The sequence below is a fragment of the Chroicocephalus ridibundus genome, chromosome 10, assembly GCF_963924245.1.
Source record: "Chroicocephalus ridibundus chromosome 10, bChrRid1.1, whole genome shotgun sequence".
Taxonomy (NCBI): Eukaryota; Metazoa; Chordata; class Aves; order Charadriiformes; family Laridae; genus Chroicocephalus; species Chroicocephalus ridibundus.
This window is the reverse complement of record NC_086293.1, coordinates 6,987,571-7,059,659: the sequence shown is the minus strand read 5'-3', so window position 1 is coordinate 7,059,659 and position 72,089 is coordinate 6,987,571. Positions and strand designations below refer to the sequence as shown.

Here is a 72,089-nt window from a genome sequence, read left to right as displayed (position 1 = left end):
GAGAAAGCCGCACATGTTCCATTTCCAAGCAGTATGTTCAACTGGCTTATGAAAGGTTAAAGTCAGGAATAAGAAAATAGCTTTATTCCCCCAGGAGTAATGTCAGTTGATCAGTTTAAACACAGATGTTTTAAACTCCACATCTAATAAAGAGTATACCAGGGCTCCAGAGATCTGCACAAATAGGGAAATTCCTTCCCTTCAAAGTAGATTCTCATTATAATGGCTTCTACTATGCAAATACCTGACAAAGAAATTATAAAAGCCAACGCAGTGGGTGGTCTGCTTGGGTGACAACACTGATACATCTCTAGTTGATGATAATATGTGATTTGTTACTGATAAAGAGCACTCAATATTCTCAAAATGCAAATGTTTACACAGCCAGACAATCGACTGATCAGTCCCATACAGACCGAAAGATTACTGCCTGCATATTCTTAACCAGGCTTCTGAACACCTCAAGGGAAATAAAGACTCGTTGCAGTGCCCAGCTCTCCAGCATCACTCAAAATAAGCAGCCAAATGCCCGATTTTTTTAATCCCAAAACTTGAAAGCCATCTTCCCTTAAAGAGATTACCGCAATAGTCCAAATCACTATATAACATTAAGCAAATATTTGCCTATGAATAAATCACGCTCATACAGAATTTACGAGCTGAATTTCCTTAAACTAGTCCTTAGTTTAAGTGTGAGCAGCACTGCAGGGCTCTGTGTTAACAATTCAAACTACCCCAGTAATGCAGCACTTAAAGAGCGGTTCTGGACATGTAATTGTAGTGCCCGAGCAGTTTGTGATACATCCCACTTACTGACCACCTACTTTCTCCTTTCTCTTCATCTTTCCTACTTCATTTTCGGGTGGTTGCCTTTACTGGTTGGGTGGTTGGTTCTCTACCATCTTGCAGAGGTACAGAAATTTCTGGCTGTGAAACAACATAGCATGTCTTAAGAGATTCATCCTGGAAAACAGTGAACCTTGGATTCATCCTCAAGAGAACTGGTAACTATAATTCAGGTACTTCCCAACATGTTACAAAAGAATGCCTAAATAGGGTTGATATTTGATGACATTTTGTAGCAACATCCTTGGAGAATTTGACAGGCTGCCTAACAGGTCCCCACAAAAAGTCCCTCATTCTCCTCTACCACAGGATTCTGCATTTACAGTTAAGAAGTATTATTTAATGGAGAGAGAGAGGAGAAAAGGAAAAGTTAATTGAAATTAGATGTTGCACCCTGACCTACCACAGCTAAAGATGGAAATAGATACGTTAGTCTTGAAACAGCATTTTTGGTTAATAGCTAAAGCTGATATTGAACAGTTAATATTCTTTTCCTTAGGTTATCTCAGCACTTCGTTTTCTATCTTATCCACATTCCTCAAGGGTTTGATGCTAGAGAGGCTTAAAAGAGTAAATGTCATCAGTGAAACAGATCAGGTTCCGAACACATAATCATGTAGTTCAACCAGGGTGACATACCAGGACACAGCACTTAGAGCAGCTACAGACAGGTGTAACTCTGAGTATCAGCGTAACCAGCTATTTCTAATCTCGCCATGGTCACTCCTGAATGCTGAGTCTTTGACATAATTACAAACTCCATTGGCAAAGATGAACAAAGCTGTATTGACAGTCCTGAGCATTTAAAAACCATGACTAGTTTCATCGCAGCGTGATGAAGATCTTAATTTGCCCCATGATTTGAGCGTGGCAGACAGTATCTCAGTCTTCATCATTTAACCATAGGTTATGCTCCTCTAAGACTGACCGAATCTCACAGTCCCCTGGGAAGGTAGAGGATGTTCCACCCGCCAGGAGCACTATTAATTTGAGAGTTTTGGGAATTCACGAGGTGAGAAGCAGCTCGGGTTCCCTCCACTCACTCGTGAGGTGTCCTCTGAGCTGTCTCAGCTCTTGGTAGGGGGATGAGACGCCCCTGGCCGGTGTCCTGTCCACACACTGCAGCAGCCAAATCCAGTGCACCCTTCCAGAAATCGAAGCACCTCAAAGGCATTGCTGGTCACCAGACGCGCTGAGCCCACGTCACCCGGAGCAAACCAAGCATCCAACAGGTTCGAAACCGGGTTTTCTTTTCGCTGAACTGGATTTAACATTACTTTCCAAGAAAATAAGGCTTAATTATGAGGCCTGTACACTCAGCATCTTCGTTCACTCCACAAATACTCTCTCATTAGATACATTAATTAATATCTCCAAGGCATTTTGGCAACCAGGAGTCTTTTAGAAAATGCAAAGTAGCAGTCTACATATGTGTAATCTAGGTTTGTATTTGACACTAAACTAAGAACAAAGCATGGTTTGACAAGGTCAGAAGAGAGTGCTGAGTACAGCAGTTTGCAAGAGAAACTTGGACATGGCAGCACAACTACGTTGATGTGCTACCAAAGGCGTCCCTCCAAGAACCCTCCAATACCCTGCTTCGTATTCAATAAAACCTATTAGTACAATCACTTTGACTTCTAATATGCTTTGTCTTGTACATCACTAGGTCATTATTCTTTGTGAACATGTTGTCAGTATTTAATTCAACTAAGTTTGTATCCATGGCAATGGTTAGAAGCAGACTAAAGAAAGAGGAATGTAGTCATAGACCAGTAGCTCAGTAACAAAAAAATACAGCAGCCCCTTAATGAAGTGAGAGGAGGTGAACAGGAGGCAGGAGAATGCCAACAAAAGAGTGGGGAGTTGTAATGACAGTTGCAAGGGAGGGCAGAGAAGTGCGGGAAGCTGCCGAATTCCAGTTAGTCTGTAATTTGGCAAATCTTGTATTTTTAATGTTTGGTGGTCACTTCCAGCATCCAAGAAAATACAAGCAAATTTGGAGGGAGATGCTAATTCCTCACCAAATTAGGTCTGTCAAAATGAAGCGCTTATCTACATAAGTGTCTTGTGCTGCTTTATCTTCCAGGGAACAGCAAAGGAGCACAACCCTCGCCTCCTAAGCAAATTCACTTACATGGATTTAAAAGGCTTCAGACCTCCTTTAAAGGATAATACGCTTGTTGAGAGGGTAACAAAGCCCACACTAAAAACTGTGACACTTTCTGTAAATGAGTGACAGCAGAATAAAATTGTGACCATCTTTACTATGTAAATGACTTACCATTAGCAGCTCAAGACAAAATCCCAGGTTGTGAATCTACACAACCCTGATGCCGATCTTTGGTGAAAACTATATAACCCTGTTAGTAAACCGTCAGGAAGGGACTTTAATGAAATTCACCCAAACTGGAGAAGCGTTCGAGATATTTTCCAAAATTACCACAGGCTACAGTGGTTAATGAAACACAAACTATACACGCATCTTCTAGTTTCAGGTTTCATTACAAGAAAAAAGCTCTCATCCAGGTTTTAAGGCAAAAAGAGTTCCTCAAGCTGTTACTAAATCACTCAGCTCAAAATCAGAGTTTATAAGCACATCTCTTTCCAGCAGTACCTTATGCCTTACAGGTTTTGATTCTGAGAAACTGAGTTAAAAGGGATGAATATGAACACAAGATATACTATCACATTCTCATGCATTTTTCTCAGGTAGAGACTACAGTTTTTAATATATAGATTGCTAGCTACTTATCCCCATTTCCAGCTAAAATGGGTTAACTATTTCTTTCATGAGGCAACAAATGCTCTCTAGTAACAAAAAGCGTCAAATCTGCTATGCACGTGAACAATTGAACTCAGTCTGTTTGGAAATCTGTGTAGTTAAAATTCCTTCTGCATGACTGCTCTTTAAACAATATACCTGAAATCAGCTAAGCAAAACCGCAGAAAATCTTGGAAACTGAAGCATCTTCTTCTACAGTAAGATGTTGTAGCATTAATTTAACTAAAACCCTTTTGAAAACACTTTAGCTACTTACTTAACGTAACTCTCTCATGTGTGTAAGAATGCGTGTATCAGCTTGCATCTTCCTCAAATAAAGCGGCTGAAGCCCTCACTTTTACCAAACTATCAAGAATAGAAAACATCTGTTGCCTCAAATATTTGATGGACTGGGGAATTAGGAAACGTTCATTCACGGTGTCAGCTGAACATATGTGGGTTACCATTATACACATTATTAGGCTGGCTTCATGTTTTACTACTTTTGCCACAATAGACAAATTCAATTTTGGTATGTAAACAGAAGGGCTATCTCAGAACTGCAGGAACAATCTTGTGAGAAGCTGAAAAACATCAGTTCGGACAAACTATTTCTTCTTGTAGCACATGGTAATGTAAGATAAAAGATATATAGGCTAAAAGGTGGACTAAAGCTTTTTCAACGTTCCTCTTCCTTATTTCCACAGTGTACTTAAAGCCATTAAATATGGTCCTGTGGCCTCTGAAGCATGTAATTACTGAGATAAAATATGAAAACCTCTATTTGTCTTTCTATGTTGCCAGCTCCACAGGCTGCCAAAAGGAGCCTGCACCGTGCTATGTTCTCTCGGGCTTTGTCAGAGAGATTTTAATTGTCCAAACCAACCAGAGCAGATACACCAAAATATGCGCTCTTACACCATCTACATGTAAGATTTTTAATGTTACAACCAGAACACCTAAAGAAAAGGACAAAATTCACCCATTCCTCAAAGGACAGCAAGTAGACACACTCAGTACTGCTGCAACTGTCTGAAATCCCTCTTACATGTAGTGACAAACGAAATCAAAAACCCACAGCAGCTTCGGCACCCACACACAGCACCCACAGGAAAACTTCCTAAAGCAGAATTCAGAATACCAGCTATCAGTAGCCACCTCTGCAAGTTTTTCAGGATCTGGGTTGGTTCACAGTCAGTTGGACCTTCAAGTAATAAAGAGCAGTGAAAAAACAGATGCAATTAAAAACACATTTCTTGCCACTTTGTAGTTTTCACAAAGTAAATAAATGCAGAACGTTGGAGATTGCCTCAATATAAAATGTTACGGTTTAACTATTCAGTTTATCATTGTCGTAAGTTACAAAAAAGAGAATGTCTCACCCAGGTCCCTGGCTGACGCCACAGAACGCAGCAGATGACTGCTACAGCTGTCACAGCCAACAACATTACTGGGACACAAATGATCCTTCAGTAGAGTGGCTTGGAAAATAATGGTTTATGCTCTCAGTTTACAATCTGCCTAGAGCTAAAGACCGCTCAGAACTGTTCCTGCTGGGTTTTTTCTTAAAGGGTTAAATAAACCTGGGAGGGGAGGAATTAACAACAGAAAGTATCTCAAAGAAGTCCTATTAAGTATGTTTATTTCCACCTCTTTCTGGTTGACTGCTAACTATATTTCCTCACGTAGAAACAAATCCAGGCATCACTGAACCACGTGGATATGTGCACCTGGCCCTATAGTCAATAAATCCACTGGATGCAAAATATTTCCTTGACTCTACCAGGTATCAAGCCCAGAACATCTCAGTACTGACATCTGCCTTAGAGTAAACAGACACAGGATTTATGGTTGCTTATTAGCCATCTTCCATCATTCCAAAGAAATGCAGAATTTGAGTAGAGGTGGTGGCCTAGTACCTACCTACCACTAGGACAGATTTTGCCCCACACACTCCAGCTTTTCACACAAGTAAATTACATACAGATGTACAGAAGAGATTAGGGGGAGTTCCATGTGGCCCTCTATTGCTCAGTGCCATTTTTTTCCAGAAATCAGAGCAGCAGAAGGGCCGTCCAGGCCATCCAGACTAACTTCAGAACTACAATAGACTTGTTTTCGGTGTAAGATAAGCTCACAGGTTTTCTGCTTTTCCATTATGTCCCCATTTGCAGAGTGTGATAAATGTAACGAAGTCAGAAATTGTCTGTGCAACCAAAAATTCTCCTGTGATTCTCTCTGGAAGTTTTGGGGTCATATACACTATTTACTAGAGTTCAAGATAGAGCCTAGATTACTCAAAAAGTCCATCTTATCCTTATTTTCATTCAAGGATAAACATGCAGCTTGCTTATTCCTTAATTCTTTGCAGTGCTCTGAGCTACACACCAGACAGAATTAGTTCTACTGAACGAATCCATTAGCTCTATCACAAGCTTAATTTTTAAAAATTACGTTCTCCCACTTCTCCAAGTTATTACTAAACTTGAGATCGCAAACTGAAAGACTTTCCTTTTCTGCCCATTTAAAGGGGGAACAAATACAGCATAGTCCACTGTCATCCCTTTCCCTAAACAACACTGATCAGGGTACTGTCAGTATCATTCAAGTTGCAAATCAGGCAAGAAGGATTTATTTCCTCAATGTTCTAGTAAATCTTTGATCTTTCAGCTTTATCAGCCTTCTATTTATCTCTGATATTTGCCAGAATCTCTAGCATCTCCTCTATCCAGTAAGGCTGTGGTCCAATGGCTAATTTTTTCATGCAGGTACAATTTTAGCCTAAGAAAGGAAATGAGGGAAAAAATGAGGGGAAAAAAAATGTCCTCACATATATATATAAATTTGTGTTGGATTTATATATATAATTTTATATATATATAAAAAGAATTCATGTTGTTTTTTTCCTTGCTGAACACCACTTTGAGCATTTCTACCTTACTGAAAGTGGGCAATTTTAAATGTAATAGCCAGTATCTCTCACAGTTATCTTAAACTTGAGTATATTTTCCTTGGGTTTTGGTAGGTTGCTCCTCTGTCCCATGGCAGAAGAGGAGTAGTATCCAGGAGTGCATGGTTTGCTGTGGACTGGGATGGCTTATAGCATACAGCCAGGGAATTTTTGTAAAGTATTCCCTTCTGGGAGTGGGGCCATGTTCAAGACCATACAGAGAATAAAACAAAAGGCTCAAGTCACACTTTAGGCAGGCAGGTTAGAAAGCTTCCAAGGTGACAGATTTAAGTGAACTTAGAATCAGCCATCAGCATGCCAAGTTATTTTGCAGTACATTCACATGAAGGGAGAGGGATGGCTCAAGAAACAAAGTTAAATCATCACGCTCCAACACATATATCACAGCCCTCAGACAATTTCTAGAGGCATAGGTGATAAATTAATAAATTTAGATTACAAAAGCACTTTCCAAATATAGCTGGAGACCTAGGTCTTGGACTATAAGAATACAGAGGGTGGCTGGGAATTGTATAGACACATGAACTTCAGACCAGTACACGTAGCTATACAGACCACTTCATTTCTACAGCTGCTTAAAGTATAGTTAATTTAAAGTTACTGGCTGCTCTGTCTCTTTCAACACTGAATAAACATCATCTGTAACATGTAACCATATGAATTTGAATGGTTTGTTCTAAAGAGCGAATAAGGAAAAGAGCGTAATTGCTCACATAAGCAACAAGTAGTATTTATAGTGGGGCTGCAAATACAAGAGTTGCTGCAATGGCCACCTAGTATTTACTGGTGTGTTTATATACATACATATATGTGTAACTCGTATGTAATTTTTTTCCTGAAAGCTTTCCATTCGCAATTTGATTTTATATTATTATGTTGACACTGCAACAGCGCAGTGTCATTGGGATGCTGCGAAATATACACCACAGATGAAGATGTCTTCCTTGATGGTAGCGGGGATATCGCCAAGGTGTAAATTAATAGAAGTTGCACTTCCCCATTTTTCCTTCCAGCAACTGTGCCAGTCCACAGGAGAAGAGGAAAAAAAAAAAACCAACCCAAAACTCTTTTATCTATTTTATCACCAGAAACCTCGAGTGCTTTCCCTTTGGGATAATTCCATAGCCACGCTGCAACACCAGCAGGTACATACTTACCAGCGCAGCTCACAAACTGCCTGCTTTTCTAAGGTGTTCTTTCAGGTGCACCTGCAGCTGCTCCTTCCGGGGAGTTCTCTGCATGCAGCTCAATTAGAACGGCGCTAACAATCTACAGATGTTTATAAAATCTACGGAAACAGGGAAGGTTCAGATTAACCACTGCTTGCCCGCCCCCTGCCCTTGAATCATGTACACTTTTTATACAGCAATTCCACTGAACAGAAATAGTGCAACCCCCTTATAATACTTTATTCTGTAATTAACTAGCGAAAGGATGTTGCACTAACAGGAGAGGTGACCCTGGTTCTCATCCAGTGCCTGGACTAGTAATTCTTCTCTAACTACAGATGGTAATGGGAGATGATTGGAAATATCTGTTTTGACTGCTTTTGAAGACCCAGGAAAGAGTTCAGTTTTGCTGCTCCTGCTCCTCTCTCACATCACAATGGCACATTTTTCACTATGATAAAATTAGTTGTAAAGACCTGGGAAAAGCAAGTCTACTTGCAATGAAAATAAAGTCATGACTGGGAGAATGGTAAGGTACACAACTATGTGCGCAAAACACCATCATGAACCCTCAGTAACCACAAAACCCAATTTTTTTTGAAATATTTTTTACCTGGTCGGAGATGGGGTAAGTCAGAAGATATATGAAAGTCCAAAGATATATGAAAGTCCACTCTTCAAAATTTTCAGCCCAACTTCACGTATGAAAGCAGTTTAGATACAGAATACAGAGCTGGATGATTTACCTCAAATAAAAGGTTTGATAATCCTGAACAAGCAGTTACAACACAATATTGCCAATTTTGCGAGCTGTCGGCAACTGTGTAATAAATACCTGTAAAATAAACAAGGTAAGAAGTTTAGATGACGACCACAGAATATTTAAGCATAGAATATTAATGCTAGAATATTTATGCATTCCAGCAATAACGGAAATGGTCTAGGCCAACTGCTGTATCGTGATATCCCGATTTTCAGACAAATACCATCCAGCATATATTGGAGCTAGTCAGCAACTGACATTTAAATGCATTTGTAAAAGAAATTTTATGATTCTTTAAAAAGCAAAGTTGTTACTTCTTCCAAAACACGTTGGCCTTGAACTCTTTTTGCACTGCATCACAGATATACTTACAAGCTTTAAATGGTATTGAAAAATGCAGCAAAATAAATATGCAAACTGTCATCGGAATAAAAGCCACTTCTGTTCTGTTAAACCTTGTGTGAAAAATAGCTTCACGTCACTGGAGTACTGCAGATAGATGTTGAAGAGATGCTTTCCCAAGGTTTTCAATCAAACCATCAAGTAGTACTTTACCAAATTTCCTTTGGTCCCACAGAATTGTAAAGGATACGTGTTTTTAAAAAACTAAAACGTTAAACAACCAAACCTCCATTTTAAAAAGAAGCCTTAATTCTTCACCTGTTTCAGTTTACATAGCAATAAGTAATTGGTTATAAGTCTATTCCTACAGAAGGAAAATAAATCTTTAAATCAACATTTCACATGAAGAAACTGCAAGTCATCTATTCAGCAGAGAGAAGGGCAGTTAACGCCTGCACTGCTGCTCTGCATCTTTTTTTTCTCCTTTCTCTTTTCCTCTCAACACCTATATGCTTATGAAAAAACAAAACAAAACAAAAAAACCTAAACCACTCCTGCAGTTACAGTGTTTTCAAACATGCTTTCAACATTTTCCTTCATGGTGCTTTGTTCCTCACCACCTGCGCAGCTGCTGATACGGTTTTCTGCACGCCCCGTATGCAGGTCACACACCGCACACGCCAGGCAAGCCTGGGTCAGAGCAGCAGACAGAAAAACCTGCTTCCAAAGATAAGCCGAAAATAAAGCATTTGCTCTTCCCTGTAGTTCAGTTTACGCCCAGGTAAAAAAAAAAAGAAAAAAAAAAGCATCAAAATTATTTTCTAAATTCCAGTGGCTTTGAGAAGTCTTTTACTCAGGGCCAAATCCCCCCACTGGTCCACACGCACTTGTGAACCAGTGTCGTAAGGACCCACATTTCACAAAGCATGTCTTGTTTTTTCTTAAAAGCATGGATCTTAGCAGTTGCATTCATTTCAGGTGTCAGAGGATGCTGTATGTTACATTTTGGTTACACTGCCCAACTGACACGGTCCTCTCGTGAACACAAAGAGCTATTTGGCTGCCGCTGGATCCGCTACCAACAAATGCTTCCCAACTGATTCTTCCAGCTTTGAATTACAGAAGTTGAGTGTCCAAGTCTCTCCTGGGAAAAAGGTTGTCTTGTCTTAGAAAATCAAAACCAAGATCAGGGATGGGGCAAGAGTACTGAAAAAAATGAAAGACTTGTCAGAGTCCTGGGTTATGTGGCAAAAACTAAGGGTTTTTTTCCTGAAGAATTTATCTCCAGAAACTCAAAGACACCATGTCACGGTTTAACCTTCCTTAGTTGGACAAAGACATAACTAAAACGTCTAAACTGCTCAAAGGTTTTTACAAGCAGAAACTACATCTGTGCAAAACATTGTTAAAATATACAAACATTAAACCCATTTCAGAGACGTGGAAACAAAGACACAAATGACGTGAGCTGGGCATTGCGGGCAACGGGACGGCAGGAGCAGAAGGCAGGAGCCCGGCCACTCGGTGGGGTGGGAGCAGCACTGGGGGCCCTGAGAGCCCGAGACAAGAGGGATCACTGATCCATTATGGATGAGCTGCTACCGAATTTCATATGAGGTAGCACAGACCCGAAAACATAATGATACGATTTGCGCTACGGTTTTTGATAATGCAATGAAACTAATTAAAACCTGGTCTTTAAAAATCTTTGCAAGTGCATAAAACAACTATTTAAGCGGAGACAATAACCTTTTTAAGGGTCTACACAATCTAACATCCATGATTTCACACTTTCTTTTGTTAAGTGGTTCTTTCTGCAATTAGTGTCAGTGCTGTTAGAAGTCAAAGACGAAAATGCTTCTTCACAAGCGAGAGTCCTAGTATAAATCCGTTAAATACATTTTTTTTATGTTTGAAAGGGAGAAACATTGAGAATGAAACGGAAGAAAATGTGTCTCAAAACAAAAGCTAATTTGTAAGCCACACTAGTTAGTGGGTGTTTACTGGCTTCATTTCAAAGCTCTCCCCCCAGAAGTAAAATGTGGGGAGGCAGTTCAAATCCCCACCTTTTTAATTTGCCTGGGCAGAGCTAAATGTCCCATTTTTATAAGAATGAAGGAGAAAAGCAGCATTGCCACTTCTACATTCCAAAATCTATTCTTTCTCAAATATCTTTGGCTATTAGGAAGCAAATTTAGCTACTGATCTAATTTGTTTCAACTTATAAGTACTAATACCCAGGCAAACATATGTTGAACAGGCTGGTTAAGAATATTTAATGAGAATTTAGTTACCGATTTGTAAATGAAAAGTGCAAGTGTGGCAGTTGCCATAGATCCTTGTAGTTCCTTGCTGGCACTGCGCCCAGCTAGGCTTAAAAAATATGCAACATATTGATGGGAGAAAGGGAGACAAAATTTGAATATTATGTGTAAAACTTGCTGTGAAAATACAATTCTGCATATGGATCTTAATATAAATTGTATGAGCAAGACAAAATAATTCGGAACGCATTTATGGATGCTTTGTGCTGATGGGATTAATGCAAATATTATAGTCACACCATAAATTCACAATGAAGGGAATGCCTACAGGCAATTCAGTTTCCTGTCCTTGGTAGCTGTGAACAGAACTGTGTTCTGTTCTACATTTGTCAGCAAATGAAATGGTGAGGAGTAACCTCTTCACTTGTACCTACCTCTTTGTGACATTTCTGCCTTGGAAACAGGAATGCCCTTTATTGAAGAAACAGCCACAGAGAAGACGCATCGCTTTCCCATTCCTGGAAAATAGAAGGAATGCAAAAGAGAACTAATGGACCATTATTAAACCCTAATGCTAACAGAAGTTAAGCCTATTGCATTAATTAATTATGATAAACTCTAGCAGTCCCCTCCTCCCCTGATTATCATATCCATCATATCCATCCTGTAAACTCTTGCCTCATTTTCCTTCCTAGCCCTTGTCTAGGGAGTAAAAGAACTCTGAGAACTGGGAACTAAAGAGCTGCTACCGAAAGAGGTTACTCGTCAGCACCCCCAGTTCCCATCACTGGGCAGGAAAGAATAGCCCTTACACAAGATATTTGAGTTGGAGAGTCTTTTCTGGGTGACCTGCCCAGTCTGGCACTGTTGGAGTGAAGAATTTTTCCTAATGCACATTCCGAACCTCCCGAGACTTCATTTGTGGCTGCTGCCCCTTGTATCATTACTAATACGTCATCTCCAATTACTACTTGGAGGGCAGTTACAAAGCTGCCACCGGGTCACGCTTTAACCTCCTTTTGCCAAGAAGTGATCTAACAGGAGCTTCTCTCCACTGAGCCAGCACAGCTCCCTCAGCCCCTGGTGGCAGCTCATGGCCTGCTCCCCGCACAGGCAGAGCTTGTCTCTGCCGCGCAGTCACAGACTGACACAGAGCAATCAAAAAAATAACAGCCGTCAGAAAATGAAACACAGAATTCGACATTTAAACAAGGGAGTACTTCAAAACATTGCACAGGCAACACGAGGACTCTCTAATTGTCCTGCATGGTCACTCACAGGGTGTACTTTCCACCTTACAATGGTGTCCTGGTTTGGGCGACACAGGACTAATTTCTCTTCTAATACTTGGGAAAACTGAACTTTTAGAAGACTCTAGTGTCTGAATTTGTGAAAATATTTACTTTATAGCCAGCTACGGTGTCTGGGTTTCAAGACCTCAGTGTTTTCGAGCCTTGCCAGGTGTGGGAATGAGGAACGAGACCCAGGCACTTGACCCAAGCTGCCAACAGGATTGTTTCATACCATGAACATCACATCCAATATGAATTAGAAAGTTTGCAGAGGAGTTCTCTCTCTTCCTTAATGGCTGCAACCCTGAGAACTCCTCATCCCGGTGCCGGAGCCCTGAGCCCGTCCCTTCCTCCCGAAGGCGCAGCGCTCGCAGTGTCCCACATTTGCTGTCCCTGCTGGGAACGCACAGCTTCCTGCTGATGGCATGATGAGTATGATCCTTGTGTATTTCATATTGGTATCTGGATCAATATCGGTTCTTTAGTGTTATTAGTGTTAATTATTTAGTCTTATTCTATTAAATCTGTTTATATTTCAACCCTCGGTTTTCCTTGTTTTGTCCCGGATTCCTCTTCCCAGGTAGAGAGGGTTCATCGGATGGGAGAATAATTGTCTAAATGATAATAAATGGTTGTGGGTTCCTCAAACCATAACAACAGATAGAGAAGTCTTAGTTTCCCCACAGACTTCACTTTTATAACATTGCTATGCATGAGAGCAATACAATTTCACGCACACACAAGAACAAAACCAGACATAATTGCCACCTGCTTTGGCAGACCCACCGTCCTAACGAGGAGTGTGATTCTGGCAGCGGATGGAGCGTTTCAGTTTGTGCTCTGGGTTCTCATTGCCCTCAGCAGGTTGTAGCCAGCACCCGGCACTTCCGCAAGGCACATCCTGGGGCCCTTAACCTGAACCGCGCCCACCTGCAAAGCAACTGGTTTGGGCCTTGTCCGGTGTCAGTCAGGAATCCCGTGGAATCCAGTTCTCTAGGACAGCCTTTAGTTGCCTTAATTACCTGATCAGTTTGCGAGGGCCCCTTTTACTGCCCACACGCTGCCCCATGCACTGAATGCAGCAGGAGCTGGTGGAAAAGTGTGTGGCTACAGATGGCGTTCAGCACTTGCCCACCCTCCTGAGGGCAGAGGAGCTGCACGTGGAAGGGATCGCTTCGACAGCGGCTTCCCAGCATCTATCATCACATCCTAGCAAGTTTGTTCATGAAACTGGGCTTCCCAGAGGCTTTACGGTTTGGTTGGATTTTCAAAATTACAAGAAAAACATAATTCCGCAGTTAGACAAGTTTTATGGATTTTATGGATTTCATATCCCCACTTCAGATTATAAACACACTTTCGTACCTCAAAATAAAACCTCATAAAGAAATTTTAAAGGAGGGAGAGAACAATGTATTCTTGCTTGTTATCATTCCGACAGAAATTCCAACTGCTTTAGATGAAATTTTTCCTTTCTTCCTACTCTCCAAATCTATTTAGAAAAAAAATATCATACTAGGTACACAAAAAATACTAGCATTTTCCTTAAGCACGAGTTGCTTAAATTTCACAAAGCTATAAGCACTTGAAGATTTTTGCTTTCTTTAATGGAAAATTTCAGAAAACCTCAACTGGACTCACTGCTGCTTATACCGTATATGTTAAAGACATAACCTTAAGGAATTAATAAAGTACCATACAGAACATTAAGACACAGCACTGAAAAACAAAACCCTGGAAGAGTGAAAATGGGAAAAACAGTCTTTTCAAAAAATGAAATTTTAAAATAAGTGTATTATATTTCAAGTTATTTTCTGTGACTGATCCGAGACAGCCTTCTGTTCAGGTCACCTTTACGCACAGCCATGCCCCACGAAGACCGCGTGGAGAGCAGAGCTGCCACCGCATGCCTACGTGGGTACACCGTGCCTGGCATCCCGCGCCCCGCAGGGATACGGAGCATGTCATGGGCCACCGAGGCACAAACCCTCAGCTGTGAATGGTTCAGCAGCTCAGTGGCAGCAAGTGCTGCAGAGACTCTTCTGGGAAAAGCCTTCAGGTTAAATAATGAATCTTCTACTTTCCCAGCTAAGAGCTATAAAGCAGTTCAGATTTTTATGTGTTTATAGGTATTTAGAAAAATGTTTATCTAACCTAATTAATTTCCTATAGCCTCTTCTAGTTTCTTCCATAGGATTTCTTCTCATCCGTGAATGGTTACATACCCATTATTAAAGCTGATTACACACCAAACAAAGCATCTGAGCGCAGTTATAAAACCTTTACAAGAAGCCATGATCTAATACAGGATCTGCGTGGCTCATTAAGAATCTGAGGAATTACCCTGAAGAAATGTGGCTGTTTTATAGAATATTATTTGTGTAAAAAGCATTTTTATTGAGTTTTTAAATTACACTGGCGTATAAACTGCCAATCAAAACTGCCTATAAAGAACAAGTGAATGAAATGCTGGTGAACAGGCACAAATTATGAAGACAAGGGCTGAGAGATCAAATGAGTTACAACCACACAGCAGCATCTGAGGCAAAAGATACTTTCTGTACAGGCAATACCATTTATCACAACTATCAGCTCAAGCCTATTTTCCACCCCTAACACCAACGAGTTCATTCAAAGTTTAAAGAACTTTAGAGGATGCTTTTATGAGGATGATTTTGCCCAAACGAAACAGAAAATTAATTTCAATGTCATTTGTCCCTGGTTCCCATGGGGTCAGGGGAGACCAGGCTGGCTTGCTTTCTTCAGGCAACAGGCCAGCACTGGGCATATGAGGACTCACACCATTAACTTCCCAGCTAATTTGCACAGAACTTGTTTAAGTAAAAGTCAGAACGCACCTTCCTTATAATGATGGGGAAAATGGTTATTTGGACTAGGCAGAGCAACTCATGTTGTAGCTACTCATTTTACGAAAAAGAAATAACTTTTGACAAGATTGAGTTTTGTATTTGTTGGCCTCTTGTTTCCAGAAAACTAATCTACCTCAAAAGCCAGCCAGCCGAGTGCCGCAGTGATGCACAATATCTTAGATGCACTCTTAACGAATTCATGCTGTTGTTCCTCCTCCCAGCAGGTCAGCACACCCAACACAGACTTAAGTCAGCCCACTACATCACATCTCATTCTACCAACCTCCACATTTGCCGATGGAGCTCATTTCTCTGGCAGCAGTGACACTCGTCACACAGGACACTTCATGTCTCCTCCCCCTTTTTGTCACAGAAGGTCTTTCAGGGCCACCTGTGACCTCGAGACTCCCTCAGCTGACCTATTGCTGGCAACATTAAAGCAGCAGGATTACTCATTGCTTTCATCAGAGGGCAAGGTGGTCAGGAGACACAGCAAGGGAGGCATGAGCATTCAGTTGCTGCGGTAATAGCTGTCAGTTGAATTGTTATAAGCAGATATTCTGATAAGGATTGGAATTTCAGATGGTGCAGAACAACAGTGCAAACTCTGTCCCGCAGCCCACAAGCGGGTACATTGCTTCAGGGGCCGCGGACACTGGAAGCTTTCTGCCTGCTGCAAAGCTGATCTTCTGATTTCAGGTGCCAAAGACAACTCTCTCCAGGCCTGGGGCTTCCAGAGGCAGGTTCAGCTCAGACCTGTCACTTCCCAAGAGAAACACCACCACATCACATCTCAGTGACTTCCACCCTGCAGTTTAAGGCCCAGGACTAGCTTGGTCACCACGGCTATTACAGAAGCAGCCCCCCTTCAGAAGCATATGCTGCAAGGAACTTGTTCACCAGTTTCGCTTCACTTTAGTATTAAGAAGGAAAAATCCCACCAATTATGTGCCATAGTGTCTGGAGAAACAGGACAGGGAGAGAGAGAGGGGAACACAGAAACTACCCCAAGTCTTTTTTTTTTCTTTTCTTCTTCTTTTTTGCACTATAACTTGCTATCCACCCTGCAGTACGTGCACCCTCTCCGGTAACTTTAGCCGGAAGGCTTATGCAGGTCATGGGCAACTATTTAGCAAGACAAAAATCACCTTTGCAGTTTGTCTGCCTTTAGCCGTCAGCTTTCTTCATTAGCTTTGTCAACTGGAAAGCCCTCTGCTTCACATAATATACACAATCCTTTTAATATTAACCAATATTAACACAACATATTTAACATTTCTACTGCTGATTAAAAAAAAAAAAAAACTTTTATGTGTTTAACATATTAATTTTAAAGCACAGCATTCTCAAAATGCTCCTATACTATCTTGACATAATCAACTATCTAAGAATAAACCCACAGTCATCATAAATCATTTAACAACCTCCCAATGACATACAAGGTACCCCCAGGCTTCCAATTTATCTTAATGCGATAATCCAATATTTTAAAAAATTTAAAATACAGAAATGATGGTACAGTGAAATAGCAAACGGCAGTAAATCAGAGAACTTCAGCATTTCTAAGCAGCACCCCCAGGGCTGCCCAGATTACGTGGGAGTCAGGCAGGATCACAGCACGAGGCTTCTCAGTCCAAACCTGCCCCACATCGGTTGCAGGCAAATTCACCCAGTCAGTTTCAGCTGAAGCCCATCAGACATGAGAGGAAAAAACCCCAAAGAAGAGATAACAAGGAAGAGGTGGGTTTTTCCTTTTGCCATTGGAGTCCAGGTCTAGAGTGCATCCCAGCTGTGTACAAGCTTGTAGCCATCACTAATAGTATTATGAACTTTTATTTAAAACAAAGCCAAGTTTAAACTGAGATTCTTATAGAAGCAGCCCCTAAGTTCTGTGTTACTGAGAGGAAAAGAAAACAAGAATAAGAACTGCAAACCACATGGCTTTTTTAGTGAAGAAAAACCTATTTTCCCTGAATGCATTCTAACCAGGCAGTGGCTCAGTGTGCCATGCAAACCTGGCCTAAAACCAGTAGACATCCCTGTGTTTTAAACTCTGCCCTAAAACCATGGCCATTCCTACACTCCAAGAGTATAAGCTAGCTCAACTGTTTCAAACTAGATTTTCTCTTAAAGATCATATGTTAAAGGTTATGTTTCAAAGATACTTCTGACCTGTTTGATTCCTGAGCATCATGAAATCAGCGTCACAACAAAGTGACTTTGTTGTTACATCTATCAAATTCAGTGAAGGATATTATTTGAAAGTTTGGAGTTTCTTGTGCCTCAATAATGTATTGGACGGCAATTGTGAATTTTTGAAGACCTTCATACTGGGAACTTTGCAGGATTCTTGCTAATACTTTTTGTCATATAGAAAAACTTTTGTCGAAGCGTTCAGAAGACTGCGCGGCACAGTAGCCATCCACTCAGTATTTCTTCCAGTGTTTGCTCACCAGATTGCTCAAGCAAACGTGGCATTAGCTGAGACACCTGCTTGGGTAGTTACTGGTTTTTTAGAAAAATAGGTTTTAAAAAAGTTGCTGTGCAGGGGCAGCTGCGCTGTACAGAATTAGTCATTTCACTGATGGATTTTAAAAGTGAGGTTTGGCTGCAAACTTGAGAAGGCTACATACAGCCCTCCTCATGCAATTCTAGCAAATCTTTCCTTTTCTTTGAACACTGCATGCTAAAGAAGAAAATAAGGTCACAACTAGAGATGTCAAATTAATTGCCTCCCTTATCTGAAAAAGTTCTTCACTGCTGCTGGCTTTCAATAGGCAACTAAAAGCTGTCTCTGCTAAGGCCACCCCTCTTCAATCAGCTACTGCAGATACACTACACAAAAGAAACATTTAGTGACCGAGTCTCTCAAGTCGCACAAGTAGATTAAAATCCTTTTTAGAAATGGCACTGTACTACTACTCTTCCCATCTCCAGGCTTTGCCTCTTCTAGTCATTCTCGTGTCTTCATTTTGACCTTCTGTGTGCGCACTCTTTCTAGGTTTAGTCTCATTCTGGCCTTGAATAAAGAGCGATATTGTCTGCTGAAAGCCGAGGTTAGTAAGTGAAATCTATCAACTAATTCTTTCCATAAACCCAAGATTTTATTATTTTCCTTATATCTTCCACAGATCTCTGAGCATGAAGGTGTTCTCAGTGCCACTGACTGCGATACCAAGCTCTTCCCAATTTACTATTGAGACGGGGTGAGCAGGGTCATTTAGCAGAGAGGCCAACTCCCTCTCGAGGCTCCCTGTTTTCAGGTGAAGACTAAGGCTGGGCAGCAAGAAATAACCTTACACACAGCTTTACCTACTTCTGTTCCTTGCACTCATAAACACACATCTGATTTGCAAACGCTCAGTATTGCATGGAAAATAAGTTTCTTCCTACCACGTTTTTTAATCATGCTATAACTTTACATTGTGATCAAATTATTTCCTAGGGTCTGTCAAATCACTGAAGGTCCAGAAAAAGATGGAGAACCTCTAAATGTTCCGTGCTCTTTTGAAATGACTATTCCCCCTCTGTTAAATCCTACAGGACTTTTCTCATAAGAGGAGATGTGGAAAAACTCCCCATGAGCTCAGAGCGCTTTACAGGAGGAGACACTTCGCTGCAATCTCTGCAGGAATTGCTAGTGGAAATGACAGAATAAACATTTTCTTCTCCTGGGTTTCATAAAAACTACTGACACCAGGATTTTATTATCAATCCTTTTTATCCTAAAAATAGCCCAATGTATAATAATAGGGTTTAGTACTAGAGCCAGCAATAAATGAATATGCTTTACAGACTCTGTGCTTTATTACTGAAAGATGACTTGCTTTTTAGATTTCAAACTTAATCTTTTCCAGAGGACCTTTATATAGCAGACTAGAAAAGTCCATCCAATTTTTACTAGACAAGCTAAACAAATTTCCTTTGGAAAGAATAATTTTAATCAGACTAGGTTAGCATGAAGGTATATGTGCTATTGTTTATGCCTAGAGCCTCAGGTCCTGGAATCATATTCAGTTTTTTAACTGAATCCTCCCAAAAAAAAATCCACAACTCACACCTATACAGTAATTTATGTATGTTTTCATAGATACAACTATATGGAACTATAACATATACATTATATATACAAGTATATATACAAGACCTTCTACCAAACAGCCCATACACACGCAAACATAGGCCAAGTTTTCTCCTCACGGCGCTGCCATTCACCCAGCTTCAATCATGATGAAAAACACAATTTGACTGCCCATCTCTCCCTTTCAGGGTCTACCATTTCCCACATTAAAGATCAGCTATTTCTATGGTGTATTCAAAATGCACCCGAAAGGGAAGAATCAAGTTTCCTGGAAAAGATTATTTTGTCTGTTTCTAGTCAGTCTTACGGGTCCAGAGAACCCTCTGGAAGGTTAGATGTTTATCTGCAGTTCATTTCTGCTTTTACTGACAGTCACTCACGTATCTTCTTATCCACTTACCATACAAGCACTGGCTAAATAAGATGACCTTGCCTTTCATTTAATAAAATTAGTTCAATATTTAACATCGCACATGATAAAGCTACATCCTGAAATTGCAGAGAGCAGACTGGCCTCGATTATATTCTTTGTTTTAACAATTCACAACCCATTGCCATCTAAATCTACTGCAAACTAAGTTTTCGAGCAGCATGTGAACAATAATATTTTCAAGAGAAACATTATTTCCATTACACAGACTTATCTTACATTTCTTTAAAGATTAATCACCTGAGAAATCCCCACACACATAAAAAATTTCCTCTGGTATACTTATAAAGAATGGCTATTAAAATCAGATCTACAACTTCTATTGCTACTACTCATAACTAAATATCTTTTCATTAGTTTCAATCACATTTAGTGCTGGCAAAAAGCATTTAACTATTAAAGAGGAAAAATCCTTTCAATACACAACAGGCCAATTTTATTAATGTGTCTGCCAACCACACAAAGGCCAGATGATCTTTGTGTTTGAGGAAATCCTCCGAGTCACAATGTAATCTCTAATCTCTGCTGAAGCTTTGAAGAGGCAGTTGATGCTACTCCACATTTGTGACCATAAACTGGTTTCACAGCACATTCAAATGATAACAACTTTGGAACACATTGTAAAGCTCTGGATCCAAACTTTGACTGACCGAGAGTTCAAATCCCAAAGAAACTATTAATTTCCAGAATGAGCTACTCAGTGAAGCCTCTCCTAATGTACTTATCCTTCAACTGCTCTAATAAATCTAAGTCACATGCCAAAGAATCTTTACCAAAAACTAGAGATATTTACAGTGCTGTCAGTGTTATGATTAAAAAAAAAAATATATCAAAATGAGACAGATTTCAGGAATGGTTGTTCTAAAGCTCTAGATGGGCTGAAATAAACCAGTATCCCATTCTCAAATTTTCAGACTTTGCATTACTGAGAAACAGGACGTCCGTGGTGATGTGTGTCCTGGAAGTGGCAAAGCCAGCACAGCCTCTGGAAGCGAATAAGCAGCAGGATTGTGTGTGCTGCAAGGGAAGATGCCCTCATGTTACATATAGTAGAGTGTGAAGTTAAACAACCCACAGTATAATCAGGATTCTTAATAAAGCTGGTAAATTTTTCAACACAGATGTTCCCACTGAGGAATTGGATTTAATCAAAAAGCCTTCTTTTTCCAAGAAAAATGTTTGTCATATTTTTCAATGGCAGAAAAACATTAAATGAAGGTAACGGAGCGTTCAGTTCCAATCCTGTTTTCTCCAGAAGGGTATTAAAACCTTTCCTTTGCTTGTGCACTCTAAAAGGGTGAGGAAAGGCATAGAAATTTTAAATGAAGAAAAACAGAACTTCAACTGGAGAAGCATCTTTAAAAACAAGTTCAATTTTTTTATTAATTATTTTTATTTTTTGTGTGTCAAATGTAGAAAACCATCTTTTTCCTCACTTCATCCATCTGTCAAAAGCTGTGGGCCCCCAGATGCTTAACAAAAGCATTTTTTTTGCAAAAATGAAAACTGAGCATTACTACCACTTATTGAACAATCTTGCCTGGTTAAATGGAAAGCCATTACTTACAGGAAGCCTTTACAAGGCAGAAAAGACAAGACCTTCAAGCTGACAGATCCTTCTTCTCAGTCTAAGCGTATAAGTATTCTTAAGAGTGGCAAAAACATTACCATATCTCCAGTGTAGAAAGATGAGACTGGTGCTGTTGTTGTCAGGCAACCAATTGCAAACTAAATATGACGCTTCTCAATATGTGTATATCTCAAATTCATTAAATACAGAAACTAGATAGAAGGAATTATGTAGCAGAAAACACAATCACTAGCTTTTTAAAAATCAACATAACAGTAAAAGCACATTCAACAATGCAATTAGCTAAGATGGAATCTCGTCTATTGACTATGAATATTCTTCTACAAAGTACGTAATCCCTAATAAGCATGAATGTCTCACTGAATATGCTCACATGTAATACCAAGTTTAAGCTTGTGTGATCTGTGAAGAGGTCTATGCTCAAAGGAAAGTGTCGAGTGTATATATTTAGATTGTTTTTTCCTACTAGACTCTTTGTACAGATTTAAGTTTTTTATGCCCTAAACATGCATCATGAAATTTACTTAGATTGGAACATAAACATCCCTGTATTATTTGATATCCAAAATGTTATAGTGAATTGGATGAGAAAAGTCAGCTACAGTATTAGGCAAATAAAAGTCTTACTGCTGGGGGCTGCAACAATAACATCATATAATAAGTAACATGCACCAACATGATCCCATTTTCTAGAAACAAATATATTTTAAAAGTATTGTAGATAGTGGTGATATTGACTTATGAAAATGTATTCCATTAGAAGCAGATGCACTCAAACCAGAAGAGAAGGTCTGGCAATATTTGAAAGTACAGCTTCAAACCTGAAGAGGTACAATGACTAATTAGCTCGTATCATAATCATATTGGTACCCATTTCTATTGCAACTGAGTGATGGTGCTATAAAACTATGTATTGTGAAGCACGTGTACACACAGACACACCCCCCCGCACAGACACACACCCCCTGGGACTCTCCATCCTGCATATATACAAAACTTGACTGTACAATTTTGCCTTGAGCAAACTGTAAAATGGCGTATTAGCCGCATAAAATACAAATACTACAAGATACATGAGAGGAAATAGAAACAGTTGCATACAGATAGGGCAAAGCAGACCCTAAGCCGTTCTCTGTCAAAATGCAAGAATCAGACTAATTTATTCTAAAATATTTAGGCTGAGAGAGAAAGAATTACTTAATGGCACAGAGGTTTTTTCTTATAATGTGTTTTTTTATTGTGTGCAATTGTTTCCCTGATAATTCTGGCCTTTTCTGCAACTGAAAAGGAGTTTTTAAATAGGGTCGATAGCCTATAAAGATATTAACATTGTATTTAAGTATTGTATGAAGAAAGTCCTGATAAGGGCAAACAGGGCAAAAAGGAAACAGGCTTAAAAAGAATTCAGACCTTTACCAAGCTTAAAAAAAAAAATCCAACTCAGCTGCATTTGAAAGCATCCAACTCCTTTTAGAATGAATACAGGTATTTTTTGACTCCCCAGTGCATATTATAGACAAAACAATACCAGAAGAGTTTGTCTCTATAAAGTGCGTATACACTATATGTATTTTGAGAGACAGAGAGCTCAAACAGAAACATACACAATCTGTCTCTAAAATAGCCAGTTATACACCAAACGATATGAACCAATTGCCTGTGTCTCGTGTCACACACAACACCCTTTACATCTTCGTGACTTTAATCTAGACCACGGATAGCCTACTACAAGTTTAACTGCAGCATAAACAGAATAAATAAAAACAGTAATAAATGCAATTGTTCTATGAAATCAGATATACAGGAAGGCCTAATTTTTGCTCATTGCTACTTTTTTTGAATTGGAAGAAAACTACAGCAGTTACCAATGTAAAGGAAAATGAGGTAAAAATTATTATGAAGTGGCTTTGGAAGAAATATTCATTTATCTTCCCTCAAATCCAATTCTTTACTGGCACAGATAGCAAACAATAAGTTCTCCTCTGTAAAACTCCTGCTCAAGAAAAACTTTGCTCTGTTACAGTAGCATTGAGACAGACACCTAAGAAATTTCATCAGGAATAACCTGCTGCAAACATAAAAATGACACTGAAGAAGTCAACATGGTCCCCAGCTACTCCACACAGCTGATATACTTACGTGCTGCTAAGCACCTTGACGACATGTGCGCAGAAGTGTGAATTCACGTATCAACCAACTGGGTTAACTTCTCTGCAACTCTACATAATCTGTCCACGTCCTAGGAACAGCTGAGAAGGTAGCCTCCTTCTCTCCACCTGATGCTACACAACAAGACATTTAAAACAATGCATTGTTTCTCCTCTTAATGACATCTAAATATTGCCATATAACAGAGCTCGGACCTACCCAATAACCCAGGCAGAAAGTCTAGTGCCTGTGGCAAGACACTGTTGAACCACCGAGACAATACAAATCATTCCGTTTTAAGATGCCCGCTGCAGGGAAGGGTAATTTGACAGTAACAACAAGGGGCTTCTCCCTTTTCGTCCCAACTGGCAGCACCCATTGGTTATTTCTTGTGGAACTTTACTGGTGAGAAAACTGTCCCAGTGCTCCCACAATGGCCCAGGACACTTGGCTTGTGGTCTTGAACCTATTCGCAATAAAAAAAAAAATATATAAATCCTGAGTTAGATTTTCTTCCTTTCATAGTTGTAGAAGCAGGCAGAAAGAAGTGTCGTGTCAGAAATTAAACACCTGAGTACTATGGTAAATAAATGAAATAGCTCGAACATAACTTCCTCTTGATGCCAGAGGTATCAAGAAGGTAGCAAACTGCAGCATCTATTTTTAAAAGCACTCAGGGGATAATTTAAAGAAATACAGACCAGAAGAATTCCACTTCAGAAGAATTGCCAGAAGTGGCAAGGAAAATTTAGGGACACATGCATAAACAGAACATATGGAGGAAGAGTTAACACCATGTTTCTAGAAGAAAGTCACAACTCACGAGCTACTACAGTTCTTGGAAAGAGTCGCAGAGCATATGGACACGAAATACATGCCTGATAGTCTTGTTGGATTTCCATAAGGCTTCTGATCACATACGTTAGTGAAACTTCTCATAACAGTAATCTGCCAGGGGACAGAAACATACAAGTTGAATTGGTTAAATGTTCAGAAATGAACAATACAAGAATAAATCCATCATCTAATCCAGGAAGCCTCCAGTGTGGTCCCACTGCTCAAGCTGCAATCATGCAGAGATCACAGATAGCATAGATTTCTGCTGAAGGCTAAACTGTTCAACACATTCACAGATCATCTGCAGAAGGGGTGAATACCAAGATGACAAAGTCCACTTACGTTAAGAAAGCATCTATAATAACAAAACAATAACTTGACTGCAGAGAATCGCAGAGGGTTCTCACAGACCTGAGTGACTCTGATAGAAGAGCAGATAAAACTGATAAATGTGAAGCAGTGCATGCAGAGAAATATGATCCTAACTTTTTACACACAGTGATTGACTTTGAAACTGCTATTAGCACTCAGGAATGAGATTTTCAAGTTACAACTGACAGTCCTGTAAACACATCAACTCAGTCTTCATTAGCAGTTAAAAAAAAAAAATCAAATCACATGCTAGGAATTATTAACAAAGGAATAAGAATGCTCCCTTTTCTCTCTATCACAACAAAGCTGTCATCTACTAGAAAAAGTACAGAAGACAGCAAAGACAATCAAAGAAATGAAACGGCTTCCACTCAGATGAACAACTAAATACATCGGTACTATGTCTGGAAAAGAGACAGCTTAGAGTATGATGAAGATAGTTAAGCTACTAGAAGTCATGGAAAAGTTAGATAGGTAACAAGTGCTCAATAGCTCTCATAATACAAGAGCTATGGGATGTCAAATGAAATTGCAACATGTAATTACACTGTAGAACTCGTTGCCTTAAGATATAAAAGTTTACAAAGGTTCAGAAATGAATTGGATCACTGAAAAAATGAGGGAAGTGTTATTATGTGCTTATCGTGCTCTTAAGTATTTCCCTAGGCGTCTGCTTGCGCACTGCCAGGGACAGGATCTAGGTTTGGAAGTTCTTTAATTCACACTTCAATGACAAAGTTTCATTACTTCAATAGGAGCAAGATCAGATAATAAAACTAGCATATAATCAAGGAAGCTACACTGGGGCAAACGAGCATACTACAGCCCACGTCACAACACACGGGAACAGCATTCTGTAAGGGATTTAACTTCGATGAAGTGTTACAGTATATTCTCAGTAGTTTACAAATAACCAACAAACAAGCCTAGATGACACTGATCTTGACACAATGTTGGAAACATTTTCATTCTTCGTAACAGAATACTGTTTTCATCCTTTGCACCAAAAGAACAGTAAGAAGAAAATTACTCGACAGACCTTGCCCGACTGTAAATTACACAGCCACAACCTGCCAGAAAAGCCATTGTGAAGTAGAAGCTGTAATGGTCTTCTCTACAGCTTTAGGAAAGCAGATTAAGAAATTAACTATGATGAAAACAGAAAAATAAAGGTAAAATCAAACAATTTTGCCCCAGTCTGGAAACATTAGAGACCTAAACCAGGAGACAATATAGTACCAACTCCAGGTTTTATGATTTCCCGCACCAGATCTTTCCTCTTACCAAGTACTAAGAACATTCCTAGCTTTACTGCTATTTATTGCTTTTAAAAAAAAAAAAAAACGCATGGGGAAATGCTGCTGTTGAATTGTTAGATTACTACTTTGTTTCCAGGATTAACGCTGAAGCAACAAACATGTACTTTAATTCTGGAGCCAGAGATAACACCATCTGCTTTGACAGCAGAGCTACGTATAGGAGATATTGTTACAAACTCATAACAGCTTGTTCATGTTATTTATATTTCAATGAAATCAAATCAATTCAAGGTAACAATTTGCCTGCAAAACAGAAGTCTCCAGAGCCAGGCAGTCCTAGTGTGAGAACTGGATAGCTAGGGAAAGTAAGCCAACAGAGCAAACATTTGTTTACTGACTCAAAACGAGAGTGGCAGAATTCCTGTACTTAACAGCAAACCCTACTCTTTCCAGCAGCCACATAACTTCCCAACCAAGGGAAAGGTTCCATGATTGGAGACAATATGCATCATAGGCCTCTTTCTTCTGCACTCGATCCTTTAAGTTGGTTAAGTTCTGATTACCTATGTGGAAGACAAGAGCACAGAGCAACATAGTCTGCAATTCAGGCAACTCTTGATTTATTTCTGGTTCTACCACTGCCCTGCTGCGTTGTCTTGAGCACTTACTCACCTCACCGAGCTGAGCATGGCTTCACGTCCCATCCTCTGCCTCTAAATAGTGCCCCTAAGCAGGCTGGCTGTGAGCTCTTCTGGGTCAGGGATTGTGTTTTTACACTCTGCAGCCCCACTGCTCAGCACAGCTGGGTCTCCGTTATGGTGAAAGCCCTTTGGCCTACGTCCAATACAAATAGGACATGACGAGGATCCCTTCATGTACGCAGAGGGAATAAGATAATGGGCCAAGGATTAAAGGTAAACAAAAAAATCCTCTTTAGTTACACATGTGGAACATTCCTGACACAGAAGACATATTCCACCTGCAAGAGAAAGACTGTCCAAAAAAATAGCACATAAAGGAAACTCAGATGGTTGTGTGACCACTGTAGTGTCACCAGGCAGGTCCCACTGGAAGCACAGACTGTTCTGCCAACGCCAGACCACATGGTGGGGCGAGTGTGAAGGTCACTGAACATTCCTTGAATTCCCTCTCCCTCCTGAAACACCTGGGCTAAATAACTCTGCATCTGAAAGAAAAACAATAATTCACGAGCCCCTATTCTTGGGGGCAATCTGTGATGATCTCAAGGCGGATGAGAGTACAGCGAACAGCCCTGTTCCCCAGGGTCAGGGCATGGGCAGGGCAGGCAGGAAGAAGGGGGAGCGGAGCTGCTGTATTCATGGGTTAGCTACCTTTTTATTTTAATATAAAGAACACAGTGGAGAGTTTGAAGTATGGAGGAAAGGTCAGTATCTAGCCCTATCTTCACGAAGCTAAGGAGAAACTGACACAAGACACCTTTAAGAACTTCTGCCTATGACTGTGGAATAAAGGACACCCCTTTTAGTGTGTTTGAAGAGGTCATGAGTAGGCAAGTAAACCATATGAAGTGGGAGCCATGCCATCGGGTGCATTTTTTTTCTTTTCTTTTCAAAAGCACTTTCTACAGTTAATTTGAGCAACAAATTCTAAAATCGTTTTCAGCTAGAAAGATCTTTTAAAGTACATGTTACAACTGAGCAAGTAAGAGACTATTGACAAACACTTATGATTTATTTACAGACACTCACGCAAATGCAGTGTTCTCCCTAAAAATTTTGACAGAACCTTAAAACAATGAGACAGTTTTCTGTGATGAGCATATCTGACACTTTGGAGCTTAGAATGTATCCCAGGCTGGAATAAAATCATAGAATCATAGAATCATAGGGTTGGAAGGGACCTCTGGAGATCATCTAGTCCAACCCCCTGCCAGAGCAGGGTCACCTAGAGCAGGTTACACAGGAACACGTCCAGGTGGGTTTTGAATGTCTCCAGAGTTGGAGACTCCACCACCTCTCTGGGCAGCCTGTGCCAGGGCTCTGCCACCCTCAGGGTAAAGAAGTTCCTCCTCATGTTTAGGTGGAACTTCCTATGTTCCAGTTTGTGCCCATTGCCTCTTGTCCTGTCCCCGGGCACCACTGAAAAGAGCCTGGCCCCATCGTCCTGACACCCACCCTTTACGTATTTATAAGCGTTGATAAGGTCACCCCTCAGACGTCTTTTTTCCAGACTGAAGAGACCCAAATCCCTCAGCCTTTCCTCATAAGAGAGGTGTTCCAGTCCCCTAATCATCCTCGTAGCCCTCCGCTGCACCCTTTCCAGCAGTTCCCTGTCCCTCTTGAACCGGGGAGCCCAGAACTGGACACAGTACTCCAGGTGCGGCCTCACCAAGGCAGAGTAGAGGGGGAGGATGACCTCCCTTGACCTGCTGGCCACGCTCTTCTTGATGCACCCCAGGATGCCATTGGCCTTCTTGGCCACAAGGGCACATTGCTGACTCATGGTCATCCTGTTGTCCACCAGGACTCCCAGGTCTCTTTCCACAGAGCTGCTCTCCAGCAGGTCAGCACCCAACCTGTACTGGTGCATGGGGTTGTTCCTCCCCAGGTGCAGCACCCTACACTTGCCCTTGTTGAACTTCATAAGGTTTCTCTCTGCCCAGATCTCCAACCTGTCCAGGTCTCTCTGTATGGCGGCACAGCCTTCCGGTGTGTCAGCCACCCCACCCAGCTTGGTGTCATCAGCAAACTTGCTGAGGGTGCACTCTATCCCCTCATCCAGGTCATTGATGAATATGCTGAACAGGACTGGACCCAGTACTGACCCCTGGGGAACACCACTCGTCACTGGTCTCCAACTAGACTCTGTGCCCCTAATCACAACCCTCTGAGCTCTATCTTTCAACCAGTTTTCTATCCACCCCACTGTCCATTCATCTAACCCACACTTCCTAAGCTTCCCTATGAGGATGCTGTGGGAGACCGTGTCAAACGCCTTGCTTAAGTCAAGGTAGACCACATCTACCGCCCTCCCCTCATCTATCCATCTAGTCATGCCATCGTAGAAGGCTATCAGGTTAGCCAGACATGATTTCCCCTTGGTGAATCCATGCTGAGTACTTCTGATAGCTTTCCTTTCCTCCATGTGCCTTGAGATGACACCCAGAACGAGCTGTTCCATCATCTTTCCAGGGATGGAGGTGAGGCTGACCGGCCTGTAGTTCCCCGGCTCCTCCTTCTTGCCTTTCTTGAAGACTGGAGTGACATTGGCTTTCCTCCAGTCCGCAGGCACCTCGCCTGTTCTCCAGGACTTTTCAAAGATGATGGAGAGCGGCCCAGCAATGACTTCTGCCAGCTCCCTCAGCACTCTCGGGTGCATCCCATCAGGGCCCATGGACTTGTGAATATCTAGATGATCTAATTGGTCCCTCACTCGCTCCTCCTCAACCCAAGGGAAGTCGTCTTCTTTCCCTGTTACTTTATTCAATGCCTGGGACTCCTGAGGGCTGGGCCGAGCAGAAAAGACCAAAGCAAAGAAGGCATTCAGTAACTCTGCCTTCTCCACATCCTCCGTCACCATGACTCCTGCCTCATTCAGCAGTGGGCCTACAACTTCTCTGGTCTTCCTTTTGCTTCCAATATACTTGTAGAAGCTCTTTTTGTTGTGCTTGATGTCCCTAGCCAGGTCTAATTCCAAGGCGGCCTTGGCTTTCCTTGTTTCATCCCTGCGTGAAGGGGGTGAAAAGTAGCCGTGAAGGGTCCCGGAGTCAGCTAACTGGAAGAAATGTTGCATCAAAGGCCTTACGCCACTAGTCCCACCAGTGAGTACACACTGTAGCTATGAAATACGGTAATAGATTTTTTTTAGAAACTACAAATTGCTCCTTTTGATTATTTTTTTTTCCATACAAATCCATATGTTTGACAAATCCGTTCATTAGGGGAAGTGGGTCTTTACATTACGAATGCTAAAGGTTTAAATACAAGAGGTCTCGTCAGGAAGGGTCCTTGTGGGTGGTTTTAAATGCTAACACTGAGAAAGAAAAAGAGATAAGGCCATTAACAGCTCTAGTGTCTCCCAGTACATTCCCCTGTATAAATGCTGGAAAACCAGCACATGGAAAGAAAGAAGGAAATGCTCACAAAGTCCGTGCTAGTTTCATGTCAAGAATGAGAGAGAGATTCATTGGAGATCTGGATTTTCCTGCGTCCTTTAAGTCAGCCCTACGAGACTCCATTTTCCGTTTCTTTTTCAGATTTAATAGGTTTCTGAGGGACAGCCTCAGGAAACCTTCTATAAAGCGTAAGGACTTTGATTACATTACTGTCAATATTTTAGGTTTAAAAGACAGACATGGGAGCTCACTCAACCTTACCACAAATGAATACCACAATTTAAACTCCACTGTCAACATTGCAATAACCCTTTAAAAAAAACAAAACACCAGCAGCATATCTTGGTCTCTAAGGTGCGTTCATATATTCACACTATATTTAGGATAGAACTTTTTTTAAAATGCAAATCCACTTCAATTCAAAGACAAAGTTTCATTATTTCAATAAGAGCAACATCAGATGATAAAACTAGTATATAATCAAGTTGTGTGTGATTACATCACTAAGTGCTTTATGTTACAGTGACAGATGGAACAATCCCCATTAACAAGCTCTAGAACCAAAGCGACAGCGTGACTCTGCCTGTTCTCAGCAGTGCTAAGGAAAGGATACCCAGAAATCAAACTAAAACCAAGAGCCCAAATTTTCAGTTTATAGTTTCTCTGTGAAGAGATCAGGCGATGCCTTCGATTTGAGCACCCAACTAACTTCTGAGCGCTCAGACTGCAGACTAATCCTGTATCTCAAGTCAATTTACGTACGGGCATTACGGAATCACGGAATCTTCAGAGTTGGAAGGGACCTCTAGAGATCATCTACTCCAACTCCCCTGTTAGAGCAGGATTGCCTAAACCACATCCCTCAGGGCTACATCCAGGCGGGTCTTGAAAATCTCCAGAGAAGGGAACTCCACAACCTCCCTGGGCAGCCTGTTCCAGTGCTCTGTCACCCTCACTGTAAAGAAGTTTTTCCGTGTATTTGAACGGAACTTCCTATGTTCTAGCTTGTGCCCATTGCCCCTCGTCCTGTCGCTGGGAACCATTGAAAAGAGCCTGGCTCCGTCCTCCTTAAACCCACCCTTTAGATACTTGTAAACATTAATCAGGTCCCCCCTCAACCTTCTCTTCTCCAGGCTAAAGAGTCCCAGCTCTTTCAGCCTTTCCTCATAAGGGAGGTGCTCCAGTCCCATAATCATCTTGGTTGCCCTACGCTGGACTCGCTCCAGTAGTTCCCTGTCCCTCTTGAACTGGGGAGCCCAAAACTGGACACAGTATTCCAGTTGTGGCCTCACCAGTGCAGAGTAGAGGGGGAGAATGACCTCCCTCGACCTACTGGCCACAGTCTTCCCTATGCAGCCCAGGATGCCATTGGCCTTCTTGGCGACAAGGGCACACTGCTGGCTCATGGATAATTTGCTGTCCACCAGGACCCCCAGGTCCTTCTCCTCAGAGCTTTGAAATGCTTTGAAAGAAAGGTATTTATTCCAATGCACACAGAGTTCCCATAGTCATATTATTGCACAGCACCTTGTGTCAGCATGTGTAAAGAAATGCGCGTTCTATGGGTATAAGAGTTTCATGAAATGAGACCACTCCTATTTTGTCTATACCAGCAAGACAACAGCTAACTTTTAAAGTAAGTCCTCATGTCCACACAAGAAGCCACCACAGGCTACTTGCTTCTACCACAGCACCCATTTCCACGCCAGATTATTACAGCAGGATGCCTGCATCCCACCGTAGACAATGTTATGTACAGAGCTTGTACAGCTAAAACAGAGCACAGGGCAGAAATAAAACAATGGGTTTTTACAGAGCGTTTTTCATACTCTGGTTCTACCTCAATATATTAAATCTAGTTCTTCCTGTGTAAATGGACAGCAACACACCATCCTCCGTGGACCGCAGCAACCAAAGGTCATTTGGTATATCTGGGAAAAGGCACATTTTCAACATTTGTAGTAACTGGGACCTTTAAGCTACAAGTACTCCTTTCGTCATCTCCATAGGGGAAGACCTTTGCCATGCAGCACAACATCTAAAATAGATAAGGAAATGGCAGTTAGAGCTAACACTAGGCCAACCTCACAAGGTTTGCAGCCCCTCTTTACCATGTGCTCCAGTGCATGAATGTTTGGGCTTTGTTTCCTGTAAATTTTAAGATACTTCGCCTTCCCCACCTCAAAGGTTTGATGATACCTCAATGGTATCAGTTTTTAGGTTATTTTCAAAACACCTGATATCTTTTTTAAGCAATGGAGAAGTGAGTAAACTTGTGAACTATATGTATTGGCTGCCTCTGAAATAGTACTTAGACCTGAAGATAAAGATCTACTTCTAGAAGGAACTCAGGTTTACACAAAGCATCCCTTTTCCTCCTTTACCTCCCTTTCATCCCTTTTTCGTCCCCGCACCCCTCCCAGTTCTCCTAAAATGAATACACATTGAATGGATAAAGCAGTTGAATTCATTAACATTTAAGTTCGTTCTTCCAGATAGTTATGCCTTATATAGAATAAGCAATGAAGTGAGAGTATTTCAAATACGAACTGCTGCAAGCCTGAAAGTCTTTTTTTATTTTGAGAACAGTGTAAGTAATATGCAAATATGGCACTGCAAAGGACTCCATTTAAGTAAAAACCTCACCTTGTATCAAATGAAAGCTTTTTTCCTCCTCATCCTCTCAGTATGAGCATTCTTCATGTGAACTTGTGATCTAGCTAAAATATCTTGCATTTTTTACAATAATGGGTAAAAAAAGTTATATAGATGCACTTTAAGCTGAATAAAGTCTTGTAACACGCAATTAGATCTGCCAGTGTTCACAGTGCCCAAAACGTACAAAATTCATTGAATCATCAAAACAACCTTCCAATTTGCTATCGCTATTCCTTCACCTTCCCACACTGCATTTCACATTATCATCTTTTAAGCACTTACAGTGGTTTACATTTTTTTTGTAGGACATGAGGGAATCAAGGGGTTATGTTTAAAATTTAATGCAAGGAGGCTGATACTAGAATCATCTGTAGCCTGAAAAAGGTACCAAAATCCAAACTCTACTCAGCTCTGGACTGCAATCTGACTCAGACTTCCTAAGTGCATCTGGGGAAGTCATTTAAGCTCTCTGCCCCATTTATGCCACCTACCAGACATTTTACTTCTCTTCTAGTGCTGAAAGTTACTGACATTTAAAGGGAAAAATCTGCATTACCGGAAATGTTCAAAGCTAAAAGTACTCCTCCATCTTTCAATTCTCTGAAGAGCTACAAAGTCTGGACTGATAAAGGGATATTCTGGAAGCAGTCAAATGAGACTACCTCTACAGGTGAGATTTCTACAAATAAATGGGAAGGCTGGGGGAATCTAGGCAATGGAAGACACCCGACGTTAGATGCAATACATATCCTAGCGACTGCTGTAAAAACAGCGGCTTACCATGCAGTACCTTTGGAAAGTCACTATAGTGTTACCAAGCAAAAAGGCCGCTCTGGGATCAGTTTTACCCATAATACACGTCTGTAGTTCATTTACCTGATGAATCTAAATTACACAGCCTCTCCCCTGCGATTTCAGCCTCCTCCAACTAATCCTGATTAGTCTTCCCAGCACTTCTTATTTAATGGTTCAGACTGGCAGCACCTAACTCAAGGGGTTAGTAATAGTGTCAAGTCACCTAGTGCATACCTGAGAGAAATAATTAGACAGAGTCCCTGGGCACAAAGGCAGGCACTAAGGGAAGCAAACACAGGGACAAAGACAGAGGGGGAAAAAACAAAGACTGCTGCTTTCATGCTAGTGCAATTGATGGGAGAAGCTCACTCGCCCAAATCTAACAGGTAATTCTAGCATGGACAATGGAAATCAAAAACTGCAGAAGACGACAATATACACCCAACTACGCTTACAGCAGAGTTTTATTTGCCGAAGAAATTTAGCGTTCCATAGCAACTGTCTAAAATAATTTACTTGCACTACTAAAAACGTTAGCTTTTTTCATTTGTAATTATGGCACGCCAATACTATTTTTAGTTTGATTTGATGAGGATCCCTACATTTGTAGAAGAGACTGCTTTGACCAATAGCGCAGATATTTCTTTTTTCTGCAAGAAGTGAAAGGATTATTTTAAAATAACCCTTTCACACATAAGTAGACAAAATAATTGAAATAAAAACTGATTATATAAGACTTCTAATTAACCCATTTGTCACCAACCCATCTGTTACCAACCAATTTGGTCAATTCATTAAAACGAATTGCCTCATTACATTTAGCACAAATTATGAGAAGTATGAAGCTTTAACACTGTAAGGGAACAGAAAACCTTCCTTCCTGGCGGAAAAGTTCCTAGTTGCCTAGAAAATCAATCAGCAGCACAGGCTGTTCAGTAGATCATTCACCCCACCTTTTGGCAGAAGAAAGGACTGCAATGCTGTTGGGTTCCCTCTTCCTTCCCCACGCAACCAACACTGGGAAATCCAGACCGCCAGAGATGCAAAAGGCCTTACAGCCTTGCTTGTCCCTCGAGCTGAAAGCTTATCATTGAACATCTAAAATTTAGAAAATAAGATTACCTGTCCAGTTGTGATGTCTTGCTAAAATGATGCCGCTCAAGAGCGCCAAGTCTCGGCTAAGAACTTGCTGCCGTAGTGAACTGGAAGCGACTGCAAATTTCCAGGCTCCAGCCCGACAGGTCTCCAGAGGTCTCTGGCCTCCCTGAAGTTGCCAAAAGTTATCGCCAACTTAATTCATCTGAATAACAAGATCCATACCAAAAATAAGAAAGTCAGAACATCTTTAAAGGCACCTTGAAAAGAAATGTAAATTCGTACTTTGACAAACACTAAAATATTATTACAGATGAAGGAAACAGCCTCATTTATTATTCACTGATAATATTTCCTGGGGGTGAGGGGGGAAAACATGTCTTTTGCTACCAAGGACTTCAGTAGCAGCCATGCAAAACCAAAACAAGAAACAAAAGTGCAGTATTATTAAAAATAAACATGTAATGGGACTTTTCCTTTTAAGCTGTAGAAAAATAAATAGAAGGCTGACAGAACTAGTAAACAGTTAACACGGCATTTTGAACACATGCTTATGAACAGCTTTAAATAACAAAGACAGTACCCAGCTCTGTAAACATCCAAAAAGCTACACCAGGAACCACCACAGAAGAAAACAAAATCATCTAAGGTAAGTATCACTTCTCTTTGTTACGGGAAATACTTTCATATAACTGTTAACAGGACATTGCTATTATACTGTATTGCTTTAGGCCATATTAGCATTATGTGCAGTAATATAACCCATGATTACAGAAAGCAGATAAATGGGCTTATATGGAGCTATTTCCTGGTATTCTTCATTTGAATAATACACATTTTTTTCAGTTACCGTAAGACAAAATCATTAAGAAAGCCTTATTCCCAAATCCATTTATGGAAATATAAAAATTGAATGCTCCAGTAAGAAGCTAAATTTTTGTTAAATGTGTTCTCAGAAATCCTGATTCTCTCAATTAAGGCAGTCCTAATTCTGCAACACAGAAACCTGGGGGGACAGGCCCGGAGCAGAAGCCACACCATTCAACTGAATTCCGATGCCAGCTTGATCCCTGACTGCACCTCACACTCCTGACAGCGAGGAAGAATTTGGGGAGCCCAAAGTTTGACTAAGGTTTACCTGTGATTTTAGAACGAAAAGTCTATAGAGAAATTCTTAATTGACTGAAAATGGTTTGCACAAAAACAGCTTGGGGGAGAAGAAACACAGCTATACATCAGATCACATAAATGGAAAAAAAATGCACAGCCTCACAGGTATTGCCAGTAAGTAGCAAAAAATGCAGGTCACAAACAATATCTTAATTAAATCATTCAACTACAATAAAAAAATGAGTATAATAAAAAATTGTATCTTCATACTGAGAAGTAAATGAAATAACTATAAGCAAGTTAATAAACTCTTCATTGCTATAAGAAGTCAAACATTAATTAACAAAATGGAATTCGCATTTTTATGCTGGAGAATACAGCCAGTAAAATGTTGTACATCAGGAGTAAAAGAGAACCCAGAACCTGGGAGAGAAACATCCAGGGAACAAGGGGATGCAGTGCCTGGGGATCGGGCTCAGTGAAAGAGCAGCGTGTGCGGGCAGAGAGGAGGGGAGAGGTACAGAGGAGATGAGGGGAAAGGGAACGTGGGGGGAGAAAATAACAGAAGACAATACAGCGTGTGGAGGGGAACAAAAGCGTATCGGGCTACAGCCATTACAAATCACCATTGTGCTGAAACACAGCAGTTGTGATAAACGTCACAGAGATGTTACATGACTACAAACACATGAGGAAATATTCTCAAGTTCACAATTCAGGAAGTAAAACGCCTCCAGTTAGGGAAAGATCAACACAATTTCAAAACACGCAGATGCCTAAGGAAAAGCCAGACACCCCCCACGCATAGTTTTTACCATTAGGAATCGTTGCTCTGCATTAGAAAGGCTGAGGTAGCTCTTCGGTATCTGGTACCACTTGCTGATGCCACGTACTTCACAAAGCCTTTTTGCAGGTTACTTAGGTTAAAAGAAAACTCAGTGAAAGCTTCCCCGTTCCACTCTGCTCAGAATCAGAAAGTTCATCTGTTGACTGTGAGAAATATTTCTGTCATGCCTCAACTTTGCATTTCATTTCAAATTAGGAACTACAAAGGGCAGGTTTAATCAGAAATCCTGACTGGCAGCATCTGCCAAGACAATACATCCTTATGGAGCCAAATAAGTCATTATCTCTGTGAAGAATTTTGGGTAATACCTATAGCATGTTAAAATCCTTAAACAGTAAATGGAAAGGGGAGCAGATTTTTCCAGCATAGAGTTCCAGCTGTATAATCTACAGTATGTTCTGCATCTTTACATAGGCTAGTTTTACTACCTCTCAAACATGAGGGCTTTGCTGTCACTTCCACAGAGATTATCTATTCCAGAGATATTTAAATGAGGAACAAATTAGAAAATTATAATTTAGGTAAAATTCCTGCCAACTGTTGCAGGAATTTTTACCATACGCCAACTGTACATTGCTAACCTATCGCACCCCTTCCTCCTTTTTCATGCCTTTCAGCTCCTTGTAGACTGTTCTTGCAGGTGTTTAGCAAAGTCTATACAATCATCTGTTGCTGTGTCACCAACTGCAGGGCAAATCCACGGTGCAATTAAGACAGACATTCCAGAACTAGTATGCAAAAATAAGCTAAGTAGCAAGACGTTGCAGCTGCACGCTCTGAGCCCAGCCTACCTTCCTGAGAGCCCCAGACGGGTCAGGGTCTTGCGAACTTGAACGAATCCAGCACCCTGAGTGCTGAGCTGTTACCAGTACTGCTACACCGGGTTTAGCTTGGCTTTATTTTCACAAATCAAACTCTTGTCTTGCTGTTTAGATGCAGCCTGAAAAATTCCAGCCCTGAAAAGAGTGCAGTTTTTTTTAAGATTTCAAAGCTTTTTTTCCTCCCCACCCTTTTTCCATGCTTTACCCACTTTTCTGATAATTTTAATTTTGTCAACTCTGTAGTGATGAAATGCCCTGACCAGAGGCCAAGTTCTAGCTGCCAGATCACCCGTACACTGCAACAGGAGACAGTTCTTACACTTAAATCACCTGTCCACTTACTGCCTTCTCTTTGCCCTCCAGGAATGCTGATATCTTTAGGAGTTGATAATAGTTTCACTGGTAAAATTAGGTAATTTTTTATGTAGGCTATTATCTTTTAATAATTTTAAATCTATCCATCAGCATCAGGATCTGAGCAGTTCTTGTCAAGAGAGTCCAAAGATTTTCACGTTTGCCTTGAACCTTCCACCATTAAGAAGCTGAATCAACTCATTTGAGGCTCAGTCAGAGCAAAAGCTCAGTTTTCATGCCTATCCATAAGCACAACAGCTTTGCAATTTGAGTCTGCTCCTGCTTTTAAGAATTTAGCAGTAAGATGAAGCAACGAAACAAGACTGGATAGACGAAACACAAAAGGGAACAAGATAAAACAGCATTTTGCAGCAGAGGCAAACTCAGAGGGAAAAAGTCACATTACGTGGACGGAAGAGACTTCCTCTAGTTCTGCATTAATCTCCAGCACTCCGTTTGCCAGCTCTCAGCCACCAATGTGTCTTTTGGCCTCTTATATCGCTTTCTTCCATTACTCATGAATGCTGACAGTTCAGAAGTCTTTTTGTAGATCTGGATTTCCATCTTGGGTTTGAATGTTTTTCCCACCTGAATATCTAGGTACAAGTTGAGTGTGTTCAACTGTTATCAACATCTGTTTTCAGATCCCTCTGCCATAAAACAAGACAAAACAACTGCTATCACCTCCCTCCCCCTCACCCAAGCCAACAGCGTGGTTTTCTTGTTCAGTTTTGCAGCTTACCATCCCTGCTTGCCTTCTCATTCCTCTTTGGAAGATGGCTGCAAAAGGACTGCATTGCTGTGTTCCAGAAGAAACAGGAAATACACTTTCTATACAGGGCAGGATCACCCACTCAGACAAGCACATACAACTGTCCAAACTGCAGCACATGCAGGCAGCAAGGTTTCAAACACAGGCATGAGCATAAAAAAGGCTGAGTGAGAGCACACAACCCTGGGAGGCGCAGAGGGAAGTCAAGAGCACAAAACCTACTGCACAAACGCTGGCTGATAAAATATTTCTGTGATGGCTTCCTAACCGCTCTCTTCCTGTCTTATTCCCTTCTTGTCCATTTTGGGGAAAGAAGACTGGCTTTTATGATCCTATTAATACAGCACAACATCATGACAGCCTCCTGGTCTGAACTTCAGCACGTCCTCCATCTGTTTGGGAAAGCAGTGATTGTCATTAGGGATGCTGGATGTGGTCTAGGGTAGCAGAAACACACCTCTTCATCCAGGGATCAAACCATTTTATGTCAGGCAAAGATGTATTAGCTATCTAACAGGCAGGAGGGAGAAATGCACTTACAGAAAGCCAGTATGCATTACACACAAGGTCCAAAACTACACCTTTAAGAAGCCAGACCTGCATTTGGGGAAGCAACTTGAAGGTGCCGGCGTGCAGACAAACAAGGCAGTAAAGAACACAGGCTTTTAGAAGAAACAAGACCAGGAAACAAAGCAAACTTCCCCAAGACAGAAGCAGTGATATGTTACAAAAGGTTATCGAACACTTAAAAAGAAAAAAATATATCTTTTTCACCTAAGTTCGAAATCCTTCTTTTATAACTATCTTTTTATACCTGATGACCATCAATTTGGCTCTTCAAATAACAAATAACCCTAGAAAAACAGACTCTTGTCTAGTTCATAGATTCAGTGAAAATAATAGAAGTTTGTAGTTGAATTTGAAACTAAGTAATTCCACTTCGTTCCGTAATACACACATACAAAAAGTAAAAGTATGAAGTCAGTTCAACTGTTTTTCAGTAGTTGTGATACAGCAATAGTACTGCTTTATGACTTTAAAAAAATTTAAAAGTTAGAAGACGACTGGCAGGGAAAAGAGAAATTATTAAGTATTTTAGTTTCTGCACCCTAATTCTACATCGTAAATCACCCAAGAGTCACACCTTCAGAAAGAAAAAAAGCCTAAGAGAAACCAAATACTTACTGGGAGACGTACTTTTCATGTTGAATGCCCAAGCCATCAAACCAAAGTTCAGAAGAAACATTTTGGGTTGACAACTTGAATTGGATACTGAGCCATATATTCCTTTCCTCTCTACATATATAAATACAAAGTACGGTGAAAGTGCAATTGTGCAAAACAAGGACAAGCTATTCTAAGCATACATAAAGTGTCAGGATGATAAACCGCATAAGCACAGAATTAAATCAAAGTTAATGGCCACTAGCTGGTATTTAACTTACTTTCATTTCTCTTTTCTTTCCATTTTTCCACCTAGCCTGCTCAGCTAATAAAACTGCTGTTATAAGAGAGAGGCAAAGGCACGATTCAATGCTACATCAATTATTATGACTTTATTGTGACATACTGGTATTCAGCTGATCCCAGAAGGCTATACTGATGCCTTAGATGCAATTAATTTTTGATTGATCTAACTCACTCCAATACCGCATGTAAAATGTTCATAGACATTTGAATAATTCTATTATATGTAGGAGATTACTGCACAGAGATAATTTGAAATTAATTGCCAAGTTATTTTAGTAAATGTAATACACCATTCCAGTCCTATTGTGGTAACAGTTATGTGATTGCTTTACAAAGTAAACTAATGAAATAAATGAACTCTGACTAATATGTGGCATAACAGGGCTGAAAAAGTGAAATCACACTGTAGGTTTCTAATCTGCCTCTCAGGGTTGGGGCTGGTGCACTAAACATTACCATTGCAGAATCGAATATGAGAAGAACGACCTCATAAAAAAGATTTTGTTTCCCTGGCTGCAGGTGACCTTAAGGGGGGGTCACTTTTAAAAGAATGGATAGAAGATGACTTCTCAATACCTTAAGTGTTTGCAAAAACTGAGGATAAAGAAACATTCGTTATCGCAGGGGGTTGCCAGAGTTTGTTTTGTTTTACGGGTGTTTGTGATGAGTTTTCCTCAGGGCTAAGTAGCATTTAGCACTATCTGGAAAGATTGACGAGTTGGCTTTCAGCAAGAAGAGTACAAATTTGAAGCTCTGCAAGTCAAGACCTGGGGAAAGCGACTGCAAAGTCAAAGCAAACCAGGCACAAGCAGGATTTTCACTAGCGCAGGAGAAAGGTGCTCATTTCTGGACGCTGACTGCAACCGCAGTCTCCGACTCTCCCCTGGGAGCACTGCATCCATATTTCAAATCATTACTACAAAGCACAGAAACACGATACAGTGATACTTTCAGTGGGGTCAGGAGCCCAGAGCGCCACAGGTGTCAATAGAGTCACTGTAAAACATTTCTCTTAATCTTGCCTCCAAGGATGTCAGAACAATTCCTGCCCTCAGCAAACGTTCACTAGAAACTACAATCTTAAATTGTTATTAAAAATACAGAAAAAGATATCATGAAATGGAAAAGAAAACCTTAATATTTATGTATCATTTTTTATTGTAGAGAATTTCTTTTTATAGATGAAGTTCCCTGATAATGATCTTATAATTTAATATCAAGTGCTTTTTCAATGTTAAGAGGCATTGGATCTGCTCAAGCCCCACATGACTTAAACTCGCACACACTAACTCCTAAGGAACAACAGAAAAACCAGCATTGACAAAATGCCGACCTCTACCCTCCCACCCCGACCAAAGAGCAGACGAGTACAGCAAACGGTCTTAGCAACTGCTCCAAGACCTGACAGCTCGCACTGGCGTTAGATTGCTTAGCAAATTTACTTCAAGCTACTCTTTTCGTCACAAGCTCCCAGCAATACTACAGCAGACGGTATTTTGGCAAGCAGAACTAGGCTTCTATTTTAAAAAGCAGGAGGAAAAGAAGGAAAAAGAGAAGCAGCGTTCTGCAGAAAGGGACAAACATGGGAGTGAGCAACAAAAGGAAAGCAAGTTTTACTTCTGAGATTATTTTAGCAAAAAAAAAAAAAAAGGAAAACGCAGAGCATCATTTGGATTCTTTCTCTAGGTGGGGATACACAGATCATCTCCGTTTAAATCAAACACAGCAGCAGCACTGTGAATCCCAGCAGACGCTACTAGGCATAAACAAATGAACTGCTTGTTCCCCCATTAACTCTCCCCTGTGTTTGCAGGATTAAAACTTATTTATTTGCTGTTATAACATAGAGTTTTTTTAAAAGGAAGGTGTTCTTTACATATTTCTTCTCAAAAACATTTTTAATGTGGATTAATTTTGGGCAGACAGTCTGAAATTTTAATCCCAATTCAGACCATGTAATGTAGAGGGAACCACCACTTCTGCAGACTGTCAGAAACTGTGGTTCGTGTGGAACTGATAGCGCTTACAGCTGATTAACAAACTTGTAACATTCCACCTGTGACTGACTTATTACTACTTATAACATTTTAAAGTGAAAAAAATAGCAGCAAACTATCCACAGGAAAACATCCTTAATATCTTTTCACAAGTCCTCCAATGTATCAGGGCTACAGATAAAGATCTTTTTTCTCAAAATGTAAGTTACTAGTCATATTAATAAGTGAATCTGACTCTGCAACAGGCATGATAGTCTCCAAATTCCAGTAGCAAAAGAACTTTTGCCCTGTTTACCCAAAGAGACATAGCTCTAAGGAAGCCAAAGTAAAAATGAGAATGTACATGGCAGGCTCCTTCAGGGAGTCTGGACTAGCTGGAAGTGACACTGAAGACCAGGATGGTCAGAGAATGATTGTCATTCTAGGAAAAATATTTGTTCAATTGCTTTACTGTTACTGGAGCACTAACATTTTTGTTAGAAACAGCTAGCAAGTGGTGGTGTTTTGAGTAGCTGGCACAGCTACAAAAAGTAGTGTCATTGGGCAGAATGAAAAACAAATCTGCTGCCCAGATACCCACGCTGGCCGGTCAGTGATCTGATCTACCAGGTAGCCCAGGGTAAATCACTACTTTTCTGGCCAAGTTTATTCCTATGTAAAATGGGCCACTCCCCTCACAGGCACCAGTGCAGGAAGAATTCCCCATGCTGTCACTGTGGCATAGTTCATAGATTCATAGTTGGAAGGCACTCATAAGGACCATTGGGTCCAACTCCCTGCTCCTCGCGGGACTACCTAAAACTAAATCGTATGGCTAAGATTGCCATCCAGATGCTCCTTGAACTCTGACAGGCATATTAAGACTGACAGAAATAAGAAAATCCCTGGCAGCTCCAAGTAGTCACTAGCGGTTCTTGTCTTACAGGATCACAGCTGTATTTGAGGCTGGAATTATCTTTTTCTGTCTTTAGAAGAAGGTACGAAAAGTTGGTCAGGATCCAAACAGGTAAAGCAGGTGTCCAATGGTGACAATGCTTTAAACATACAAGTTACAAGCTTTTCTTAATTATTTGAATGCTTTGTCTGTAAAAAAGCGTCATCACAAAAGAGCAAATTTGTATCGTAGTACAGTCAAAAAACTGAGAAATCCCAGAAACTCCTTGTCTCTGACAGACAAAGGCAATCACCCCAAGGAAGAGTAAGAAGTTGTTACCACAATTACTACTAGACCAAGGAAACGTGGTTCAGGAATCAAAGTCAGTTCAGATTAGCAAAAGGGTGAGCGCGATTAACCAAAGCTAAGTACAGGGTGAGATCCCCTAATGTCTCCTATGGATTGTATTACCTAAAAATGAAATCAAAGAGCAAACGTAAATCATTACAGGAGTTTAAGAAACCTTAGTCACATGCCTCCAGAATACTGCCCGTAAAATCACTGGCAACGCTGAAAACATAGCAAGGAAAAAAAGGAAGAGTTGTGGAGATCGTGAAGTGGAAATTCTATCACAAAGAAACAGCTCCACCTTATGTTTGAGCAGCAGGTGTATTTTGTTCAAACTTACCTTCCAAATATACATATGGGGGAAATCCAGCTAACACAACCCATAGAACGATTCTCAAAAAGGCATCATTACAGCATCTCCGCTCTGGAGTTATTTTTTTCCACTCCAGTTTTCACAGTATTACTGGTGGTAATAACTATGCTCTCCACAAAACAGATGTTGTGTCATGACCTCTTTACTTTTCCAGGCTGAATTCAATGCCAGCAGTGAATTTTCTAGTGACAAAACAACATTATGTTCAGCTGCAGTATTTTTCCACCTAATTCACAGCTGCAGGGGAAAAAAAAATATTCAAACAACCAGTTAGAACCCTTCATAAATTGTTCAAAGTTACCAGGGAACTAGTTTTAGGTACTATATTTCAATTCAGGTGACAGAATCCATTCATTATTGAAAAAGTATATTAGCTTAACAGCTCCTGGCTTTGATCCTTTCTTTTCCAGACTTTACTTCAGCACCAAATGATTTGTAAAATTTTTGAACTGAAATTCATGCCCAAAATAGGTAGGTATTTTTAAAACAATTAGTCTTCGCTTTTTCTTTGCTGTGACCAGGTGAACACCTTCCTACCTCGAACACGAACACGTAAGTCCAGAATTAGGTAGTGAAGTGCAATTGACGGTGTCTAAACCTTGTTCTGAATTGCTGTACATGGACTTTGCTTAAATAATATGCTGCTCAGCTGAAGGATAAACTGGAACATGCATGTAAACATAGAATCATAGAATTGCTGAGGTTGGAAGGGACCTTTAAGATCATCGAGTCCAACCTTTAACCTACCCTGACAAGAGCCACTTCTAAACCATGTCCCTAAGTGCCCCATCTACCCTTTTTTTAAACACCTCCAGGGATGCTATTTCACAGTTCAGAGCACAAAAAAGATCTCCTTGGGGCCCCATGTCCCCTTTCCTTGAAGTAAAATCTAGATGGCACCGGGAGAGCAAAGAGTGGGAACAATTAGACATAATATACAGGGGAGGGTAACTTTTTTGTTGTTGCTTTTGCCAAGATGATGCTCTTGGCAATGGTTGGGAGTCAGTGTATCAAAGAAACAGTGCTTGCCACTCTGGAGACAGTCTTGGGGGGGGGGCGGGAAGCACATGCAATGAATTATTTCAGTCATACAGAAATTAAGAAACCTGAAGTATCTTTAAAAATCAGTCCTGATTTGCCAAAAACAGTACTGTTCAGCAAAGGCACTCTATATAGAGCCTTATACAATTTCTCAAGCGATCTCCTGAAAAGAAGTAAGAAAAAAGTTAAGTCACTCCATGCATGTCTCAAAGGAACAGCACACTTTTACAACAAACCAGCGTACCATGGCCCATCAGGAACAGCAGAGCCCTTTTCCTTTGGCCAAAGATTATCTCATCCTGGCTTTGTAGAAGTTGTCACAGTCACAAATATCCTGTGCACCCTGCCACAGAGAACAAACAACAAGGAAACAAAAAATAAACCATACTGTTTTACAAATCATTTCAGAGGTGAATTTGCCTGCTACCCCTGGCATTCCATAAGAAATGGTCTCCAGAAGGTAGTTAGCAGAACTGCTACTTTAATAAATATTTATGAATACATCAGTGCAAACTAGATTTCGCTGATGTTTAATGCTTGTTGTGTCATAACAGAAACATTTCCTTCGGTCTGTGATGTTCTAACACACACACATATTTGTTTGCCATAAACGCTTGCATTCATCTGGGTGAAATGGATTTGGCAGTCATAGCATGTTGTCACAACCTATACAAACACCAGCGGTTTGTGATGGCAACAAATGGCACGGAAATTGATTGAAGTTTTGACATTTGGAAACTGTTATTCTTGTTAGTGGCCAGGTGGTTTATTGATAACCAAGATATGGCATCAAAACATTTATTAATTGGAGTACCAAAGATTAAGGGTAATTGCATGTAATGACTTGCTCAAGTTGTGCATGAGCAGCTATAACTTACATTTGTGCTTTTTTTCTTTCTAGGACTGTAATGCTCATTTAACTTTTTTTTTCCCTTCATAAAGCTTGTTTGTAGCCAAGGGATGTCTTCAGCTAATATTCCATGGCAGTGACATTCTTTAACTATAAGTTCATATGCCATCACTGTTTCTTGTAAGTTCTAATGACAGAGAAATACTATGTTGTCATTGAAGAAAAATTAGAGTATTACTATTGGTATTACTTTTTAATTTGATGAGGCTATTCATTGAGCAAGCCTCCCACCTTTGTAAAGCATTAATCGTATCCAGACAGCAAACTTTTTACTCTAACTTTTTTTGCTAATATTCTAGCCCGTAAGCTCGAATAATATTGTGATATGCTTATGTCTGTTCTCCATTTGCTTGATACCCACTAGTTACACTTTTCCCCTTCCAACAAGCAGATAAGCTTTGTAGTTAGTACAAATCATTGTTATGGCAGTATTCTAATACAGCAGTCAAAGAACAACAATAACCACCGAGAATCATCATGTTTTCTTGGCACAGTCTCATTGCAGAAGTCTTTGCTCTGAACTCTTACAGCTTGCACAGAAAAATTTTCTTTCATGGTTAAGATGTCTGATATTGTTACTAGACTACAGGTATCTCTACTGTTGTTTCCTTTATTCTCAGGAGAGGTATTAGTTTTACAGCCAGTTTCATTCTATTATTTCTTCCTGATACACTGCACAACCAGCTTTTCCTACAATTACAGCCGGGCTGTGCCTTTTCACACACATTTAGTCCTGTATAATCCCTGGGGACTGAGCCACACGTCCCCAAAGGACGGTAAGTGTTTTACCGTGCCCTGAGCACGTGCCTTTTTTTCCCTGTATTGGTGACCACTTAGTAACAGCTTGGCAAGCCAATTCCAAATCTGAAAACAGTGATTTCTCTGAGTCTTCTTCTATTACTTTTTTAATGGCCAAGGTGCTCACAGATGTGCAGCATGAGACTGAGACCCAGGCCATGGGTCAGGACACATACCCCCTAAGTGAGCACGGGAGCTTCCACCCTGCTCAACCTTCCTGTGCTGAGCAGAAGTTGAGTGAAGCCCTAGCGCTTCCCTGATCCTACCCCTGTGCTTCAGCAGAGTTCCCAGATGAACATGTGTAAAGCTGCTGTGCAACAAAGTCATCTGATGGGAGAAAAAGAAAAAAAAAAAAAAAAAAAAAAGAAAAAAAACCCACTAAAAACCATCAGTATAATTCTGCGGGTACCACAGAAAAACCCACAGTTTCCACAGGCTAATATAAAGTCAACCTCAAATGGGAGGACTGTTAGAGAGAGAGAGAAAGAGTATTATCCCACACTATTGCCTGTATTTTCAATGTATAAATAAAAGCCTACTTGACCAGCAAAACAGAATGACAAGCAGTCTGTAGGAAAGTATACTTTACTTCATGGGTATACTCTGCTTTTTCCCAGCCTGTTCTATTAGCTGCCTAGAGAAGCACTTGTGCAGATACATACTCAAGCATTTTATTTGCAGGGACAGAAATGCATTCAGAGATGGAAGTAACTCACAGACTAAAGATCTTTCCTCAGAGGGACACTATGTTCCTTGAACATGTACTGTACTGTGCCATATTTCCCTTCTTCCTTTCCTCATACCATAACATCTCCCCACTCCCCCAGGAGCTAAAATTCATTACACAAATGAGAGAAGGCACATGAGTGCACCTCATGGTACTTGTTTTATAAAATTATTCCCCAAAACCCCTTCCATTAGGAAAGCGTTAGTACTGCCAAGTCAAGCATCCAGAACCAAAAAGAAGCCACAATTAAATTTTTCTGTGCAACCTTAATTTGCTCCCTCTTCACTCCTTGCTGCCAGGGCTAGTAAGCGGGCCATAATGTAACTTTAAGCTAGCTGACCAACACAGTCCTCGTTCCACCCCAGTACAGAACTCTGGCGACCCAACACGTTTTTACATTGAAACTGGCAAGGCTGACTTTTTTCAGCAAATAAAGGAGAGAGATATCTACATAGGGGAGGTGGTTATGAATGGTTTACTGACATATGAATGAAACTGTGTCAGGAATAAAAGAAAATCCCCAACAACCAAAAAAGGAAGGAACTGGAAATATTCACAGTGATCACAAGGCTCTTTCTCACAAGTAGAGCACAACTATGCCTCGGTTGCTCTCAGACAGAAGCAAGGCTCTTTGGAACAGCATCAGTGCACTGTTTCACACTCCCCGCACTCCCAAAGGAGGAGCCACGAGGGAGCAAGAGTCTGAGATATTCCCACATTGAAGAAAGTTATGGGCAAAGCTCTGCAGTCTTCTCCCAAGCTCTGTTGTTCTTCCCTTTTTAAAGCTCTCTCTCAAAAGTTTATCACAAAGAACAAAACATGATTATTGTTTACTAGTAAATTCAAACTACTCATACATCGTATCAGTGATTAAGGACTGTTACTACCTCTCAATATTTTTTTTTCTTCATGACACAGCTTTAATTATTTCAGTCTTCTCAAGTGGTCACAGATATAACACATCTGTCCTCCCGGTTACGTTCCTTTCCACTTTCTCGGTTCAGTGAGACGGCATAAAACTTCGGAACTAAGTCACGCTGAACACAGACGTATCTGTGAATCAGGAAATCCAGCTAGCAATCAACACACAGAGCTCTATGAGATGCTCACTTACCACAATTAAACAGGAAGTCTGACAAAACAAAAACCGTAGTTGTTTTACCCACAATTACAAGAGGAAAACCAACTATCCTACCTCAATTGCACATGAAAGCACACACTCATCAGATCCCGCAAATGATGCTCACGCTAGCAGTGTGCAGTCACAGACATCCCACCCGAAAAGGGTTCATTCCCCCTTCTAGCTCACAGCAAGGTAGCACATGAACCACAGCTGAAATCTGTAAACTAAAGAGAATAAACATCTTTTTGTGGAAGTAATCCAAAATGCAACAGAGATAAGCACTTCCTATCACTGTTGTGTTTAGATCCCCCAGCTGCTAATGCTTTGGAGCACGTCTTGCACTCAGTTTCCACGGGCCAGCTGTACATCAGATGTGGAGAGCTTCAAACTCCATTTTAAGCTTATAATGCAAATGAACTGCATTTACATAGCACTACCAGAATGCAAATGAGTTATGAATTTTGTGCCAAACAAAATCATTACATCTCAGCAGAACTATTGATACGGTTCAAAAAGCCTCAGATCCTCTCTCTTTGCTATTATCTTTAAAATAAGGGTAATCAAACCATTAAAGAAGTATGATGTTTAAACACCAAGAAATACGAAATCCACAAAAAGAATTCCAAAGTTTAGATTTAAGCACTATCCAGAAGCCAGCAAATTACGACTGGCTGACCCCGGGGTACTCACACTCAGGCAATCTTTTATACGAACTAACAAGTCAACACCTCTTATAGGTGCTAAACTGTGGTCAACATTCGAGCTTACAACTATTACGTTTCATGCCTTGTGAAGCAGATTAACCATTAAAGTAAAAGCTTCAACTCCTAGTTTCATCTCCTTAAAAACAAAAAATGCACACATGCACCCCTGCCCCAAATTCTTTACATACAAATAAAATACTTACAATACTAGAAAAGAGCAAACAGGTGAACAAGTGGTTAGTACCTAACACTAGTATTGACAGTTGCAGCAAACAAGGAAACCTGGCCATTCCAATCCATACAAACATACATTTCAAAAAAAGCAAAGAGGAAAAATGTGACTATAATGATGCCACTTCTTACAAAAATACTACAGTAATTTTCTCGATGTGTGTGTTAGGAAATGGTGTATAAGATTCCAGGTTGATAAACGAATTTATACATAAAAAAATCCTTGAAAATCCAACTAAATTTAAGCATCAATTGTACCAAGGATACAAATAACACTCCAATAAGCCTCAACTAGAAGACAAAACCAAAATGTATGGGAAATGAATTTTATTCAGTGTTATCCTATTATATAACCATTGTAGCTTAGAGTTGTTTGACTGTCTTCATCCAACTGTTAAAAAAACCCACATCACTATGTATTGCATCATAACTTCTTTTCCAAAGAAAAGTTTAATTCTCCTTTGACTTGAACTAAAGGATTTCAGAACACTTTAATGAAATTTATAGAAAAGCATCCCATGAAAAATTAAGCCTCTCTGCTCCAGGAGGGCTGGGGGCACTGCTCCTGGCCTATCCTGCCCCGGGCCAGGGGGGCCGTGCCCTTGACCTTCCTGCTTCCCCTTACAGCCTCCAGTGCCACCTTGGAGCTCGCCGGCCCCAGCACCCCCGGCCAGGCCGCAGCGGGGCCCTTCCCTCGGCTCCGCAGCACCTGGGACCAGTAGCCCCAGCGCCCCCAGCCAGCTACCATTGGGGTCCTCCCGTGGTTCCCCAGCACTTCAGGGCAGCAGCCCCTCCAGGGCTGCCGGTTGCAACTCCAGGGCCCAAATCCTGCAGCCGGCCTGGAAGATACCAGAAGACCAGCCCTGCACCAGCCCCGAGTCCTGGCCCCGATCCCCAGCCACCAGCACAATGCAGTTGGCCATTAATCTCTGTGCTAGGAGAGCCCACACTCATTTTTCAGCTTCTTCCCCCTCTCCCTTTCTGGAGGGGCAGCGTTAGGAGCTGGGCCCAGAGGGTTGTCCTCTCCATGGGGCTTGGGAGCACTGTCCCCAGACCTCCCTCCTAGTGGGCTGGCCTTGGGGCCTTGCTGGCCCCAACAATGCTCTGTGCCCCGAAACTTGTCCTTACGGGGCCCTGCCTGGGAGCCCCAGGACCCTGCGCACCCACCGAAGCACCGGCAAGACGTTTCTGGAAACTACAGGGGGCTTTTTTTCCTCAGTAACTTGCTATGTAAACCCATGTCTCTTACAGCAAACTCGCTTACCTGAGTCAGGCCTGTCAGGCCTCCTAGGTTCCCCTGCCTTCCCCAGAGAGGACAGCTGCTCCCTACTTTAAGGAATCAACTGCCATGTGGCATCGAGGCCTCTCGCACACACCGTAAGACCACCTGTAGAGTTTGCCTGATGAGCAGAGGGTTGTTCACATCTGGACAGCCACCCCGTGGGATTTCCTTCATGCTTTGGTCACCACTATTCTTTGATTCCGCCTTCTGGCTCTCCGCCAGCTTCCACAGAGCTCTTCAGCAGTCACTCTGCAACCAACTCTTTTCTCCTTCCTGCTCTGGAAAGGGACTTGTTGGGCTCCAACAGCAGGGAAATCCTTTCGGGTGACTTGAGCGGTGAGCGTGGGACAGTGGCTGAGGGGCAGGGGGCCCTGGCCCTCCAGGAGGGTTGCTGGGCCCAGCATCTCCTTCTGAGGCAGATCTGGGGGCTCCTGCCAGCCTCCTCCGTCACCAGGACTGCGTCCCACGGTATGGGGGAAGCCCTGGCTTCGAGCAGAGACCCCTCAGCCCAGCCACCAGTGGACAGCGGGGCAAGGGCCAATGCTGGGGCCATGGTTTTGGCGGGGCGAGCCACAAGGGCCGTGCCGGGTGGGGTGGGCACAGCCCACATTGCCGGGAGACAAGCGATGGTGCTGACTGGGCCGTGCCGGGCCAGGGGCAGAGACCCCCGGTCCCAGGGGTGGATGTGAGCTTCCTCCAGGGAAACTGAGCAGGCTGCGGGGCCAGCGAGCCCCCAGGCACACAGCCGTGGCGCTGGGCAGCCGGCCAAGGCCATCCGGCCAGGAGGGAGGTGGTCTGGGGAAGGTCCTGCCAAGCCCCGGGCAGAGGAGAACCCTCTGGGCCCAGCCCCTAACGCCGCCCCTCCAGAAAGGACAGGAGGAGGAAGCCGACAAATGAACGTGGCATCTCCCAGTGCTGAGATTAATAGAGAACTTTATTGTGTCAGAGAAGGCGGATCAGGGCCATCACACAGCGCACGACTGGTCCCGCCTTGTTGTCTGGGACGACTGTAGGGAACTTGGGCCAAACGTGGCAAGCAGGAGCGGTCTTCCATCTGCACAGGCCCAGGGAGGCTGGAATGGCTGCTGCCCTGAAGTGCTGGGGAGCCACAGGAAGACCCCAGTGGCCACTGGCTGGCGGTGCTGCGGCTGTGGGTCTTGAGTACCAGCGAGCTGTGGGAAGGCCCCAGTCCCGCCGGGCTGGCTTTGCTGCTCTCAGCACTTGATGCTGGCTTGCAGCTCCTGCCTCAGCATCTTGTGGGCTGGCTGTAGGGATTTTGGGCCTGACATTGCAATCAGGCGTGGTCTTGCACCCTCTCTAACCCAGAGGAGCTGGAGCAGCTGCTGCCCTGGAGTGCTGGGGAGATGGAGGAGGACCCCGATGGCACCCGCCTGCTGGTGCTGGGGCGGCTGCTCTTGGGTGCCAGAGATCTGAGAGACTGCCATGACGATGCCTGGCTGGCGGTGTCGGTGCTACTGGTCCCAGGTGCCAGGGAGTGGAGGGAAGGCCCCGCTCCTGACTGTCTGGCGGTGCCGGGTGCACACTGGGCACACCAGGATGCCATAGGACTTTCTGTCGCCCACAGGCTCCAGGCAGATGAGGCAGGTGGTATTCGCCTCTGGAGCTGCCTCCACTGCCTGCTCGGGGCGGTGCTCCCAGCAGAAGGACCTGGGGGGCAGAAGAAAGGGATGGGTGAGGTGACACATGCTGGGTCTTCTCCTGGTGGGTGGAGGAGGAGAGAGTCCAGAGATTAACAACCAACATCATTGTGCCGGTGGAGGAGGATCGGGGCCAGCACTTGAGGACAGCCCACATCACGTCCTGCGGCGGCATTTGGGCTGGATGTAATGAGTTTGGGCCGGATGTAATGAGTTTGGGCCCTCCGTCGCAAGCGTGAGCGGTCTCGCACAGGCGTGGGCCCAGGGGCACTCGGATGGCTACCGCCCTCAAGTGCTGGAGAATGCCGATGCGGCCTGGCCGGGGGTGCTGGGGCTGGCGAGCTCCGAGGTGGCACTGGAGCCTGTAAGGGGAAGCAGGAAGGTCAAGGGCACGGCCCCCCAGGCCCGGGGCAGGATAGGCCAGGAGCGGTGCCCCCAGCCCTCCTGGAGCAGAGAGGCTCTGCCAAGCCCACCCTGGGCACCCGCTGCCAGGCCTCGCCTGGCCCCTGGCCCCCGGGCACCCGGGTGCTTTGCCTCTTACCGGTGCCCAGGCCAGCACAGCTGTCGCACTCCCAGCTGGCCGTGCTGCTGCTCAAAGACGAGCAGTGCCTGTGGGTGCCCTCGGCAGCACAGGAGGAGCACAGGAGCAGTTCCCAGGGCCTGGGGAAGAAAACGGGGCCATGGCTGTGGGGACAAAGTGACTGCAGCACAGGACTTTCTGGCAGAGCTCTTGCTCTCATTCCTTGCGCTTGAAGCCCTCAGCCAGACTGAGATCCCGTGCAGAGCCCCAGGGTGCAGCGTTGGCCACTTACCCCTCTCCGTCTGCCTGCTGCCTGCCTCCTGGGCAAAGGCACCCACTGGCATCACAGCGGCTGTGCCGTGCAAGCAGCGCCTCATCTGCATGGCTGTCCCGTGATGGCAGGCTGATGGAGAAAGGAAAATTGATGAGGCGCCGCTGCCCCGGCATAAGGCAGATGCAGGGCACCCCTGCCCTTCCCCCCATGCCCTTTTTCCAACTCCTCTGTGAAGCTGAAGCCCAGACTCATGGCACAGCGGAGGGCCAGGACCACTGGGGCAGGCCCTGGCATGGCACAGCACTTGCACCCTCCTGTCTCACGAGCCAGGCAGAAGGACACCAACCTGAAGGGGATTCGGATGCCCATGGTGAGCATTTCCAAGGGAAACGCGTCCCTGTCCCTGCACAGAGGGCACCGGAAACCAGCAATGCCATCACGCACAGCCTGTCCCTGCAGGAGAAAGATAAGGAGCCTGAGTGAGGCCCAGCGGTGCTGAGCGCCTTCTGTGGCCTGGGGAGAGAGGAGGACTCCTACCTGGATGCAACCTCTGTGGCACCAGGCGTGCTTGCACGCTGGGCACACCAGGATGCCATGGGTCTTCTTGTCCCCTACAGGCTCCAGGCAGATGAGGCAGGTCGTATTCGCCTCTGGAGCCGCCTCCACTGCCTGCTCTGGGCGGTGCTCCCAGCAGAAGGACCTGGGGGGCAGAAGAAAGGGACGGGTGCGGTGAGACATGCTGAGTCCCTTCCTGGTGGGTGGAGGTAGGGAGAAGAGGTACCTGTACTGAAAGAAGAACTGGGTGACGCATCCACCCTCCACGGCACAGGGGAGATGGAAGCTGCGCTCGCAGCTCATCTCCCAGCAGGTGATGGTGGCCCCGCTCTCTCCACAGACGAAGCAGTGCTGGAAAGAGCAGAGCAGCCCCCATCAGCAGCAGCCTCAGGGCCTCCACAGCCAGCCCCACACCTCCAGGCAGGGCACGGGACATGGCTGCGCCTGGGTCACAGCCCGCAGCTGCGCCTGGCGGAGGAGGCTCCCGTGCTGGAGCCTCAGTGGAGCAAGACCTTTGTCCAGAGCCGGTTGGAAGGGCAAACCTCTCCTGGCACAAATATCCCCGTTCTTGTCGGATCCTCACCTTCTGTGCTGCCCAGTCAACTGTCCGTCGAATGTCTTCAGGGAGAAATCCCAAGAGTCCTAATTCCTCGACTCGATGCTGGCAAAGGCCATTGGCAAAAAACTGCAGAAGAGCAAAGACAAGGAGCTGATGAGCAGAGCGGGGCAGGGACTGCCTGTCGGAAAGCTGGAGGGAGCCCCGAGGGAACTCACCAGGCAAAACTCATGGGCACAGAGCCCATGCTTCTGCAGCTTGCGCCCGCAGATATCTGGGTCAGCCTCTGCCCGGCGACACAGCATGCACGCTGGAGGGGAGAGAGCAAACGGCACCAGGAACGAGCACCTCCACGGGGCCGGGGGAAGCGTCCCTGAGAGATTGCCCCCACAGGCCTGACTGTCCCTGCCCAGCTGGCTGATGGGCAGGGCTGGAGGCCTTGGGGAAGAAGGGGGCATTGCAGGCAGGGGTGTCCCAGCAGGTGCCCACTGTCCAGCCTGGGCCCCACTTGCAGAGCTCTTGCCTCCCCCGCCCACCACTCCCAGCCCCACGCTGACCGCCCTGACAGCCCCTCTGCCAGCCTTGAGGAGGGATGCTTTGCTCTCACCCTGCTCCATCAAGTCGAGGGCCTTCCGCTTCCTTGCGGACATGGCACACGTTGACATGGAGTCTCCTCGTCTGACCCTGCGGGAGCAGGAGGACACAGGTGACCCTGCCAGCACAGGCCCAGAGCCCCGAGGTGAGGAGGAGCCCCATCCCTCCCCTGCCCTCTCCTCACCTCTCCAGGTCGCACTGACGCCCGGCCTGGGCCAAACATTCCATTTCATGCACCTGGCACCGTGGGTCACCATGGCCACTCTGACATCGGCAACGCGGGCCTGTGTGCGCCCCAAACGCGGACAGGGACCCCCTCGGCCACCACCTCACAAGGGTGCCTGTGCAGTGCCGAGGCTTAGGCCCGAGCCCTCAGCACTCACAGAACCGGGGCAGCTGCTCCTGCAGCCAGGGCAGAGTCACACGCCAGGTCCCCCGGGGCAGCCGTCGAGGGTGGCACTGTTGGCTGAAAGGTGCTGGCCAGGCAGGGCAACTGCAGGGCTCCCACCCTGGCCAAGGGTCGACTCTGCTCCTGCCACGGGCAGCGCTGCCAGCAGGTCGGGGAAGGTGATCCTTCCTTCTGCGTCGCACTGATAAGGCTGCGCCTGCAGCACTGCCTGCGGTTCTAGGCTCCCTGGTCCCAGAGGCAGAAGCCATCTTTGAGCTTGGCCTGGGCTCACACAGCCCATCGGCTCAGGCACGGTGGCCGGGGCACAGCACAGGACCTCGGGACGGCACCTCAGTGTCACAGGTGGCCCCACATCTTTCTCCTGAACTCCTTAGCGCTTTGGTGACACGCTGCCTCCACAACAAAAAGCAGCGGGACCACAAGCTGGGAAGTCGCGGCAGGAATGGCCTTCTTCCATGGCAGTATCTGTCTTTCAGAGCCAGTGTGAGCTTTTCCTTGGTGGGGTGGCAAACTGCAAGTGGCTGTGGGGCAGCTTCAGAGGCGCCAGAAAGGGGCATATGCGAGCAGAGAGCATGGGAGCCCCCTCTCCTGTGCAGCTCTCGCCCTGGCCCCCGCCTTTACAGGTGGATTTTGGGCACTTCCCTGCTGGAGGAGTGGGGAGGGAAAGCTTTCGGGGAAGAGTTTGTGACTCAGCTCTCTATATCTTGACAAAACTCTCCCCTCGGCTCAGTCTTGTGCCAGCAGCAAGCCTGGTCCGAAAGGCTTGGGTCTCTCCTCTGGGCAGAGCCCAGGGCTGGTGGCCACTGGTCACAGGCCACAAGCCCCCCCGGATGCTCCCCCAGGGCAAAGGCTGAACTGCTCCCCAGGCTGGCCGCACCCCAAGGTCTGGACCCCAAGCCGGGCAGCTCCCACCAGCACTGTCTGTCACAGAAGGTGAGTTTTGTCCAGTCTCTCTCTCCCAATCTCCCTCTCCATCCTCCCTCAATGCCTGTTATTTCTGCTTCGCCAGCTGCTGTGCTTCCTTGGCCTGATGTCTCACTCTCTTTGGTCTCCTGTCCAAACGGGAGCTGGGCTGGGGCTTTTACCATCTAGTATTCCTTGGAAGAAGCAAACCTCAAGTCTGTAAACCAACCCTACTACTGCTATAGTCCGCATCCCTAAGTGGGAAACACACGCAGAGGCAAACACGGAACGTCATGCAGGAGGGCACCTCTTGAGACCATTTAGTCCAAGCACCAGCTCAAGCAGCATCCCCTGGCGCACGCTGCCCAGGCCCCTACCCACGCGGGTTTGCTTGTCCCCAGGCCACAGCAGGTAGCCACCAGCCCGTATTTGGGGCACACAAAAGCCAGCAGTGGGGTCACCGTGACCCACGGGGACAAGCCCACAAAAAGAAAAAAGGGCTCAAGCTGCACACCATTGCATAAGGATCAGCAGTGTTGCTACATAATTAAGCTAAAAGCTTTCAATTGTACATGTCTGAGCACATGTTTTTCATCACTTGACATTTTTTGGTCCATCCAAAGACTGCAAAGGCAACACTCATCATTATAAACCTGCAACTTGTATGTTCTGAAACTGCCAAATTCAGAGCTCAGACCTGCAATAAACACACCATTAGTGAACCTAAACCAGCAGCCTAACATCTAATTTTACAACTTCTGAATTTCCAAATTTTCAACAATTAAAAAAAAAGTCATTACAAAGATTAAGACTGAAGTAGTAAAGAAACACGACATGAAGAAAAATGGTTGTAACAAAATGAAGCATTTTTCTATCCAGTAACGGAAGTTTCAATAAGCATAAATCCTTGAGAGAAATATTATCAAATATATTTAACATTTGATTTCACAGACATGACAAAATAATGTTTATTGAGAGAAATTTTTCATTTTGGCATTTAAAATCTCAGACAAAAAAAACCCAACAGAGCGAAAGAAAGAAGTTTTATGATTAACCTTTGGAACTTCAGCTTACAGCTTTCAGATTGTACTTAACACCTGTAAATACTGCTCAAGCCCCTTTTTTTTTCCTTTAGCTAAGGCTTCAGAGTATTTTTGACAAGTTAATCAATACCCTCATCAAAGAATGGTACGCTGAATTAAATAATCTGACATAGCTAGCATGGACACACACTGCGCGTGCCATTAATTTGCTTGTAAATTTCAGAAGTTTCTGTTCTACACTTCAAAACACTGACAACGCAATCTCTCTGCACCACATTATGTTCTACTTCAGCAACAGTAACGTTGCTATTGGTCCTTGTCCTAGTGTCTTCAGCTTTTCTTTTATTTTTATGGGTTTTGGGTTTTTTTGTCAGACCGTTTATTTTCCAACCAGTTAAGCAGCCCACCATGCCAAATAAGGGCACCCTTAATTACATCTCAAGATGTAAGCTGTGTGCAGCCTTCATACATGTACTCCCCATTGGTAAGAGTGGGAGCTCTCTCCATGAAGTCTGTCAACCAGGTTATGTCAAGAAGGGTGTATCTTAGATCTTCATTCATTACCAAAGAGGCTGCTTGAAGGAAAGCTTAGAAAAGAATGATGCATAAGAACAAAATTACTCGGCTCTCTTTCACTGTACTGGCCAGCTGAGAAGACAAAATAACGCTCAGATGGCAATCTTACATTGCCACTCCATATCAATGCTTCCAATAAACACATGTGGAAACTTTTTTGCATACGGATCTTATGCAAAAAACACAGCCCTTTACTGCAAGCATGTACTAGAACTGTTCTGCACATGAGCATTTCATGTTCCTTTCTTCATATAACGGGAGAGGAACTGGCTTCTGACAAAGTGGATCAGCTTGGTCTCTGTGCAGAACATAGTAACGATGGTTGCTGCAAAGCATAGAGCCCCCACACTGATGTGAAGCAGCCTTGCCATCCAGCCCTTATCGCAGCAGAAGAATACCTACAACAAAGGAAACAAGCAATTGCAGGAAAACTATAGTCAGCACAAAGTCAATTTACTGTCTCAATAAAAAACAAGGTCCAGCACCTCTCCCGACCACGCTAACATCACCATCAAGATGATGGCAGTTTTGCCACATGCACCGATCCTACAATAAATCAGCTTCAGTAGTCATAACACTTGCTTTCTTAAAATTCTGTCAGCAAAACTGAGCATTCGGTAGACACCTGGTAAACGTGGAAGTTACTATTATTTGGAACGCGGAAATACGTTAATTGAGATATTAGGAAAACTCTGATGGTGCTATCACACAAGTCCGCTATTTTGCAGCAACGTATTAGGCTATTTTCTAACAAAACCTCACTGAAAATCTCCCATTCCAAAATATCAAGCTCTGCTTTCTAAGACCTAATAGATTTTTCAATCTGTCAAATTTTTGTACATTGAAATGCTATCATCTCTGTAACAATTAGTCTGCACAATTACAATCTCATAGTCTGAATAAAGTGATAAATGTGCTCTTGGCAATTTTTCTTTCTGTTTTTGTATTGGTTGTTTTTCCTCTATCACTTTTTTATTACCAAATGTTTAGCAACAGTTTCCTTGTGCTACTGCAAAATTTCCATTATTATTAAGAAGTAAAGACATGGATTTATCTACAGACAGCAGAAATGTGTTAAATTTTCTATCACTTGTGAGATACACCTTCTAGAGGTGGCAGCGATACCTTTGTATCAAAGAAAATCTCTTAACATTGCATCTTGCCTTGCCTGTAATGGAAGTCTTCCAGCCTTTTTTGTTAATGGCATTTCTCTGCTTGTGGACACACAAGCCATTTGACACCGACTTTCACAGTGAAAGCAACATGGGAGAAAGATGCTCACCTCTGAGAAACCAGTGATTACTCCACTTATGACATAAACCAGTACCAAAAATGGTGAGGGAAGCAAGCCTGTCAAAGGTCTGTAAGTGCTGTCTTTGAAGTAATCATAGATATAGTGGATGCTGTGAGCTATTCGAATGCCCATGTTAAAGCAGTTGGCAAGGATAAAGCCTACACTGCCATACCAGTGGGTCAAGAAATAAGAGATGCACAGAAACGTGAAGGACAAGGCCAGCATAACAAAATTGTACCTAGGGAGGAAAAAAAAAAAAAAGAAACAATTTAACAACGTATACAGTTACAGCATTTATTTACTAACTTTATCTTTAAAGAAATACCACAATTTATTTTCTAAAATAAGGAACAAAAAAATTTATCTTCTAGTGGTAGAAGATAAATTTGAGAACTGAGGTTAATAAAAAAAGAAGTCATTGAAAGGATGGAAAATACATCAAATTAATCCAAGAACTACATTACGTGAAGGAAATTCTGTTTCACTAATCAGCTGTATACTCATTTCAGAAAGTCAAATTTAGTAACAATGATTAGTAATGTAAAAGCTAGGGGATTTTTTGCTATTTTATTTTAGGTATGTATTAAATGCTCAGCAACAAGATGATGCTTTATTTAGTTTCTGCTCCAAACAGTGGCTTTGAAAACAAACTGACGCTTCAAAGGGGTGATGAAAACAGCCCTTGCTAAGTCTAAAATATACTCCTTTGACTGTGGAAAGCAGACCTTATTGACATTGATTTGAAAAGGTCTTGTACGGGACAACTGCTGCATAAGCAAAAAAAGCTTAATGGTAGCACTGGGAAGGCAACCAGGCTTCTAAGTCAATAACGCAGGATGAACACAGAATCAAGAAATGATCCAGGCTGGAAGGGATCTCAGGAAGTCATCTAGTCTAGCCTCCTACTTAAAGTAGATAAACTACTGAATTCAGACCCACAATTTAAATCATTCAGAAGTGTACCTGATATACAGTTGCAAAATTTTAATGAGTTTTAAGTGATAGACTGTCTTAAAAACTGTAATTTCAAGTGCATACGTACAGAAAACAAGACTTCACATTTAAATTACTTTTCCAGTTAGTGAATTGCCAAAAGCTAACTTAACAATCTTTTTATTTCTTAATTTCTGACCTTTTTACCCAAGCATTTAAATACTTGCTAAAGCTTCTACCTCTAAATCTACAAGCAGACAGCTAAATAAGGAGTTGGTTTTCAGTGGGGCAGGATATTTTTATGCTGATTTCAAATGCACCAATCTCTTTATGAAAGGTCATTACATATAAATTTTTAAGAAGATCGGTGTTTATCAACAAATACAAGCATGTAAAAAACAAAAATAGTGCATGTTTCCTTGCCCATCTGTTGCACCTGGCTCTGGAGACTAGGAACACAGTTCTTAAAGTGACTGCAGAATGAAATTTGCTCTTCGGAAAAATACATTTCCAGGCACATATCCAGGCAGAACAATTGTTCTTTTTACATACTGAACTCCAGGCAAACCATACGCAGATTAATTACAGGAATATTCTGGGGACACGATTTCCTACCTGTCTACCTCTTCTTTGCACATCAAGGCAAACGTAAAACATTCTGTTACTCCATTAATAGCAAGAAATAGCACATATAGAGAGTAACATCGGAGGAGATCTGGACCTAAAAAACACATTAGAATGATAAGTAGATTATTATTTCTTTTATAAAACCGCATTGTTTATACACTAAGAAATAAAAGTTGTAACATTATCACTAATACTAAACTTAAGTTCATTTGAGTAGGTTTCCTGTCTGGATATCTTGAGAAGAACACAAATAAGCAAGGCAAAATAAAAACAAAAATAAAACCCGAAATACACAAGCACAGTAGTTACTATAGTAACAGAAAAGACATCCATCAAAAAAAAATATTTTATTAAAAGGGATTTCCTAACTCAAAATTAATATTTATCATAACCCAAATCTGCTATTGTACAGAAATTTTTGGAAGTTAATCCAATAGTCATTATGAGGTACTAAATGCAATAAAATGTATATTTTGAATAAGAAAAACGAAAAGGCTGTTCAACACTTTCAAAACAGTGCCAGATAAAAATTATACTCAGATTTTTATGGGTCAGAGAATTTATACGCGACTTCGAAATTCTCCATTCAGACCTTAATCTTTTTCTTGTCCTTTAAAAATTGTAACACTGGGAAAATAATCCCATGCTTTTTAACAGGTCAGTGAGCATCCCTCAATATTCCTTCTTGATGGCTGTAATGTAGTTCCTATCACCGAGCCTCCTCGTGTTTCAGTTGTAAAGAACAACTGCCAAGTGAGCAGTAAATACACTGCAGATGTGGGGCAGAGCTGAAGACTTTCTTTACAAGTATGCATAAGAACATTAGACTAGAGAGCAGTCAGAAAAAAAAATATCCAAATGAATATATACATGAATATCTGGTCAAATAAAGCCAGTACGCACGCTCAACATTTCATTTTCACACATTATCATCAGATAAAAAAAAAAAATATATATACTTCTGAGTCATTTGACTTGCATCCACATTCCTAAACATAGTCCTTTTCAGTCAAGTAAGCATGTCTAACAGATGAGGCCCAGACATTCATTCTTGAAGAGGGACAGAAAACATTTTCTTCATAAAAAGAGTTGGCTGCTGAAGTCCAGAATGACTGCCTTTCACAATATTTGCTTTCAAAATTAGAAACCAATCTGATAGGACCAGCAGCAAGACAACTCAAAACAGCATGCAAAAGTTATTAACATTTTTTCTTGGTTATGCAGACACAGGGTTTTCCTCAAAATCACTATACAAATCTAGCACCAGCTTCCAAACAACATGCAAGGGTCTAAAGCAGAAATACCTAAATGGTTAACACTTAATAACAGAAAAGTGTCAATGGGGTTAGAATATATCAAATTATCTTAACACCGAATAAGGTAATTGCAATTAATTTTAATACCCAATGAGCAATATTCCAAGGTTATGGTTTGAAGGTGCAGAACTCTGACAGGTGCAACTGTCTTCAATAAAATATACTGTCACATGCTTTCCTCTTCCCTGTAACTTTCTCTTAATTGTAATAGATGTGAAACAGAAAATTCGAGCTAGAACTCTCCCACGATGGCGCACAGGCAAAAATTTCCAGACAGAAATGCAACAAAAAAGCTCCTCTGAGGAGCTGCTCGATCTTCGCCCAAGATAGATCAGGTAGGAAATGAAACATTACACACAGAAGGCAGACTGTTTTTTCTAGCAGGAGCTACTGTAAAGTCAACTGACAAATCACCAAAAGGACCCAAGAAAACTCCAGGCTACAATTTGTGTGTTACCAGTTCAAGAAGGAGGACTTAAACGAACCTCTACTTTCTCTCCTGAAAATCCAAGCTGACCTACAAATTCCTTGACTGCTTGTGTGGAGCGATTTGTAAAACTTACCCCTTAATATGTACAACTATAGCAAAATTGTTACCATTATGTGATTTAGCACTATTAAAAAAAAAAAAGTATTATTGTTTCTATGCTAAAACTATGGATTCTTTGTTTCCGGTTTGTTGTATGGGTTCTTTGGGGGTTTGTTGTTGTTTTACAAAAGCTGGAGTTAGCAATTTCACATCATGGAGTCATCGCACAATCTTTTAAAATGTCCTTTTCCAACTATGTCAGATTGCAAAAAGGCAGAGCCCCAAACTTGATCATGCATATTTAGAGCTCCTCAGTATATTTTAGTTTAAGGTGACTACATATTAAAGATGCTATTAACAAAGGCATGAGTTCTGGATCCAGGCAAGACAAGTCACTGATTTAAAATAGGAGTTTTACTGAAACAAACAAAAAAAAAATCTGCTGATTTGCCCAAGAATTCATAATAGCTGCAGTTTCTCTTTTCAAAGAATGGCTTTTTTGCCAGCTCTATAAAAATCTTTACCTGTTCCAGAACTGAGCATTGAGCCTCCATAAATATCCAGAGCCAGCTGAGAATAGGCATAGCCAAAAACCGTGATGGTAAGGCCAATCAGAAGCACAAGTTTCAACAGCAATTCTAATACATTTGCAGCCATAGCAACATCATCCTGAAAAAAATGTAGTCAATTACATGAATCAGAATCAATATAATAGTTATTTTCACAGAGAAAAGCTATTTCATGTAAAGAAAAAAATCAGTTTGCACAGTGTGAAAAGGTGTGAAACTTATCCTTTGTTATTGAATTATCCATACACGTGGTCTTAACTTCCAACAATTTTTATATATTTATTATTCCATGCTGTGTTTTACACATCACAAATTCTACACAACTATTAGCCATGAATGTGTCTGTTCAAAGAAATGTGCAAACATCATTTGCACCTGTTTAACAGTTAGTAAACGGCAAAGAAGAGCATGGCATCTGCCCAAAGCCACAGTTTGAGTCAGCAGGAGGGTCAGATTTTTATTGCTGCCCGGGACTACCGAATTTGCCACAGCAACAAGCAACTTGTCAGTTCTACTACCTCATTACAAGAGGCATTCTTGTAATTCCTGTACTGTAATTTCAGTACATACAGTGAAAACTCATAACCATTTTGCCAGTTATATATATCAGGTACACTATATATGAAATATACATATACGTACATCTTTCTTAGCCCACCAATGAGCTGAAGCATGGGATTTGTTTAACTGCAAAAAGTTGTCATAGTATCAGACAAAAGCCCAGACCGACCTTCAGACTGATGAAGAGTTTCTTACGTAGAGCACGTGTGAATATTACTGTTTGGAACAAAGCTCTTGTTTGTTTAACCATCGATATGCCACATACAATTCAAAAGCTCAAGAAAAATACAACTCTCTTCTTCCCAAAACAGTAGTTAAACATTACTGTTTAATACTTAACAACTACTTATATTTTCAAGTAAAATATTTTCAGACAGCATTTACTTTATAGAAATAATATGTTTTCAGGATTTAAGTAATTGCCTAGGCAGATCTGGAAATACATGCTACACTAGGGTTTACATCACCTCACCCTGTTTGGAGCAGATGATTATAAACTTCCTTTATAATACAAGACAGTACTATGCCACTGTTTATCTTAATTTCTTTGGTTCAGCCTCACTTGGTATTTTTGTCCTCCACTTCAACTTTTCAATTTTAACAGCATTTATAGTCAAATTTGAACACACACTTCTGTCAGTCACACTGCTGTGATGCAACTTATCTGTAACATAAATCAAGCATTTGACATGTAATGAATCCAAAATAAACATACCTGCTTCTGATCCTTTACATTCTTCCCTCTTTCCAACACTTTAGCAAAAAAGACATAAAAACTCTCCTCAATAGGCAAAAAGATAAACCTGGCCACCAGTGAACCAAGATTATTCACGATATCATATACACCTAAAAAAAAAAACACAGCAGCAACCTGTAATTTTTTTAGACACATTTTAATTCTAAGTCTCTAACAATGACATGAATTCTAATTTAGCATTTCCACTGAACACAGAGAAAACAAATGGAACTTAGTGCAACGTTAAAGCAGTGTTCCCTAAAAATTCTGACAGTCAGCAACCACAGCTCAAAATTACAAGGTTTGCTCACAGAGAGCAAAGTTAGGACAAAAAGCATCAACTAGAGAGATGTGAATCTAGTAACAGCACCAAACCACGTTTAAAGTTCTTACTGTAGAGGAATTTAAAAGATCCTGATGAATTGCACTAAATGAGAACAGAAGTGTAAGGATTTACCGATACAGGAGAAGAGAAAGGTATCTATTTTTAGTGTGAGGATTTCTTTTTACTTTCACTGAAGTGGAAGAGCAATCCCACAGGACATTTGACCAGCGCTTCCATTAGCAAGATACTGCTCCAAACCTGCTATGACATCTATCTATGTGTGTGTGTACATATATATACACACATACATACACACACAGAGTACAGTCATTGAGAGGTATATGGATAAATGCTTTACTTATTCACAGTGAAATAAGAGAATAAGGTTCTGGCTGATTTCATAGGACCTGGAACCAACATTTCTCAACATTTTGAGAGTACAGGCATTTTTGCACTCATAGCTCTTCTGAAGACCCCTCAATTCTTCTGCATGGGAGGAGGACCAGAATGGCTCCAGTTACTTGTGGCAAGCACATCTACTCAGTATTTATGGAGGAACATACTACTGCCAGCAATTAAAAGTAATTCAAACTAGCCAAGAGACTTAGAACAGTAGGCCAACAATTACAGCCTATTTTCCTTCCCCAAGCTATAAAGACCCAAGGTGCTGCCAACTCACTCATCTGAATGGCTACTGCCACACATTACTCTGTAACCACTCTGAATTCTTTTTACAGAACATAAATCAGTTTTGAGATGAAATGCTGTAAACAATGATGTTCTTGCCACCATAACAGCTAACACAGGTTCAAAAGGAAGACAGAAAACAGCAGGAAAACAGAATTACAAAAACTGAAGACAGAAAACTATAACAATAACACACCAAATACTAATACAGTTGTGGGTTTTTTTAAGAAGAAACAAGATACATGGTATCACATATCCAATTGGAAAGGTTTAATCCAAACAAAGAAAAAATTAAAATCCAGGAGCTTACATTATTTTCTATATCTATATCAATCTTTCACTGAAAAGTATCTCCAAGTCACAAAGGCGTTGAAATCTTCTCAGATTTTCACGTTATCTTCACATACTTCAAGTCATTTTCAGAACCATCTGAAGAGCAGTGACTAAGAAAACTGTGTCACCATTCCACAACACCATTGCACTTACCCTGATCTCCAAAATTTAACACGTTCAAAAAAGTCATCACATATCGTTCACCTGTAAGTTCAAAATAAAGAACTTAAGAACAAGTCCCTAAATTTTTCCCAATAGTTGTTCAGGTACTTCCAGTATTAAGTATTTAAGAGACGCAGTCAAGCGGGACAGCATCTAGTTCAGAATACCCTCAAAAACTTCATTCACATTAGTAACATCTGCCAGCAACAATCTCTAGAAGTCACATGCCCACATCCCCTACCAGCTTTCTCAAGCTTTAAGTCAATTTTGTAAATGGTATTCACTAGCCCTTCTCCATCACAACCATACGCCAAGCCTCACCCTCTGTCAAAATCTGTTTCAAGAAGGATTGTTTGAAGAAACTCCAAGTCAACCGTGCTTCCTTCCAGTTGACAAAGGTCTGCAAAAAAAGAAGTACTGAAATGTAATAAACATGACTGAAACTACGGAGTAGAAATAGAAAATACAAAGCCAGTACAATACTCTAGGCTAGCTCTAAATGTACTGATGAGAAAACCCCACAATATCATAGCTACTAACAACTAATCTAAAATAATGCTAGATTCAAGTCCTAATATCACTCTGATCTGACAGAGTCTTTCCCTTGCTGAAAATTACTATTGTTGCAGATAAAGTACCCAAACAAGCTTTCTACAGAAAGTACTTAGAGACAGGAACAAATACCTCGTGCTGTTTAGCACACCAATATAACTTTCACCTTCACTGTAGATCTAAATTGTTTACTGCTCTTCAAGCTGTCCCCACAAGTCTTGCAACCAAGAACCACCTTTATCTTTTCAATCTGCAAATATTTTTCAAACTATCTTCTTTCTCACTGTGTCTTTTCATTTCTTTCTTTGCCTCATTTTTTTTGAGAGGGCATCAGAGATATTTGAGCGCCTGTAGGATGCTGTGTACCACCAGGTTTATTTGTGGAAAAGTCCGGGTACCAAAATCCATGGTAAAATGGTTCTTGTTTCTTTCCTGCCTTAGATCCAGTGATACCTGGTCATTCCCCTGTGCGTTGGAGATTTCTACCTCCAGTTAAGAGTTTGTGCAAACATACTAAAAGATAAGTCAGCAACAAGCCCACAATAACAAAGAGGTCAAATTTCATAACATTCTTCTGGCAAGGATTTTATTGATACGAGCCAAAGCTCTCTCAAGAAGAACTTAAAAATCAAGAAATAAACTGTGCAACGTACCTCATCTTCCACCAAGTTAGGTAAGAGAGCTTTCATTCTTGCAACTGGAAATGACTTCTTTGTTGCTTCAGGAGACCCCAAAAACATCACAAAATAAATTACATAGCTCATCACCAGAACACTGACGTATAAAAGCTGCAAAGTTAGGGAAGGAGAGAAGAAAAACAACCAGTGATACAAAATTAACTTACAAAAGTAGAATGTCATGCTAGAATTCCAAATTCAGTGAGAACCAAATGTAGTAAGTAGCCCTTATCCTTGTCAAATTTTCAACTAGGTAAAGACTTTAACTCCCCAAGAATGCTGTTGATTTTTTTTAATATGTAAGTTATCATAGCCCTTTGCCAACTCTTATGTTCTATTCAGCATTTTTTATTTAAAGTCCAATTCTAAAGCAATTATTCACTTAGTCAAAAAACAAGTCGACAGAGCAACATCTACACTTCTGCCTTTGATCCGTTATAAACTATCTACTATAGCCACTGCAAAGGCAACAAAAAAAATAACTAAATGTCCACATCTGAGGTGGATCACATTTTCATTTCTAGGTAAACTGATATTGTGCAGGTCATAATACTATTTTTCAGGTGCCAATATACCCATTCTTCACTTAAGAAAAAGTTTTAATCCGAGTATGTGTTACACATGATTACCACTTCCTGATAAGCTGATACAGGTTGGTGGTACAGGATGATAAAATTACATGTGATTATAATCTTCTACACAGTAGACTCCAAAGTCTAACATTAATACTGAGGCCAAGTGGTGAACAGAGTCTTCAAGCATTAGAATGTGTAACTGATTAAGAAGAGTTGACATAAAACTTATACAGAATAACATAACCTTATTACCTAACATAACCTAAGCACAGAACAAGGTGCTTTCTTGTACCTCCATTAAACTGCTCAAGGTCAAAGTGCCAAGTCAATAATGAGTATCAGGAAAATACTAAATACAAGTGCTAAATCTTAAACCTCCCAGGAGTATTTTCTCTACCTCCTCAAAGTTATTTAGCAGCCTAAGTGTCAAAGGCAGCAGCAAATAAAAATTCATACAAATCAATTTCTAGAGGAAGAGAACACAGGAAACTTACCTGAGACAAGGAAAAAATGTAGAGGCCCCATTGAGGATAAAGAACTACTAAAATAACCGTCAAAATGCATTTTGACACTACTGAAAGGCTTTCAGCAATTACCTTTAAGAAAGGGAAGAGAGAGGTTTATTTTCTGCCAACTTAACCACATACACAAACTTAAAATACATCAGTTTCACACACAGAATTTATGTGGGAATATAAGACTTTCATAGCCAGTGTGGTTTTATCACAGAATTTCTTTTTGCCAAGCTAGCCACATTAGACTGTAATTTCTCCGTAAATTTTCTATTCTTGCATTTCACAATTTTTCCATTGCACTATCCCAGTCCTTTGTATGAGACATAAGGGAGAAAATTTTGCTTGAGACAATCAGATTCTCAATTGTTGCATTTCACAATTTCATACAATCAATTGAAATGCAAAATTGTGGAAGCTATGTGTCTCTCCCTCCAATTAAAATTCACGATTAAGTATTTAATGATCACTAAATAAACCAGCTTTCTTGCTTTAACAGGTACAAATTCATATCCATGTTACAACTCCGTCATACAGTACTAAACAGTACGCACAGATTTGTGGGGGTTTTTTATATGCTTGAATATACAAAGACCTAGTTCGCAAATCTGTTCTTTTCAATAGAGAGAGACAATTCCCCACACACACATACACTCTGTGTACTTTACTAACCTTAAGTCTCACAAACAAATGAGCTTGTGCTAAAACCCAGAATGGTTCTCCCAGAAGCTCGATAATTGCAGAAAGACCAAATGCCACTACACCAGCCTGATAATGAGGAACCACAGAAGGATCAGGTACTTCAAGCAAGTGTAGCCAGACTAAGCCCAAGAAAATAGACCAAAACACACCAAGAGGGACTCTAAAAAGTTAACATAGAAAACAATCAATAGAAATGTTACGTAAGCAGAAAAAATATCCCCAAAAATTAGATTAAAATTTTGCATATTGCCATAATAATTAAAAATAAATAAATAAAAAGTCCTGAGGAATTAATTTCTGTTGTTACAATACCAATCATACTTTTCTTGTCATGAACATCTTTAAGGCGTTTTGCAAAACACAGAAAACATTTTTCTGACTTGTCTATTTTCTACTCAAGAACCTAATATAAGGTCAACTATCTGCATTTCTTGTTCCCTAGGACTGAACAATTCTGAACTCATCAGCCTGCGGAATACTGCAAACCCCTGACTGCTACAATTTTTATAGTCTGTGATTACCAGGGGTTTGGCAGACAAGCTTGGTTGGATCTTGCTGTAACAGACAAAGATGCCACCACTCCAACTGCTAGTCTCACTCTTCCAAAAATGACTGGTTCTCCAGAGAGCAACAGCAGAGTGAGCAGAAGAAAATGCATGCCTGCACCTCAGGTATGCCAGTTCACAATGCTCTACTGTAGCTCAGAGTCACTTTGATTAGTGACTGTAGCTAAAAAGCCAAACTAGGCACAGGAGTGCAGACGTGTATTACCTTCTGTTGACACTGCTTCAGGAACACGATGCTTCTGGCAGAGTGCAGAAAGTTTTATATCATTGCAGCAGGATCTATTTGACCCTCCCATTATCAGCTCCCTAAGGTATTTGACATCAAGCTCCTAAGATGAATTTCAGATCCTTCAAGAAAGTTAATCTTCTTTTTAAGTTATGCTTCTCTATGAGGAAAAATTTAAAAAGAAAAAGGTGCACAGTCATTGTTAACTCTATCATTTAACGTCCACTTGAAATGCTGTCAAATAGCAGAAAACTGATTATAATACAGTGAAGAGAACAGATCTAATACATGTAAAAGACAAGCATTAAACTCATCCCTGAAAGAGACAATTCCTCTTCTTTATACCTGGATGCAGATGACTACACGCAACCTCCCATTCCTGGGCCAGATGTAATTAATAGCTGTGCAGTTCCAGGGAAAGTCAGCAGGGTGACCCAATAGAAGATCACCATGCAGGGGTAGTTTTACACCATATCAGACAGGTAAACTTACTTCCCAACCCACCTAACTGTGGCTGCACAGCTGCTTGATGTGACAGAGGGGAAACAGCAGAGAGGTGTGTCCAGGAACCAGAAGGGAGAGAAACAAGTCATAATGTCCACTTAGCTGCAATGTGTGATTGCACTCTCTGGGTACCGCTTCACAGAGACTTTAAGCTATCCACTTTCTGCTATAAATAGCATTGCAGTTGAAAGTAGTTGTCCTACTTACTACCCCCTGTTGCTTAATTCCAACCCTTTCTTTAACCCTTTCACATCTCTCCTGCCCAACACAAACATTTATGTTGCCAGGCCATTGAATTGCACCAGTGCTCAAGAGCAACAGGGTCTTTCTTTAACATCTACAACATAAATGAAGCTTCAGGGTAAGCGACAGAACAAATGGCTGCCAATAACATATTTGGTGATGCACTTTCCCACATGCTCCAGAGAGAGATCAGTTTCACAAACACTAAAACAGACTTGACCAGCTTCCTACATCAGACCAGAAACATGACTGAGGCTACTAAATGCTCAATGCTGAAATAATTACCTCAGTAAATAAATACTTGCTTTAATTTTGCGAGCTCTTGTAAGTTCTAAAGAAGTAAATTTAAGGGTATCTTACGTCAGCCACAGTAGATTAATTGTTTTGGTCCAGTTTCTCTTTGTACTTCCACTCAAACAAGCTCTGCGAAATGCCTCCCTGGCTAGGAAGACAACTGTTGAATACAGTAGAGTTAACCTAAAGGAGGTGAGGGGAAAAAAAAAAAAAGGAGATAAAATTATTTCTTTACATACTATTTCTGAAATCCTTCATGCATTAGCATCACTGATAGTTTTATACAGGACTCCCTGACAGACAAATCTAACAGGCACGCAAACAAAACATGGTGATATGAAGCAAATCATCACCATCTTGTAAAGAAGGAGGGAAAGTAGTTACGTGTGATTACTCAAATGGCAAAATCACTTTAAAGCATGCAATAAACCAAAAAAGCAGTCACAAAATTTATTGCATAGTAACAGCATGCAATACACGATTGTATCTAGCTTTTCCTCAGCAAGCTGATACAGTACCTCCACTTCAGGCCAAAAAATAGAAGTTGAAGACATTCAACGATCAAACACGTAACAGTAAATTAAAGAGCGTTGTGCAAAGCGTCATTAGTGACAGACCCTGCAGACCACAGACCCCGGGATCCTGCAGCAAACACACACACACACACACTTCCGAAAAGCCCCGTCCCTGCGGGACCCCCGTTCCCGGGGCAGCCTCCGGGAGGTCCGAGAGCGCGTGGGGCCGCGGGACAGGGGCTCCCTCACCTCACGTTGACCACGCCGAGGAGCTCTCTGGAGAGGTAGCGCAGAGTGAAGGCGTTCAGCCCGAAGGTGACCAGCCGGAACAGCACCTGTGAAGGAAGCCGAACGGGAAACACCTGCGGGCCGAGCGGGGCTGAGGCGGCTCCCGCCAGGCACCGCCGAGGAGGAGGAGGAGGAAGGAGGCGGCCCGGGGCTCCGCCGCACCTGCAGCAAGGCGCTGGAGGAGGCCAGCCGGGTGGTCTGGCTGAGCACGTCCTGCGCGGCCATGGCCCCCGCCCTGCCCCGCCGGCAGGAAGTGGCGCCGCCGTCGCGCCGCGATCCCGTCAGCGCGGGCGGGGCCGCCCCGGCCTCGGGCGGGCGGCGGGGAAGGAGCCGGCCGGGACGGGGGCGGAGGTGCGGCTCACCCGGCCGTTCCCAGCCCGGCAGGAGAAACCTGTCCTCTTCAGGAACGCTTTGGACATAACACGGGCGACTTCCAAAATAACCGCGCCCTCCAGGCGGCTCGGATGCTCAAACCAGCGCTCAGCGCCGGCTTTGTGCTTCGCAAGCAGGTACTCCACCAAAACCACCCCAGAACTGCACACTGGCTTATGAGAGGAGGCATCGTATTAAACAGCATTTTCTGACAAGCGCTATTTTCCAGAGATTTCTGAAAAATTTCCGTGCGAGTGCCACCCATTCCTTTCTAAACTGAGGGCAAAGCCGCCAGCCTTAACCAGATGTGAGGAGACAGACACCCCAAACGGAGGGAAGACGCCCTCGCTGCAGGAAGAGGAAAGCATCTCACTTCATTCTGTGTAAAAATAAAAATAAATAAATACATACATAAATAATTAAAGCACCAAACCAAAAAACACTTATCAAAAAAAAAAATCTTCAAATAGCAAAGATG

The 72,089-nt window shown here is 42.1% G+C and overlaps 2 protein-coding genes across 3 annotated transcripts; both read right to left on the bottom strand.

The window, feature by feature from the left end:
- Positions 1-51,390: 51,390 nt before the first annotated feature.
- PHF7 (PHD finger protein 7) lies at positions 51,391-54,510 on the bottom strand. Of its 2 annotated transcripts, XM_063348054.1 has the most exons (7): positions 54,207-54,510; positions 54,016-54,117; positions 53,659-53,783; positions 53,415-53,577; positions 53,224-53,330; positions 52,896-53,006; positions 51,391-52,093 (listed from the first exon to the last, which is right to left on the bottom strand). In XM_063348054.1, exons 1-7 carry the CDS (start codon positions 54,444-54,446, stop codon positions 51,898-51,900), a joined length of 1,044 nt encoding a protein of 347 aa, XP_063204124.1. In that variant the 5' UTR covers positions 54,447-54,510; the 3' UTR covers positions 51,391-51,897. The 2 variants fall into 2 exon arrangements, with proteins under 2 accessions (XP_063204124.1, XP_063204123.1); XM_063348053.1 differs by having other exon boundaries at positions 53,415-53,783.
- A 2,345-nt stretch (positions 54,511-56,855) lies between these two features.
- On the bottom strand, positions 56,856-71,530 carry RFT1 (RFT1 homolog). The gene is made up of 13 exons (XM_063348098.1): positions 71,402-71,530; positions 71,201-71,286; positions 70,503-70,619; positions 68,574-68,763; positions 67,884-67,985; positions 66,791-66,925; positions 65,907-65,985; positions 65,577-65,627; positions 64,058-64,188; positions 62,737-62,881; positions 60,356-60,461; positions 58,796-59,045; positions 56,856-57,911 (listed from the first exon to the last, which is right to left on the bottom strand). Exons 1-13 carry the CDS (start codon positions 71,462-71,464, stop codon positions 57,747-57,749), a joined length of 1,620 nt encoding a protein of 539 aa, XP_063204168.1. The 5' UTR covers positions 71,465-71,530; the 3' UTR covers positions 56,856-57,746.
- Positions 71,531-72,089: the final 559 nt, after the last annotated feature.

Bases quoted from the DNA above. Each gene is read 5' to 3' on its own strand.
- PHF7 (XM_063348053.1), bottom strand. From the start codon at position 54,446: ATGCCCCCTTCTTCCCCAAGGCCTCCAGCCCTGCCCATCAGCCAGCTG. The intron at 53,331-53,414 runs GTAGGAGTCCTC...TTTCTCCTGCAG, and splicing joins GCCACAGAGGTTGCATCCAG to GGACAGGCTGTGCGTGATGG. The intron at 53,007-53,223 runs GTTGGTGTCCTT...TTTCTCCATCAG, and splicing joins GGCATCCGAATCCCCTTCAG to CCTGCCATCACGGGACAGCC.
- RFT1 (XM_063348098.1), bottom strand. From the start codon at position 71,464: ATGGCCGCGCAGGACGTGCTCAGCCAGACCACCCGGCTGGCCTCCTCC. The intron at 71,287-71,401 runs GTGCGGCGGAGC...CTTCCTTCACAG, and splicing joins CCTCCAGCGCCTTGCTGCAG to GTGCTGTTCCGGCTGGTCAC. The intron at 62,882-64,057 runs GTATGTTTATTT...CATTTTTTTCAG, and splicing joins ATGTAAAGGATCAGAAGCAG to GATGATGTTGCTATGGCTGC.